The sequence below is a fragment of the Myripristis murdjan genome, chromosome 13 (assembly GCF_902150065.1).
Source record: "Myripristis murdjan chromosome 13, fMyrMur1.1, whole genome shotgun sequence".
In the NCBI taxonomy this organism is placed as follows: domain Eukaryota; kingdom Metazoa; phylum Chordata; class Actinopteri; order Holocentriformes; family Holocentridae; genus Myripristis; species Myripristis murdjan.
This window is the reverse complement of record NC_043992.1, coordinates 9,228,791-9,300,879: the sequence shown is the minus strand read 5'-3', so window position 1 is coordinate 9,300,879 and position 72,089 is coordinate 9,228,791. Positions and strand designations below refer to the sequence as shown.

Below are 72,089 nucleotides of genomic sequence, written 5' to 3'. Positions count from 1 at the left end.
AAAGAGCAGCCATTTAAATTGGCAGCAATAGGGGCCACAGAGGGAGAATGAGCCACCTAATCCTCCAGCAATTCATGTACAGGAGAGAGCAGTCAAACAGAGTCATTAACACAGCGGAAGCAAAGTGGAGGGACTATTCTTCAGGTCAGAGACCAGACCGGAGACATTTCTCTGCCGCGGCCGCTGAAACTATGCATCATCACACAAACAAAGACGACGATGTTTGGTGCCGCCTGGCAGAGTTCCCACCTGAAACTAAAGCAGGGAGCCAAAGGGGGAAGAAAAGCACAAGCTGTTCATTATTCATGAGTCTTCAGTTATTCATTAGATGTTCCTCAGCATACTCTTGTGCTGTTGGTATGGGCAATCGTCATGAATATTTACAAGAGGTGCTTGATATTTAAACATGACTCGGAATACATTGCCAGCAGTAAATGCCAGGTAAATAGCACTAGAGTGGTACTTAGGGCTCCGGGAGGGCTGTCTTTTGCTTGACCTTTTCTCACATCAGCCATATGTCACCGGCTCGGGTTTTCTGAAACTACTCAAAGAAGCCAAATGGCAGAAAGACAGCTGTCAGGGAGTGTGACATGTGTCAAATATTTCAAACTTCAATATCCAGGTTTTCGCTAAAGTAATAATCCATGACATTTCAATATAAACAAATCTGTTTTGCCCGCTCAGTCACTAAATGATGGTCAGCTCATGAAAGCATTTATATATTCTGTTCCAAAAGTAATATTGAACTTTGCTAGAGTGTTGGGTTTGTATAGCTACCAAGGTGTGATATGAGTCTACATGGTGATGAAATATCCTCATTAGCTGCTTCATGCTCTCCTGGATTGTTTGTTTGATTGATTGATTGAAATGTTTATTTCAAATATGCAAGGAACAGCACAAAAGCAGAGTGAACAAAATGAAAAGACATAAAGCAAAGAAACATGTATATTCGAAAGGAGTGAGAAGAAGTATAACTTATTTGCTCCCACCCCTTCTCCATAAATCAATCACAATACAACAAAGTTAATCGACAATACTGTACTTCTATCTCTCCATCCACTTCCATAGCATGGCAAAATGGGACCAAAATAAAAATTTGAGCAAATAAACAAATATAAACAAAGCATATGATGCCAATATAAGCAGTAAACAGGAAGTTCCAGTACCCTTTTTTCCATGTAATTGCAGTTATTTTTGAAAAAATAAGGTTGGTGGAAGGTTACTATGTGGAGGCTTCCTGCAGACACTCACTACTTGGATAGTGGGACTGGCATAATCTGCCCCTAACATTCACTTGTGCACTAAAAGTGTTATTTTTGAGGCTGTTTTGCTACAGAAGTGAATGGAGTCATAGTTAAGTGTTGTGGATTACCAGCACAGAGCAGCTAATGAGGATATTTCACCACCATGTGGACTCGTGTCACACCCAGGGAACTAGACAACCCACTACTCCACCACATTCAATTTTGCTTTAGCATTCAGTGTCTTTCATAACACACAGGACATGACACGTTTTACATTTCCAGTTTGTTTGGATTAAATAATAACTGGGTAGTTAGGAGGAGCCGTGATAGCCAACTCAGGTTTCATCAACAGAAAATCCCAATAAGAAAAATCTGGACACCGTGTTTGACTTTGAGATTTGGAAAGCACAGTGCCAGGCAGAGTGACCATTTTGCTAAACAAACAAACAAACAAACAAACAAACAAACAAACAAAAACAAACAGGAGATGAAAACAAAACAAAAATACACACCACAATAATGACCAGCAAGCAGCAAAGCACATAGCTCTTGGATTCATTTCTGAAAGGAAGACTTTGTCTGAAAGTTTCACAAATGATCAAAATCAGCCCATCGCTTTGGGGACAGCTTCTGGTGCAGAGACATCATTTTGTTATGAAAGCCCCTAAGATCCCCGATGTGGAGACAGTGGCATTGCTCGGTGTAAATGCCCTGACGCTGCATTTTATCCACTGCTGCAGAGCAGAGTGGTCTTGTAGAAAGCAAGGAGGCACACCGTTCATCATATTACACACAGGGGAGGGACATGGGCTGCTGGGGCCTCAGCAGCAATCCTTTGCCATGTGCTCCGAGGGAATAAACTTTCACTGCCAGCAGATGGTGATTTCAATGTCCCAGTAAGACTCTCAACTCATAAACATCACACTGATGTCTCATTTTATCTCACTGTGGAGCTTTGGCTAGTCATCGCTCAGGTTTACCTTGGAGCTCCTGTGCACGTGCCTGCAATCCTGATTGAAAAATTAATCAAGGAAAGCTTTTTACCATATTGGAGCAAAAAAGCTCCTGAACAAAACTGCATTGCATCAAGTATAGAATTCATTCACTGATGTTTTTTAGGGTGATGTGTGTGTGTGTCATTTCCTAATGAATGCATGAGTTCAGGGATCCTAGTGATTCCGGAAACTGGGAATCTCAAGGACACACAACCTTTGGCATACAGTCTACGTGACACATCTCAAAGGAAAACTGTGACCATATTGCAGTGAGGTAATAGGAAGGAGAGATCAAAGAATAGAGTCCCCCGCAAACAAGAGGCTAATTTGAATGGAGAGGCCTGTCTGGCTGCATGCTGATTTGTGAGCAGTTTGATTTGACTCAAACAGACAGGAGCGATCACAGTGGACTGTAAGAAGTCAAACCTCGACACACCTAGCAACTGACAACGCAAATAAAAAGAATTGCATGTTCTAAAATTGCCATGAAAAAGACAGTAAATAGCATATAGCATAACAGCCTGTAATGTAAATGGAGTTCAAGGCATTCTTCAAGGAGAGAGCATTGCTAGTTCAAAAGAAAACATTAAAACTACTAGTGGATGTGGCGCCTGGTGCAGTTTGGCGCTGATGAAGGTGACAGCCTGGCTGAAACACGCTGGCGTATGTGTATAATGTGTTCTTTTGAAGCAGACATGCAAGAAAGGCTCTTTAATCTTTTTCCTTGAAGAATGCCTTGGAGCTCCTTTTTTTCTCTGAGAGCAACAGCCTTGAACCAAAGTGAACCTTCAACAGATGCCGCTAAACACAGAAACCCAGTAGTCGCAGACTCTGCCCCAAAAACCAAAACATTTTGCCATTCAACAGATGTTGATACAGCTGGCATGCATCCCCAACACTGAAATACAGCCGTGGAAACACAGCACCAAAGCGTGGCAGCGAGATGACGTCTGGAGGGCTTAACAGTTAATAGAAATATTTTCAACATCACAATGTGGACGAGTGCAATATCCAAATTGCAGGCGTTTTAATTTTTTGATAAAATGTGAGACAAAATATTGTAATAAAGTATTACAGTGCTACAGCGGCCCAGGATCGAGGCAAAGCGTGTAATAGAGCCACCAGTCCAACAGAGGAAACGGTGATAATATTCCTAACATTTACCTTTACCCTAACCCTAACCAAGTGTTTTTAGCTCACATTAGCTAACGAGCTAGACCGAGGGCAATTTAAACCCTGAACTTTAACATTCGGAATAAGATTAAAATAACAAATTCTCAACATAACCCGACTCTAACATTTACCTGGCATGGTGAGCATGAGGGAGAGCAGCTGCTTCTTATTTGTTTCGCTCATAATAAATTACTAACAACCAACAGTCACCGACCTTTCCGATAGCCTTGGGGCTGCAGGGGAACACAGAGCCCTCACCACAGGCCTAACAACGCCATAGTAACTGTTGTTAATATGTGTACCAGACATAGAGCCCCGATTTTCTGCAAAACGTAAAGACGGACCAGGTGAAGGGGACCAGGTGACGCTATAAGGCTGGACCGAGTCTGACAGCTCCTGCCACCCAGTCCTGGCCAGCAGGGGCCGCCACATGGTTTCAAGTTAACTGGGAAGCGTTAAAGTGTCAAGATGTGTCGTTCTTCAGGCTTGTGGCAGGTAAGTCACGGACGTGGACCACAGCCTTTTCTCTCCAAAACTCACCTCGAAAGCCACCTGTGCTACCAAAACTGGAGACAGGACAGGTGTTGGATACCCCAACTTTAACCTCACTCACTCCATGTACTTTAGTTAATATTAGCTAATGAGTTAAGAAGCTAACAAGCTTATGATTACCCCGCCTCCATAAATGCATAAAACTTTGTGGAAAAATGTTTGTCATGTGGCAGGGAAGAACTGATTAACTTTTCATGCTGTTTGGTCAAAACGGGGCGTGGCGGTGGGTGGCAAAAGTCACAAAAATGTGTAGAACTCTCAAACAGATTCATGTAAGATTGCAAAATTTTGTGGAAACCTTCGTTATGGGGCAAGGAAGAGCTGATTAATCTCTCACGCCGACGGACCAAAAGGGAGCGTGGCGGTAGATGTGGCCTATAACAAAATCAGCCACACACACATAACTGCGTACTGTTTGAATTTATCAAACAAGCAACATTAGCTTCAATTAAAAGAACAAAAGACAGTGAAAGAACTGACAAAAGCTGAATGTTGTCAGCTGTGTGACATGAAATGGCATATCGTAAGACGTGTTGACACGCTGGTGGAGGTTTGCGCTCCACTGAAGGCCATCTTTCCGGTTTTGCTCTGTTTATACATAAGAGTGTGGCTGTCACAAAGGGGATGAATGTGGTGTCTGAGGTTAATGTGGTGTGATTTGGCAGGACAGGACGGAGGCTGTGGGGAGGCTCACACTTCATGTGTGTGTGACAGGGCAGAACAGCAGGGTGTTTGACCAGCTGACCCTCTGCAGGTCTGCGCTGCCTCAGGATCCATCTGTTCGGCCTGCTGTCCTCAGACCCCCGTGGAATGAACAGAGGCAATCTTCCACCCAACCACAGTTTATTACGCAATTCATCTCAGATAACCGCCCACAACTGTGGCGGTGGCCTCTTTCACCAGAGGCTGCAATCATATGCAGGAGGGCATTTCGGTGTAAATGCTATATACGGTATACTGTTATTGTTTATTGCCACAATATAATGTGTATTAAAACTGGCACTGTGATATCTTTTCTTTTTTTCCTGCAGTATTTATTGTGATGTAAAAAAAAAAAAATACAGCACTTTTTTCCAGATACATGCAGTGTGTTATTCATGTACAGATATACAGTTAACAATCATAATTTTCATCATTTGGTTACTTTTAAAGTCTAAAAAAAAAAAAAAAAAAAAAAAAACCTCCCTGCTGCTTCTACCACACTTGGTTCAACCCTCTGCCACCCCTCCAGCAATCAGCTTGGACTCCTCCACTTCCAGTTTCACGTATGCGACTCTGACACCAGCCTGGACAAGAGGGGAGAAAACAGATGGAGAGGTATTTAGGGAAAAACACAACGTATAAACTGCACAAATGGACACAAATGTGTCTCAGTTGTATTATTTTCACATAGTCTACCATTTCTAACAATGTCCAAATGTTTGCTTAATCTGCATGAAGAAGATAAACGGGCCTTATTAGATAAACAGGCAGCTGAGGATGGTGAAACTGTCAAACTCAAGCAACAAACAGATTTATCTGCATGCCGGCAAGATGTAGGTGCAGATGTGAGCACATTAGGGCGCAGACCAGCAACACGACAGTAACTTTTTAACTTTTAACCAGCGCCGGGACGAGGTGCCACTGGTAACGGGAACACACACACTCACCTGCCTTCAGCATCCAGGCGACATCTGTGATGGTAATGTTAGCCGTGTCTTGACATGCAGGATCTGCATGCACAGCAAACACCAATCACAATCATTCTTGATCAGTTTATCAAACAACCAAAAGAGGCAGCGCTCATTCTCAGGTTGTGGTGACTAGTTTAGCCTTTGGTTTTGTTTTGTTTTGTTTTGTATGATGACGGGCAGCCCTTCACCAAAGCAAACAATAAATAAAGCAAACAATAAATAAAGAAATAATTAAACAATACAGTATCCTGTGCACACCCAGTGACTGTCACATCCCCACTTCATCCCTGTATCCCGTGAAAACATCCTCTTTATATACAAAATATATATCCATCAAACCATGTTAAATCCATCAGCAGCTGACAACTCTGAGCGAGATTTCATTTTCAATTAAAAGCAGTTATCAGGTCCATGTATTGCATTGTTATGTTGAGAACTTATTTACATAAGAAAAGCAGAAAAACATTCTCTATACGGTGTAAAGTGCAGTGGGGCATATGAGTTCCATTCGGTTTGGGTCCAGTTGTGGTTTTAGAGGAGATTCTGCCTCACCTCGGTGTTCGTCTGTCTCGGAGGTCGATAGGGATGAGCTATCTCAGCACTGATCGATTGCAAATGAGAACCATTCAGAGTGAGACTCTGGCTGTTCACAGAAAGAGAGAGATGGGAGGGCGAAAAAAATCAATGATTGGATGCTTGAATCTCTCAGCATATGTCAGAGATTTGAAAAATATGTGTTTTTAGCCTGGGATAAATCCGTTTTTGTTTAATTTACATTCATTTTCCTGATAAAATCCGGATCACGATCACAGTGATTTGTTGCCTATCACTATTTATTTCTGCATATCAGTGATCCCAATCAAATGTAGACTGATATAAAGTTAATCAGTGCATTTATAATGCATATGTATGATGCATTTATAATTACCTACCTATTAAGCAGATTCTGTTAAAACAGCCTCTCTTGCCATATATCTCTGGTTTGGATGTTCAATGCAGAGTCACTGAGAGCCGTGCAGAAACTGTAGACACCCTCATCACAAATTGTTTCACTGAATGAGGCCAAATGCAACGCCAGAAGGATCAACAGTTCACGCTGATCAGACCAAACTAATTTACAGCAATTAAAGTCCCTATGAAATGACCTCACGTGACTTCTACCTCCTGTAAAACAGAGCATCTTAAATGGTGACATCATCATCCTGTACCAGTGGGTGTAAATTAAAATTTCAACCAATAAAACCTTCATAAATCTTTAAACATCCTCTCTCATCCACCTCATAACTTCAAATAAAATTGTGCTTCTCTCTCATTCAAGAAAGTAAGAGTCCATTGCATGGGGTCTTTTACTCAAAACTTTTCACCCAAATTCTGCTGTTTTATGTGGCTCCCATTTCATGTTACAGATGGATTTTACTATTCAGGAAATTCTTCACCACATTATTGTAGCCTGATATTTGCCAAACCAGGGCTGATGTTGGTGTATGTTTAAATGGAGTGGCTCCACTTGTATAAGACTGGCAATGACTGGACCCAGGATCATTTTCTGTTGAAACTGTTTTTTTGTTTGTTTGTTTGTTTGTTTGTTTGTTTAATGTTTTTTTTTCTCATTACAAACTGGTTGCATTTCTGTAAAATAAACCATGTAAAAGCTCAAATAGATATTTTATCTGTATCATTATGTAATTGGCAATTAATTTTAATTCTCTGGCAGTGCACCTACACTTAGCTCACAATTTCTCACCCAAATTTCCAACCTCATCATCAACAATATCAGTTGTTTAAGAGAATCACTGAGCCTTCTGTGCTGAATCTACTCAGCAGTTCAAAAGATAACGTACCACTGATCACAGGCTGCAGAGATGGCTGATAGTTTAGCTGCTCAGTGGTTGAGAACCAGCGACATACCAAAGAGACAATTTAGTCTAGTTTGAAACTGTTCACTGAGTATTTCAGAAACAACATTGCATCAGCAAACAGTAACATTAACTACAACTGTTCCACTAGCTAAGCAAGGGTTACGACTCCCGTGTTCTGTTAACAGTACTTGTAAGGTTCTCTATCTTCTACACAAGGGGTTCCCAAACTTTCCCAAACAAGCCCAAGTCTGAGCCACAGAGTTTACCTACTTTATCATTAATGAAAAGAGTTTCATCATCCTCATCAATTCTTTACTTCAACTCAGAAGATTAGTTGAGGCCAGATGCCCCCTTTTCTCTTTTCAAGTGTCCCGAGTTTACCTCACTGATATAGTTGATGTATAGGCTCAGGATTGAAGAGAACTTCAACAACAATAACTCCCGGCAAATGTGGCAGGCCACACAGACACTCACTGACTACAAAACCAATAGCATCCTGCCTGTGAACAGTGAAGCCCTGCTGGCTGAGGACCTAAACCTATTTTTTGCTCGCTTTGAGGAAAAAGGGGGCACCAGGCAGAGGAGCTGTCCGGCACTGAATCAGCAGGCATTGAAACTGGACACAGGTGAGGTGAGGAATGCGCTACATCAGGTCAAAGCCAGGAAAGCGACTGGGCCAGATGGTGTTCCCGGACAAGTGCTCCAGGCATGCTCTGACCAGCTCGCAGAGGTATTCACAGAGATCTTTACCCTCAGCCTGGCCCGAGTTGTTGTTCCAGCATGCCTTAAAACCGCCACCACTGTGCCCATCCCCAAGCAGAAAACTGTGAGTAGTCTGAATGACTACAGGCTAACTGCACTCACTCCAGTGATCTCAAAATGCTTTGAGAGGGTGATCCTGGCCCATATTAAGCACACCATCCCTGTCACCCTGGACCAGCACCAGTTTGCCAACCATGCGAACAGGTCGACTGAAGACGCCATCAGCATCACCCTACACACAGCCCTCCAACACCTGGAGAAACCTAACACATATGTTAGGCTTCTGTTCCTGGATCTCAGCTCAGCCTTTAACACTGTCATCCCCAGCAGTCTGGACGCTAGACTTAATAATAATAATAATAATAATACATTTTATTTATAACGCACTTTACATTTAACAAAAAACCTCAAAGTGCTACAAGAGAGAACACAGCCAACAAAAAAATAGAGCAAAGAGTATTAAAAACAGTTGTCAAAGAGGAAACATTTATAGATTAAAAGATTTTTTGAAAAGGTAAGTTTTAAGTCCCCTTTTAAAAGACTCAATAGTCTGTGGGGCCCTCAGATGTTCTGGGAGGGTGTTCCACAGTCGAGGAGCTGAGGAACAGAAAGCTCGGTCCCTGAGTGTGCAGCTCTTAGTCCTTGGGGGGAGAAGTCTGTGGGTGTTGGTAGAGCGGAGTGAGGACTGGGGGGTGAGGAGTTCTTTAAGGTACTGGGGGGCGTTGCCATGGATGCACTGGAATGTGAGGAGGGAAATTTTGTATTTAATCCGAGCAGAGATGGGTAGCCAGTGTAATGAGTGGAGGAGGGGTGTGATGTGCTCATATTTACGCACTCTCAGCACGATTCTAGCGGCACTGTTTTGCACGTGTTGTAGTTTCTGTATGCTCTTGCTGGGAATCCCACTGAGAAGTGCATTGCAGTAATCTAGTCTGGAGGAGACAAAGGCATGGACGAGCTTCTCCGCGTCTCTTAAGGTGAGTGTGGGACGAAGTCTGGCTATATTTCTGAGGTGGTGGAATGATATTTTGCAGAGATGATTGATGTGGGCTTCAAGGGTTAGATGGGGGTCAAACCTGACACCCAGGTTGGTAACTGTTGATGTTAGTGGGATGTCCTTGCCAGAGAAAGTAATGCAGGTTATGGTGGAGTTTTGGATCTGATGAGGGAAGCCGATGAGGATAGCTTCAGTTTTTGAGCCGTTCAGCTGGAGAAAGCTATGGCTCATCCATACCTTTGTCTCCTCCAGACATGCCGTGAGGATGGATGAAGTCACTGATGATGTTGAGTCGCTGTCTGCCCTCATGTATAGTTGTGTGTCGTCCGCGTAGCAATGGAAGGATATCCCGAAACGACTGATGACCTCACCAAGGGGGAGCATGTAGAGGGTAAACAGGATGGGTCCGAGCACCGACCCTTGTGGAACCCTGCAGCCAACAGCATGTGAACGGGACCTTGATCCTCCCATGGCAACATATTGTGACCTGCCAGTAAGGTAGGATTCAAACCACCTCAAGACTGTGCCTTTAAGGCCAACAAAGTCATGCAGACGCTGGAGCAGTATTTGGTGGTCGACCGTGTCAAATGCTGCAGTTAGGTCAAGGAGGATGAGGAGGGATGGTGAACCAGAATCAGCTGTCATCAGCAGGTCATTTGTTACTCTCACCAGTGCTGTTTCCGTGCTGGACTTCCTGACCAACCGGCCCCAGACTGTCAGGCTGGGAAAACACAAATCCCCCATCATTACCACTAACACCGGTGTTCCTCAAGGATGTGTGTTGAGCCCCCTTCTGTTCGCCCTCTTCACCCACGACTGTCAGCCAGCACACACAACAAACACCATCATAAAGTTCGCGGATGACACAACAGTCATAGAACTGATTACCAACGAGGATGAGTCACCGTACAGAAGTGAGATCCAGAACCTTGCGGCCTGGTGCTCCACCAACAAGACGATATTTTCTCCATTGAAAATGCCCTGAAAAAACGCCCTCGTCTAATATTGGGGGTCAAGTAGCCTACAATACACATGTATTGTAGGCTACTTGCATATGTAAACCAGTAGGTAGGCTCGCCTGATGCCGCGATTACCGGCGAATAGCCGCATTGCGCCGTCAAATCAACCATGTTGTCTGTGTCATTGTCCGTTGTGCTGCTGCAGCCGCGTATGAAAAAAAGTTGATTTATAATAAAAGGTATATATGGCAGTCTGTGTGCGCCGCTCACCTGTCAGATCCGGCAGGAGGAGGAGTAGTAACAGGGAAGGGCGCAAGTCAGTAATTTCGCCCAGGGCGGCAACATGGACGGAACCGCCACTGCCAGCAGGTAACCACCTGTGCTTGCATCATATTATCTGTTCATAACATTTGAGTTTATCATTGGCTGCTAATGCATACCAGCATTGGTTATTGATAGGCATGCAGCCAATGCCTTGTAAAAGAGGGTTGATTGTTCAGTGATCTGTTGGTAATACCTCGGGGCTCCATTTAATACAGGTAATTCATCATCCTCATCAGTAATTACCTGTTTAAGGTAATTACTGTACACAAAGCACTGTAAACTTGCCAAATATGTGAGCAATACTTTCCCCTGTGTTACTGTGATGTTATATGAAAGAAATTATATGTTTAGTACTGGTTTATTGCTATGTAAGCTGGCTCCGGTACGGCCATGCTGAACTGATTGCCCTCTTGGTCTCGCCATTGAAGCTAGTTACTGCCACATTAATGCTTGTGCAGTAAGATAAAAATGTTTATTTCATCACTGAGGAGTTGATATGACAGTAGAAATAAGTTAGCGGGCTACAAGCACATTTCATAAGTCATTGGACCTGTAATAATTTAGTTAACAAGGAGAAGTTAGAGAAGAGAGAAAAATATATTTGAAAGGGTATCTGTGGTACTGATACTGAATGTGTCAAATGTGTTCCTACTTGAACATAAGTAAGTATTTTTTGTGTTACTGGAGAAATTATTCAATACAGAGGAGTGAATGACAGCTGCATGTGGTTGTCCTCATTCCTCTCTCATTGACGTTCCCACCTTTCTGCATAGGCGTCAGGTATGGCAAGGTGTGGCATACCCTGGAATCAGGTTTAAACACGCAATAAGCACTCATTCAGGCTCACCATAATTTGCTCATCAGTGAATGAACTTGTTTGTTCCTACATTATTTTCAAAAGTGCGTTATGGAAGACTTTTTCCCAGCTGCTTTAGGTAAGAGCCCAGCAGCCTATAATGCAAATGATGTCTGTGATTCTATGTGTGCTCCAAATGAATTCAAACATGTTACTGAAGACTGAAATTAGTCTGTGTGGTCAGGCCTTATTTTGTGCCAAATTTGCCTTTTGCTTGGTTTGAACACCTCTTGGTTACCGGATAGAAATGAGCATGTAATTCAATGCATTTCTTTATTTTCTGTGAAGTTTAAACAAAGGACTAATGATAATTAACCCTCAGCTCTCTGCCCATGCTGCTGAAATATGAGCCAATTTGGATACGATGAAAGCCATTTTCTCTGCTCTCTCTTAGCTGCACAGCACATGCACATTAGGCATTGTGAATGTGTCTGTTAAAACAGATTTCAATAGCACAGGAGCTCTCACTGTTCAGGGTGCTTAAAGACCGCCTGATGCAGTAAATACCTTAAAATTTCAATCAACAGCTCGGGCTTTTATGTGCTTCAATTATTGAATACAACCAGCCTTTATTTGGAACAGGCACCTGTAAGAAACAAGCCTTTAATCCCTTTTTTGCAAAACTTTTGATGCTCAGCAAAGATCGGAAATACTAGCAAATTGTTTATTTAAATCAGTATGTATGAATATTATGTGTATGAAAAGGAGGCAATCTAATAACGTATCGATTGATTGCAAATGATAATAAAAAATTTTAAAAAACTGCATCCTTGGTAACTGATATTAATTTAGACCTGCCCTCTAACTTAGACCGGCCTTTATTTGGCAAAACTTGTAGATATAGGCTACTTGGCCAGCAAAAGGAGCTCATTGTTTAATTGGGACTGAGCTTTTAAATGACGTTTTTGGTAAGTTCATACTGTTCACATCCCATAATCAATATTTCTATGATGTCATGTGTAAATTGCCAATCTTTGCTTTCGCCTAACCAACACCCCCGCTTTTCTGAAACTATTTTTTGTATGTATCAGTTGAGATGCCTTGTGATTATCACCAGCTGGAGGTCACAATTTACCTTCCTTTTTATTTACTGCCACTTCACTGCTCAAGACTGTGCATGTAAATGTTGCACCTTTAGGGTGCCATTTGTTGAGAAAAATAATAGTCCTCTTCAGGTGTGATTGTCAGGCAAAATTACATTTAATTGCCCTTCGGACCAATTATTTGCTTGCCCACTCAGCTCACATTACACTTTGCCGAATTTTTTGTTTTGACTTTTGAGAAGCTGAAAATAATGATGCATTGGTTCATGTGCTTGGAATAAATAGTTTAAAGGTTAATCCTAGATATCAATTAATGCTATTAAAGGCAGCAACAGAATTACTTCCAAAAATTTGCTTGAATATCCAAAGATATGAGCATTTAGAATTTTTGAACATCAGATGAATTCTCATTTAATCGCATAATTTAAATGTTGGAGGACACGCTACCGATTTGTTGTTGGACCTCATACTAAGCAAGCATAATTTGAGGGCAAAGCGATGATATAGTAAGGTAAGGTTGGCAATATATGGGCAATATACTGTAGAGTTATCAATTAACATTCATGCCTTTGGATTGTGGGAGGAAACTGGAGCATTCAGAGGAAGCTCTCGCCAACACAGGGAAAACAGGGGGGTCCCGATGGTTCACGTGACACATTCTCATTCCCAAATCGTCAAATACTGAAGCTTGCTAATGCCCCTTTCGTGTTTGATAACATCCTTTGGCATCAGGATGAGACGCATCAGGCTTTAGGTTAGGTTAGGTTTAGACAACAAAACCACTTGGTTAAGGTTAGGGAAAGATTAGGTTTAGGCAATAAAATAAAAAGGACTGGTCTTGGTAACACACGCAAGGTCTCGATGGAAACGGGAATCAAACCCCGGTCTTGTGTGTGAAGGTCCTTTGGCTTACACACCTGCCGTCCACCATAGCCACCTACCTTTGTGGACGTTCTCACTCTTTATACTACATAACCATCCCCCGTGTCTCATACTGATGCCAAAGGAGGTCTTTAACTTCAAACGGGTGCCTTTTTGTGTCAGTATCACACACTAAAGAATGCTGTTGGCGTCATTATCAGACATGAAAGAGGCGTGGCCAGTTTGCAGTGTTTGACGACCTGGGAATATCTCACCTTGTAGAGCGTGTACCCCATGTCAAGTCCTTACCTTCCTTCCTTGCATGTCATCTCTCTCTCCCCTGCCTTTCTTGTTTCTTTCTACTGTCACTATCAAATAAAGCTGAAATGCCCAAAAAAAACTCACTGGGAGAACATACAGCCTCCACCAAGAAGAACCAGAACATATTTACACATGAATATCAAATGGCATTTTTGCCTGTAATGCCCAATCATTACTGGCGTCACAATGGACAAACTGTACTTTACATTTGTAATGCAAATCCATTTTGAAGTGAAACTGCTGCAGGGATAACGCTGATGAGTAATTTAGTATTATTTGTAACTGCATTTTTACGTGGATTGATCCAGATTTTCCTGTGAAATGTAGGATTCTGTTTATAACCGAGCAAGGACTGACTTCCTTTTTATTATTTCTCTGATCAGATGGTCGCTACGTTTCTTCTCTGAAATATCCACTCCATTTATTGTGGCACTTCCACTGTTATTACCTGCCTGCTGTCTGAGAGAGGCAAAAAGCAAACTCCATAATACAAAATGATTATGGAATATGGGTGGAGGCTGATCCATTTGCTGATCAATGCCAGTGGCTCAATAATTATACTTGAGAACTTTTGGCTTCAGAACTCAGTCTGTGTGTGTGTGTGTGTGTGTGTGTGTGTGTGTGTGTGTGTGTGTGTGTGTGTGTGTGTGCGTGTGCGTGCGTGTGCGTGCGTGTGCATGCGTGCGTGCGTGTGTGTGTGTGTGTGTTTGGTCGGAGGAGATAAGCTGTATTAATGTTGATAGACTTCCTATCAGTCACTGAAGGTTGATAAGGGTCAGATTATTTAATCCCCCTTTACAGTTTTCAGCCGGTGACAAGCATTTCTACAAAAGTTCTCCTACTTTTCTCAAACTCTCAGTGCAGTTCTCAGCACTAAAACACTGTCAGACCGTTTGGATCATTTCATGCATGCGCTGTCGTCCAACTGTCAAAACAATGAGGACATGTGCCGAAAAATAAGCAAGTCAACCAAAAGCAGTCATCTGTATTTTGTCAGGTGCTACCTACTGCCCCAGAAAAACACTTAAAGACGGCTATCATTTCTGTAGTGAGCCTTTTTCATGTGCATGCTTGGTTGAAAACAGTAAAACAGGATACAGTTTTTCTCAGCTGGTGCCAAGAAGCTTTTAAAGGTACAGTTCACCCATCTAGAAAAAAAAACTGTATTAGTTCACATGCTATCTCCCCAGCTAACGCTCTTTAACTAAAATGCTGAAATTGACTTCTCATAAAACGACTCTAGTTTTGGTTTTTTAAAATTCCAAGATGTGCATTTCAAATCCACATGATACGCTCTAAATAAGACCGCTCCGGAGCAGCTCTAAGGTTGTTGTTTTTTTGTTTTGTTTTTTTCAGTTTGACTGAGCTATGCTAACGCCTCCTATAGATTTCAACTCTTTATGCTAAGCTAAAACATGAGTTTCTCCCAATAGGAACCGAACCACCGGACGCACAGAGGTGAAAATGGTATCGAACATCTCGCCTCAGTCTGGGTACATCAGTTTTCCTTGGAGATTTAAACGATCTGATTTCTGGGTCAACGTTTAGTTTTAGTCCTGAATGATGAAGATTTAACATAAACCTCCAAGGAACCAGGTTTAGCATGAGATTCTTTCTGTTTGTCAGAGGAGAAACAGCATCTATCTTGTTTCTCCAACAGTTCAACACAATGCTGGTCTTTGCTAGATCCAGTCCAGCTTCATGAGCATCATCAGCTTTTGAATCCACAACCTTTTTACATCAATAAACGTCCATGTTGATGCTCTGACTGATTCAACCTGTCACCAGTTCAAGAAAGCTTTAACTATCGCTATTCTAAACTCCTAAGAGAGAAGTGGGGCTCTTCCCTGGAAAAAAAAAAAAAAAAATCTGCATACTTGATGTACTTTAATGTAGTTTTTATTATTTTGCAGGGTTAACGGTGCAAAACACCAAAGCAATGACCGCTGCTCCCCAAAGGCAATGATTAACTGTTCTGTTTGGTTTTTTTTGTTTTGTTTTTTTTAACTGTCCTGTTTCACCATTATTTTTTGTTTTGAACAACTACAGTGTGTTCTCAGCTTTTTTCATTCAAGATTCATTCAAAATGTTCTTGAAATATTGTCACTAATATATTTTAGTCCACCATGAGAATCATTTTTGGTCATAACAACACTTAGCAGATGACAGTATCTGCTGTTCTGATTGACTTTTTCAGTTTTATGACATTGTCTTCTTTGTGTCAAGTATTGATTTCACTTTATGCATGAAATTTAACCATTTGGTCAAACAGTGTTTTAGCACTGAGAGTGAAGAGCATTTAGAGGTTTGGAAAAGCCGACTCTGGGCTGAAAAGTGCTTCTAACCAATTGTGAAAAACTATAATAGATATTTATGCTGCAACCTGCACTGAAATTAAAAACCTAAAAATCTTTGTGATATCAGTTGAAGACAAATAGATAAATTCGAAAGCTGTTTTAACATGAACCTTTACTGTGATATTATATTGTGTTGTGAACAGTTTTCACTCCTTTGGGTATTTTATTGCATTTTATCGCTGACCACCAGATGTTTTTTTTTTTTTTTTCCTGCAGGATGGACACTCCAGTGCTCCGTACTCTTGGCCCTATTAGCCATTCCATGCAGGCCTGTTATCGAGGGTGCGGAGGAGTGACCTCTGCACTGTGTAGGCTATTCATGGTTACATAACCGTAACAGGTGCACTTTGGTCCGCTGAGAAAGTGGGAGTATCAGTATCAGCATTTGGAAGAGGTCAAATGAATCTGCATGTTCTGCTACACTGAGAAAACCCAGAATGTCGAGGCAAATGGAGTACGACTGCATAGTGATCGGAGCCGGAGTCCAGGGCTCTTTCACGGCGTATCAACTTGCAAAAAAGAAGAAGGCGACTCTTCTGCTGGAGCAGGTATGTCACACAGAAATCTCTCAGCTGGCGCACAGGACTTTGCGGCAACGACCTGCAGCTCTCCTGCAATGTAAACTTCAGTGTTTGAACTATTTCTCACTGCAGCCTCTCCGCCCTGACCGCTGGACTGCAGCACATGTTTTCCTTGTAGGACTGTTTTGTTCTTTTAACATTCTCCTGTGTTTGCATAGTGAGAATAAAACCCTATACTGGTAGGCCAGCCCATCTATGTTTTTTATTAATGAATATCCAGAATAAACATTCACAGTGACAGTCTTTTGTTAAACGTGATAATGGAATTGTGCATAAAAAATGTCCATTTGGATGACAGAAGAAAAAGCCTCATAAGTGAGAGGTATTACAGTAAGAGCGCTGCACAGTTTTACTCAGACGTGCTGTTTTGTGAGAATTTTAAAAGTAAATCAAGTGATATTAATATTAATACATATGTATAGCTCATGTAAAAGATACTCAGGGTTACCAAGTTATTAATCCTTTGAGATCTGTGGAAACAGTGGGCAGGCTTCTGTTTTCTAAGTTTTTCGAATTTTTTAACAGAATTTCTGATCATTTTGGTCATTTTCTGTTTTTTAAACACATTTTTGGGAATTGTGTAATTTGGTACTTATGGTTTGGTTAATTGTCTTTCTGTAGTCTTTCTCTTTCATTTTTGGGGGTTAATATTGCATTGTTGTTGTTTTTTTAAGAAATGTATTTGCTCAGATTTCAAAGGATTTAAGAAAAAGCTGCTCCACATAAGCTTTAAGAAAAAGCAGGAAAATTGATTTGAAGATGATGCAAGTCCAAATATGTGAAGTGAATAAACAAATATGTGATGTGAAAGAGTCCACACACACACTGCTGAGAATTAGAAAGAGACCTTTTCCCCCACAGCTCCAAACATCAAGCGCTGCCAACATTACATAACAAACTCATGTAAAACACTCAGATCACATATTGAGAGCTGCAGCTATCGTTCCATTAACCTGAGGATTATTTTGTTGATTAATCAGTGGGTTGTTTGGTCCATTAAATGTCAGAAAATGGTGAAAAATATTGATAACAGTTTCCCGCAGTCCAACATGACGTCCTTAAACTTGTTTTATATGTAATACTTACTTGTTTTGTAAATGTAGCTTACTTTCATAGAGGACCAAAGAAACCAGAAAACATCAAGGCAAAGCGTGAAATAGAGCCACTGGAGGAAAGTATGTCAATGTGATGTTGTGTGAAAAATGTGTGAAAAATAAACAGTATGCTACTGTATGAAAAAGCAGTAACATGATAATGAAGGAAGCGACAGAGTCAGTTTAACCCTCCTATTATGTTTGGGGTCAATTTGACCCCATTCAATGTTTAACATCTATAAATAAATGATTAACATAATTTTTTTTGCTTCATATTTAATGTAATGGTTACTCCCGGGTAAACATGAAATTTACATGATGATGTGTTTTCAATGTCCTGTACACACTTTGTACGCATCGGTTATAAATAACAAAAATCTGTACTTAGAAATAATATAAAGCCATTAAAACACCAAAAAGATATTTCTTTCCAATTTTAGGTCAATTAGTGACATTTTTTGGTGATTTGCATATAAGCCCTGGCTGAATCATTTCAGTATGCCTTCAGCTACATCTGTGCCAAATTTGGCGCTTGTAGATGAATTTTGCCATAAGGCCCCTAACTATAATAGAAATACTGGATGTACAAGTGAGGGTGGGGGGGAGTTATGTTTTATTTAACGGGCTATTTAGAAAGAAACATAAAGTACTTGATACATAAACTTTGGTAACAATTTTAATTATAAAAATTTTTATGGAGGTTTAAACTGCTGGGGCTCTAGTTAGCGCAGCGCAGGGTGGTGCAGTGAGGCGAACCCCCCGCAGAGCTAGTTTCAAGCAGCGCAACCCAAGGTGCGCTCAGTTTGGTAGTTTGGCAGATCGAGGTGCGCTGAGATGGGAGTGGCATTGCAGCAGGGGGAGGTGTCGACAGATTCAGCTTGGCGTAGTGATAGTTTCGTGCCAAAAGGCTTCGCCGAGGTGCGCCCAAAGCTCGCCATCTGAAACCAGGTCTACTTTCAGCGCAGGCAGAGCGCAGCCAGTGTAGTGGAAGTTTGGCTGACAGGCGGGCAGTGCGCACACGTCACCAAAACCTCACAGGCAGGTTTCCAGAATGTCAGGCACATTAACAATGCAATAAATACCCACAAAAAACACTATTCAATGCTACTATCTCAATCAACAGATAAATTTATCTCCATATCGACTGTCCCATCACATCTGATGTCAGATCAAAGGAGATTGGGAATTGGAACCATTTGGCATGCGTAATGGAAACCCAACCTGATCACCTGTCAGTCAAACAATGTGTCCAGTACGGTGATGTCTTTTTTCCAGTCATGGTGTCTGGCGCTGCTCGTGTTAACTACCCAGTTCTTCTTCCATATATATAAATATTCCACACAAATCGACAATGTAAAATGCATCAGTTCCTTGCCAGACACTGGGCGTTTAGAACAGCGAATGTAAAAGCTTTCATGAACCAGATTTTGTTTGAATCTCTAGTGTGTTGTTACATCAGTAAGTGATGGAGTCGAAAGTTAACATTCCAGCAGCCAAGACTGGCCTCATTCTCCTGAGTGTGTGTTGCTGCTGCTCTCTTCCTCCATGTCAATTGTGTAAACTTTCATTAGGCCTTCACGCAGCACATTTTGAAGGTAAGGACAGGGGCTCATTTGATTGGTTTAAAGTGAATCGGCTGTGTCAAACCCACTCCACGCCTGCTCTCCTGCCTTCTGCCGGTAGGAGGGACGGCAGAGTACTTGCGCCAGCGCACACGGCGTGCCAAACTTGCAAAATCCACCTGGCCACACCCAGTTGGCGAAGCACAGGTGCGCTGCGCCCCCACCTCACCCAGTCCGCAAAACTAGAGCCCCTGGAGTCAAACTGACCCCAAACATAAAAGATGTTAGTAAATTTGATCATAACATAGGATAGATGGATAGATTTACTTTATTGATCCCAAACTGGGAAATTATTAAAGAACCTGAACAGGAGGGTTAAAGAGGAAAGTGTTTTGGTGGAGGGGTCAAACACATGGACTTTCCTCTGAGAGTCCTGGTCTCAGATCCACAGCAAAGCAAAACCAGAGTTTACTTTTAGCATGTTAGCCAACATTGCTTGCTAAATTCATCTCTAGCGTCTTTGCTCATGTTTGCTAATGTTAGCTAACGTTGCTAGTATCGTGGAACCAGAGGATGATGGCAATACTTTTCTTTTAAAAGATTTATTTTGGTAGTCAACTTGTAAGTAAAGAATTAAACCATTTTCACAAACAAAGAGACTTGCTGAAATTCATGGCCCCAGGTACCAGAAGATCGAATGGGCATTTACAATTTTATACAAAAAAAAAGGGCTTTTCTTTACAGTGGAGATTTCTTGTTGGTTGGCGACAGAAAAAATTAAACCAAAGAATGATCTTGAGAGAAATTCAAACGAAAACAGTGGACAATAGTTGGGAAGTCAGGTAGAGGTAAAGTTTCCTAACCGTAACGCTACCATCACCTTTTAGCTTAGAGAGCTAACAAGCCAAGAGGCTAATGAGCTAATGATTTGCTAACAGGCTAATATTCACACATGCGCAAATAACGCGTTTACATTTTTACATTTTACATTTGGCAGACTCTTTTATCCAAAGTGGTACACATTTTTAAACACCAACAATTGTTACGCTGGGCCTGATAAACGCTGCATGTCATTTTAACTCCTGTAGGTGATGCAAAACGTGACACTGACACACTTTCAAGTCTATTTCAAGTCTTTGACATTACATTGGGTTGAATATTCACATTTGAGAAGTTGGAGTGAGAGAAATTGTAATTTTTTTCTCTTGTAGGCCCTCAAAACGATGAATCTATCATCAAAATAGTTGATTTAATAGTCAGCAGCTGATCTATTATTCAATTAATCGCTGCAGCTCGACACATATTTCTCAGTAAGACATCACCGATGTCAATCACGATCTATAAAACACCACCTGTTTTTGGTACCAGTTAGACAGGGCACTGAGGGTTGTGTCTGCATTTAGACTAGAGGAACTTGTCAAGCCTCTGGAAGCCGCAGTCATAAAAAGTCAGAGCATCTGTACATCAGCAGTGTTTGGTTCAATGCATGAGACGCCGGTGCAGCTGTTAAAGTAAACAGAAACTCATATTACACATATTTTATAGCAACAACGTCCACAAAAGCCATTCATGACGGGCTGTGACAGGCACAATGCAATAACTCACACAACAGTGGAAAAACAAGTTCTGCATTCTTGCCCAAAGGACAAAATGTGTTCAGATAATAAATCCATTTACATTCTTCTCTCAATAATATATTGCCTTCCCTCAAGGCCTTAGAGGTCTACCTCAAGTTTTTGATAACCAAAAAGAAAAGGTCTGAGGAGGCGCGCCCGTACTATGCAAAATGAATGACTTCTCATCTATCACACACAGAATAACAGAAGAAGGTTTCTACTCCTTTGTCCGTGCAAGAGCATGTTCACTATTAATGGAACCACAACTGACCAATGTACAAGCAGATGGTTTTATATTGCAATATATTTTATACTGGATGTGATTTAAAATGTTGTTAAAGTGATAGTACATGCAGTTTGAAAAATTTGATATTAGGCTATTTTCCTCCCCACCCGATGCTGTGCAGCTGTTTCTCTTTGTTACTGGATACTGGCTGGATGCTCCAAATGCTAACTGTTAGCCTCCTGCCATTAAGATTGACTTCCGCCCAGCTAACATTCTTAAAAATAACCACTTAAATCCACCTCAAAGAGGGTTTAACATCATTTTACGTTTTAAGTGTCACATTCGGAAACTAAAATGCACATAAATAATACCGAGTGTACACAGATGATAGTTTTGCTCAAATTACTGTTTATAGCTGTATTTTATCTGTTGTAAACATCCAGAAAGATCTGGTAAGTTCTGTGCCTTCTGTATCACTCCGCACCAGAGGAGCAGCAGCCACAACAGAGACGGAAGTAGATCACTTTGTAATAATTTGTTTTCTTCATTAAAAGTGCTGTGTTTGGCTAGTAAAGTTGAGTTGAGTACTTTTATTGTCAGAATCTCCTCTGAAATTTTTCTTGCGTCCAAGACACTTGTTCTTCGTGGCAAAACAACAAATACCAAATAATATACACACATACATATAACATAAGACATCCATCAGACATAATAATGTGCTATAGGCGCAAATGCCTCAAAGTGGCTGCAGTGCCTCCATATCCTTACACAACAATAATAGTAACAATAATTCAGTGCCCTGACTGGCCCAACTGATTCAACATTTTAACCAACTGAGGAATAAAGGAGTTCCTCAGTCTATTTAATCTGGATATAGGGACTCTATATCTCCTGTTGGATGGCAGAAACTGGTATTCTTCAAAAAGTACATGTGTTGGGTCAGACAAAATGTTGTCTGCTAGGGATAGCATTCGTCTACTATATGCAGCTCTAAAAATTGGCTCCAGTGTTTGGCCTACGATCTTTGAGCAGATGCTTAGCAGTCTTCCCATTCAAGCTTTAAGTTGCACTGAGAGACAACTATACCATGCACTGACTCCATACTGCATAACACTGAGAACAATGGATTGAAAGAACAACAACAGAATAGGCTTACTAGTGCCAAAAGACCTTAGTCTCATAAGAAAGTAAATACGTTGCTGTATTTTGCTACAGATATAATCAATGTGTGCGCTCCATGACAGAGCAGCGTCTACATAGATGCCTAAATATTTGTAGGAAAAAACTTGTTCAATATTTGTGTTATTGATAGTGACAGGTGTAGGATATGAGTTCTCTGGAAGACCAAAGATGACTTCTTTTGTCTTAAGTTATGGCTAGCTTCTTCTTTTCCTCCGCTCCGCTCTATCACACACGTTTCATGTAGCTTTCAGGCTCCTGCCAGCCACTGTAGGAACTGAGGACCAGCATGGAGAGTTGCGACCGCACAAGAAAATAGTTCTGCAGTTGATTTTTGTTGTTGTTGTTGAAAAAAGTCAACATTTTATACGTCATTTTGGGCTGTAAAAGTTCTGATACACATCATCAAACTAAAATTTCGTTTATTTAACAATGTGATTAATGAGGATTAATGAGAGTATAATAGCTGGTGGGAAGTCCTCCTCAATGGCAGGAGACTAAGGGCCCTATCTTGTGCCACCCGCTACCCGCTGCCACTACCCGCTACCCGCAAATTGCGGATTTAGGAACTTCCGCTATCCCCAAACGGTATCTTGTGCCCACGCTACCCGCTATCCATTATGCCGACTCCGTCATTTGCGCCTGGAGGTGTGTCCGTGGGCATGTTTCATGCGCTATCCCTAAAGTTGCTATCTTGCGCACACACTTTAGGGAAAGCGGATAGCGGGTGGTCCTGACCACCTGCAAAACACGCCTATGCATAATATAGCGGGTAGCGCAGGTGTTTTGCGGATAGCGGGAGGTGCACAAGATAGCAACTTTTACGGGGGAACGCCTCTTGCGCAACCCTAAATCCGCAAATAACGGGTTTAGGGAGTCTGGCGCACGATAGGGCCCTAACAGTTAGCATTTGGAATAACTCAGTAACAATGAGACGATTTTAGAGTATTTTTAGAGTATTTTAGTTTTTTGTGCTATCCTCCCATTTATTGTTCTTTATCCCGTGTTATTCCATTTGCAAATAAAATCAAAATTTCAAGTTTCAACCTGTTCAGCCAATGCAAACTTGTGCAATGTCCTCGTGTTGCTTCAGTTCCTCCTGCCTCACACCCGAGGGAGCTCCCATGGTCAAACCCGCATCATTCGCAAGGCCTATGAAGAGGACTTCTACACCCACATGATGGAGGAGTGCTATCAGCTGTGGGCTCAGCTGGAGAGAGAGGCCGGTGTCAAACTGTACAGGTAAGCAGTCAGCGGAAAGAGAGAGAGAGAGAGAGAGAGAGAGAGAGAGAGAGAGAGAGAGAGAGAGAGAGAAAAGCCATTAAATGGAACATAACAAAAGCTTTGCCAGAACAGTGAGATTTGTCACATTCAAGGTGCTACGAACGCACAGGAGCAGCAACTCAATCTATGGGAGCCATAAATGCATGACTTTCTCATTACCTCCGGCGTCAGTGAATCACCCCTCGACAGCTACCATGCCTTTGAATGTGGAACAGGGCTTTTTTCATCTTGGTAAACCCCTGATTTTAATTCAGAGAGCGGGAAGGTATTTGTGTGTGTATAAATATGACAGTGGCATCAAAGTGCACGCAACCTTCAAGCGGCACTTTAAGCTCCCTGGAAGTATTACCTCTGAACAGCCCTGTTTGTTGTCAGTAGCAGCTAGCTGAATAACAAATTGATTCATTATGCATGTCTGAGGCTAATAGATCATGATACCAAGCCCCACCCACATTATGTTCCCGAGCACACTGTGTGTCTCCCTCCTCCCCAGTGTACCCATCCACCGCTCATGACTGATGGGTCCACATTTGAAGGCCACCTGTGCCCTTGGGCCAGCAAAAAATGACTGCAGCACCATGAGAAATGTTGAGGCAAGGATTGTGTGAATCTTTTTGAGCAATGCCTCCCACTTCTGGTGTTTCTTTGGCTCGGGGATAGATGGAAGCCGCCAGAATGGGTTGGAGCAAAAGCTAAAATCTATCTACCACCCCCCTTTATTTTGTCCACATACATACCCATGTGTACACTCACGTACAAGGGTTGTACCAGATGATGTATCATATTTATGATCCCATATACACTCACATGCCTCTTCTTTGCTCTTTGTCACACACACGCACACACACACACACACACACACACACACACACACACACACACATCCACAGGGAGACATACTCATAAAATTCTCTGATGAATGGCTGAAGCCTTTAGCTAGTGTTGTCTATGCCTCATGGCTGCTGACAGATGTTGGAGCAGCCTTTAGAAAACACTGCTGGCAAAGGGCAAGTCAGCCATCCATCAGGCAGATTACTGAATTAGAGGCTTTGTTTCATAACCTCACACTGTGGGACTCAACATCTGACCGTGGGAGCTGTAGTGCCACACACAGTCTGTCCGGTCCAAATGCCTTTGATGGGTCCCGTTGCATACTAAGAGATCATTTACTGCCTCACTGACTAGAGGCCTGACAAGCCAAAGATTATTTAACTATCATCAGCTGTAGTCTAAATGAATTTAGCAACAGTTTTACCTTTTGAAACCAGGGCAAATTCACCAGATTTCTCCTAAGAACATGAGGGAAAAAGGTAGATGAGGAAATTCGCAAGAAAAGTAGTGCAGACAAGCATGGAAATAAACAAAGACAATCCGTCTAAAGGTGAAATAATACCGTGAATTTTTTCTTTGTGCATATAGTAGGCAACCAATCAGACCAATGTGTGTTGACTCGTAGTCTTAATCGGGGTTTAAGTTTAAATTGCAAGCAAATTATCATAAATATTTACAGAAAATTAGCCCAAAAAGCTAATAGGATTCAAAGAGTTAGGGATTTTAGGTCAGGTAAATATTGCTGCATATTGTTATTGTATTGAAATATGCAAGCACAACAAAGAAGATGTCATTGTTTGTGTGTCTTGTTGAGCGTCAGTGTGGAAAGAAAACGTTTCAAAAACAGCTGAGTGCAGATGGACAGTGAAAGACACAGATACACCCTTAGGATTTACTTGGCTTAGAGTGGACAAAGTCTTAAAACTAAGGGTTGTGTGACACTGACAATAATTGATGATATTTTGCATCCATCAAATTTATAAAAGGCTTGTATTGTACTAGCTCACTCTTGTTAATTGTATATTAGATGTTGTTGATGATATATAAACCCTCTGCGGTTTACTCTCCAGAGTTTGAGTAGTCAAAGTTGTGAGAAACAGTCTCTCTTGAACTGGCTCCAGATTCTCTGCAGTGGAACTGGTGACAGCGTTTGGTATTTCTTGCCATCTGTTGCCCTTCTTGTCGTGAGGCGCTCTTCTGCAGAAAGACTCTGCCAAACTTTTCTGAGTGTGTTTTTGTTTTGCCGGTACCTCAGCTGTTCTGTCCTGGTCGACCGCTGATTCCTCAAGCTTTTCGTATTCTTCATATTCTGTGCACTTGTTAATTCACAGACGGTGAAACAACTTAGTTGTGGAGCTGTCTTTAACAGCAACCGCTTTCCAACATAGTCTGCAGGTTGACGTCTTTTGAGCAACATCCATCATTTTCCAAGCCAAACCACCTCCGTGAGAGTGCGGATGACGCACAACTAGCAATGAAGTCTGATGAGGTTGATTCCCAGGCTGGTTGTGTTCGTGTTTGTTCACTCATTTTTAACATCAGCCTTGCAGGAACCTACACCAGCTTAGCTTGTTGTGATGCGTGAACGCTGCATGTGTCCTCAATGTGCAGTCGTCTGTCCTGCTTGGCTTGATCACATGCAGTGAATGTGTGTGGACTCTGAAGGCATGTTTTGATTGTTTTTTTTGCAAAACAAGTGCCATACTCAAATTTGTCTTTTCACACATCGTTAAAATAACAATTAAAATATTATTGTAGACGATAAATATCGCACACCCCTACTTAAAACTCATATCTGCATCCAAATAAATGTCTTTCATGTCCCAACATGTGGATGTACCCTTTGGCGCTCAGTAAGCTACAGAAAACCTTCAACAAATCACTGCCTCACTCATCTTACTGTCCTCCAGTCATAACAAATATTTCTCAAGATTTAAATCATTACATAGCGACACAAGGTTGAACTTTGCTTTTCCTGTATAGGGTGATTAACTTTATAGCTAAGTCAGACAACACAGAAGGGTAAAACCATCAAACAGAAAAATAAAGGAAAAATCATCCAGGTTATTAAATTGACCTATATCGTTAAGGCCACAAGAGAACAATTCCCTCAACATTGGCGGTGAAATTGCTGTTTTCCATATGCACCCTCTGCATCATTGCATCAACAACAACAGCATCTGCAAAAATGTAGGACAATCAATACCTTCTCATCTGTGTGAAGTTTGTTCCTCGTGTTTTCCAGTTTGCCGACCACCTGCTCTCGGCGGTCGGTCCACAAACAGGTTACATCACAGTTGCATCAAATTCAAACCAAGTCATTCCTGGTGGAGACAAAAGTATTCAATCCATCTCTTGTTTACAGTTAAAGCTGCATGCATGCATGTTCTGCTGTTCACTGTGATTATACGTTATATTTTGCTGACCAAAGCTAAATTGTCACCCGTCAGGTATTTCAATACTTTACTGAAACATAGCACTCAGCAACTTACATTTGAGCTGCATCAGATCTATACACTGTACTTTTTTTTGCAGGTCATGCTGATAATAAATATTGCATGCTCCTGCACACTATCATTCACAAATCTTTGAATGTCTTTATGTGTGGGGAGTATTTAGACCTTTTTCACAGCCATTCTCACATGAAATAGCAATTAAACTAATGATTAAAATAATGTTGATATTAATTCAGGCTCCTGTCCATTTAAGTGTAGCAGAGTCTCTCCAGTGAGCCAGCATGAACAATACCAGGACTCTGGCCATGTTAGACCTAAATGGAACAGAACCTTAATTAATGTCATTAGTAATGCCTGCGTTTACCAGCTGCTCATGACAAAATGGCTGCTGTGGAAAAAGGTCTATTGTCAACGATGTCCACGTGTCAGACCAGTGACTTCAAAACAACTGCAGGCAGCTGAACAGATCTGGAGATCAGGACGCTCAAGTCAGGCTGCATTGACTCTGCCTTCATTATTACCGATATTAGTGCATCAAATAGTCTGGCCAAAATTCAAAGTAATGCATAGACTTATTCAAAATAAGGCATGGACTGTGTTACTCTAACACTCAACTGCACAGAATCTCTTGCCTGTATGCAATAAGTGCATGGGTGCTGAGGCTACTCTCACCCGCCATCTCTGGACATCCAAAACACCAATGTACTCCAATGTTTTTAAGATTAATTTGACCCCAGACACCGGAAACTGCTTTATTCCACAACTGTGGAAAATTTAGATCATTGTGCCCGCACAGCTTTGGTGCATGGACTGACGGTTGCCAAGAGATGCATTTTGAAGCTGTGGACGTCTGACTCGGCCCCCCAGTTTGAGACCTGGTTAAAGGAATTAATGGGCATTCTGCATGAAGAAACACTGAGATACAAACGCTCTGCCAATCCTCAGAAGTTTTCAAAATGTGGAATCCAGTGTTACAGCATATCAAGGATAAACAGAAGTCTTCCTTCTTTGCACATCACAGCCTCATACCTGTTTTTAGATGAGTAGTGAAAATAGAAAAATATTAGAGAGTGTTGCCCTAATGTATGTGTCTTTGTTTCTCTTTTCTTTCTTTCCCTGGGAAGCAGGAAGGTTGTAGGGACAAGCCTTACTGTAAACAGTAATTACTAATTATTACTTATGTGCTTATTCATGTATTTATTAATTATCCCCTTTTTTCTAGTATTGCTCTTTTTGTGCCTGGTTTAAATGCCTTGTTTGCCATGTCATATGTGTAAAACCACTATAAATAACATGTTTGGAAAAATTGTCCGACCAAGACAACCCAGGTGGGGGCTGTGACTCCTTATAGACTGTTATACCCAATTAAAAATGAAAGGGGAGATCCAGACGAAGGGGAGGAACCAGGTTAAAAAGGGATAACAAGTCCATTTGAGACATGGGGAGTGCGATATTAGGAAGGTGGCAGTGGAGTGTAAGTCGTCTATACTCTCGCCCTTCAACCATAATAATTCTCTCACAGCGTTTAGGCTGCTGTCTCTGGGTAGAGGGCTGTTTTTTCTTCAGTGACACCACCACCTTTGTCAAGTTTAATGATTTATTCAAGGGTGCCTGGGAAGAGGTGCTATGTCATGCACAACCTTGATGTTGATGACCGTGAGCTGACATCGCCCAACTGTAACGAAGACAAACTAACCAGCAACTTAATTCAATGCAACGCTCAGTTTCATTCCATTCTCATCGAGGTTGGCTGGTTGTTAACAAGGATCAAATCAAATTAAACGGTGCTATTTGCATTGTTTTATCAGCAGTGAGTCATTACTACATTAATTCTGAAACATCAGTAAAATTGCCATAAACAAATCGCTGAGCAGACCGACAGCCTGTACGCTGCAATTTAGATTGTGTACTGCAGGGTTTGATTTGAGGGGAAATGTGCTGGACTGCCTGATGTCACAAAACACAAAGAATGATGTTTCGCAAATGGAGCTGAAGCTTAAAGTGTTTCTGCCAATGACAAATGGTGGAAGGAGTGAAAGGCCAATGAAAAAATCATCTCTGAGCTATTCAGTGAAGGAAAAACACACAATGGAGGAGGAGGAGAGACAGGAACTAATGGGTGTTGTGGGAAATATATTTTAAAAGGACGGTACACCCAGTTAAAAATGTGAATTTTCTTATTTAGTATGACTCTTGTGCTTTATCTCAACATTCATCATGATTTAAAAGTTTCTTTAAGTCAACGGGTCTCATTCACAAATTGCGAACAGCACAAATTTATGTGTAGCCTGTTTCAAGAGTAAAATTTCTGCATTTCAGTAGTCATCAATATTTTAGTAGCTCAATAATTTCATATAAGTAGCCTGCATATTACACCTGCTCAGGACTGTGCATACAGAAACATAATGCATTAACTTGAGGAAAAAAATCTCCCATTTTTTCCTGAATTAATGAGATAATTATTTTAGAATTCTGAGAAAATATTTTAAATGGAAACCAAAAAACAGAGCTGAAACATTTGAATTAATTGGCCTCTCTCTGTGTAGAAAAAAAACCTGCATTTGTTTGACTTATTTTGTAGTGATTTCCACCCAAAAAAAAATTAATGAGAGAATACATATTTTAGTTTGCCCTTCCTGTGAAAAAGGAGAAACAAATCCATCACTAATAAAACCACTGGCATTAGAGGGAGGCTACAAATTTATTGTTAAAACTGATACACAAAACTTATTTAATGTCACTGAGCCCACTGATCTCTGCCATCTGTGCCCAGCTGACACAGACGGCAGAGATCAGGGCTGTGGTTGACACCTCCTTACTCAAGTTCAGGTCAACCCCAAGACCAGGTAAGGGTTGGTTGAAACCAGTAGGCAATAAACATTGTTCATGTCTTTCCAAATGTAAAAAGGAGGCTCTTAAATTGATAGTTTGTGCTCTTATTTTGCTATTCTAGTTGCTACTCTATACAAGTGTACTAGATCCTTCAAGTTTGGCCCATCAACGCCTTCTCTGACGTGAGAACGAGTGCTTCTTCTCCACAACGTGAAGATGGGCATTGCACCAAGAGCCTGAACTATCACTTTAAGGTCCAACAGAGATTTGAGTCCATCTGTTGGAGCTCTTGGTATCTGAGGACTGTTATATACTGCTACCTGTGTTGGGGATAAAATGAGCAATGCACAACCAGGTGGAGAACCAAATGTTTGGAAACTCTGGATAGGAAAATGTTTAATCAATAAAATGGTGGTCCAGACCAAGACAAATAGGTGCCAGACTGAGAAAAGTCCAAGATATCATCGCAGATTAGACTCGAGAACTGTATTCAGGAGTGGGGATGTTCATGCCATTGCTACTGATCCATGATCTCTACTCCCAGACAAACAGGACTTCTGGTGATGGGACCGGAGAACAGTCAGGATTACCAGATGATGAAGAACACTCTGCAGAGGAACCAGGTTCCCACAGTGATCCTGAAACGGGATGAGTTCAGCAGCCACATCCCCAACGTCATCTTGTCTGATGGAGATGCAGCCTTTGTGGACACGACGGCTGGCGTGCTATATGCAGACCGTGCACTCCGAACTGTACAGGTGGAGATCATTTTCTGTTTTTTTGGCATTTCACTTCATTTGATGGTGACAATAAACAGTACAGGTGTGGAGTTGAGTCACATAACTTGGACTTGATTTGGACTCAAGTCACAGATTTGATGATTTTAGAGTCAACTTGACAAAATCAAGACTTTGTCTCAACTTTGACTTTAACACCAATGACTTGTGACTTCACTTGAGCTTAAGCCCTTTGACTTACAAAGACTTTGTAGCCTACCTTCTGCAAAGTCAAAGATTAAAAACCCATGAATGGCGTAGGGGCTAATCTAAAGGCTTTTCAAGACCGTTTTATAACCAAATTATTAAATTAGGTTTGGTAAAGAGTACGTTATGACTTGTTAAGGACTCAAACCTCAAAGTTTAGGACCTGGGACTTAACTTGGACTTGCCTGTCTTGACTTGAGACTTAGGATGTATTCATTACAAGTCTGCAAAACCTGTACAGAAATTGTATTTTCTTGCATGCTTTTCATTTATTAATGAGTTGTTCGCTTATAAATTTTTTGTAACTTAATTCTTCTACTTAAAGGGAATAATGCATCCTTTAGTTCCCCTACAACTGGATGGATGGGTTACCCTGCATTTAGCATAAAAACATATTGGAGATCATAATTTCAGTCCAGAAGCACCACCCAAACCTGAACCCACGCCTGCCCAACTATCTTTAATTGGTGGTTTAGCTGTCTATTAATAAACTTGTGTCCATTCTTGCAAAGTGCAGTGAGCTGGAGCGGTGAATCATGACCATACAGATGGTTGAGCTGCTTTATGCACAATTATAATTGAATAGTTAGATTCCAAAAAGAGATATCCACCATAATGAAAAAGGCACTAATACTACACAAATTTACCTTGTCCACTAGGCTTCCCGCAGTGCCACTGCTACTGTTATAATCACAGAGCTGTGTGGATGGTGGCCAATGTGCTGGTGATTTTCTTGTAATTAATTAATTTATTTATTTTAACAATCATTTTTGCTGACTTGCTTCACATGGTTTTGAAAAAAATCAAGTGAATTTGTGCAGGGTCCAATTGTTTAGGTGTCATACTTGAACACTCACAGGCCTTTTCATAGCAGTCATTTTGTCTTGAATTAGCAGTTAAACACAAGTGATACTAATGATATTAATTAAGGATCCATTCCACTGAAGCGGATTGGAGCCAAAATGAACAACACCAGGACCTTGGCTCTGTCATACTTTCACAATGGCTGTTGTGAAAAACGCCTAAAATGACGAGGTTAAATTAGAAAGAAGAAAATGTTGAAATGATTGAGTGAATGAATGAATGATGCATTTACTGAATTAAATTAGAGTGAAATTACGTGAACCAGACCCCACCCAGCGAGTGTGCAGTAATTAAAAAAAAAAAATCGTATTTGATGTTCATATTATATTATTCCACGGTTTCTGGCCCAACTTTTGTGCTAAGAAATATGCATATATCTAACACTGAACCGCAAACCACAACACGGTACCAAAAATACTTGCAAGGTTTGGCAAATGGAAGCAAGTAAAGCCGAGGGTCATGAAAGCGTTTTCGGATTTCATCACTTACAACACCTACTGAGAGAATAAGGTTCAAATATACTTTAAAACCAAGCTGTGGATAATTGGACATATGTCAGACCTTTTGTTTTCGCCTAATAATAGCTCACATCAGGAATATGTTTCAGCAGTGAATTCATATTATCTGGACTCTTGTCACTATTGAACAAAGCAGTGGAGGAGAACAGCCTCTTCTGTGGCTGCCAGGTCAAGCACAAAACATTGTATTGTTATTTCACTGTGGTGCCATTTTCAATTGACTGGACAGATTGTTCACCTCTTCTTTGTGAAGCTGCAGTCAAGTATAAATTACAACTTGTAGCAATAGATGGCTAATAGATGGGTTGATGATTGCAGTGTGCATTTTCATGGCATGGCTCTTCTGTTGTACTATATGCAACTATTGATCTGCCTCATTCTGCTTTTTTAGGGTGGGCTTTTTCCCTAATCTTCCTTGCTCTCTCTCCGTCTCTCTCTCTCTCAGTGTGTGTGCGTATGCAGGAGAGCATGTAGCTCCTCAGCAATCAAACTCATCTCATTTTCTTCATTATTAGTTCAAATTCTTATTTCTGTGATTACCCAGCTATGTTGTTAAATTACAGGCGCTGCATATTAAGCATAATATTGACAAATACTCCACAATTATTAGTCATGACATTATTTTAATATGGTATATTGTTTGTAATTGATCATCATATTGAAAGTTTTAACCACAATGCATTGTGTCTTTGCCTCTCAGCACTCCTATAGGATGCTAAATGGTACACTACCTCAGAGAGAAAGCATAAGTAATGGAAATTATAAAAGTAATGCCAAAGTCCTGCATCACCCTAAGCAAACACTTTCTTCTTCTTCTTCTTCTTCTTCTTCTTTTTTACAATATGATGTTAGCAACCATGGATTATAGATGTCATCGCAAGTTCCCCTCTGGCACTGTATTCAGATTCAGGTTTTCATCTTTGGTGCAAAGTGTTGCATCATCTGTTCAGCATGTGAGGGTTTGCTAGAATCCCTCTGGTTCGATATGTCGACCTGCTCCCATTTCTCACTTTGACCGTTTCCACCGTTCTGCCCCTTGGCTGAACAGCCCCCACCCTGGACAGGCTCAAAGGAGGCAACTCAGAGTTTGTGGTGCATTTAAATCCCATTGTCTCGTACATCAGCATGGTAGCTCCAAATGAATTTTATTTTCTATAGCTGGACAAAGTCGGATAAAACAGAGTGATGCAGCTCTCATCCGAAGAAATACAGACTCACCAGCTTTGGATCTTTTGCCTCTCTGATCCCTTTTTCTGACCCTGTCTCTTAAAAATTACATTCTCATACAACTAAACTGCATTCTCAGTTATGTTTCAGGGAGAACATATTTACGATTTACGAGTATGTTTGTTTGTAATGTATCACTTAAGTCCACACTATGAGGCAACCAAGTGTTTTTTGCCCAAACCTAACCTTTCCCTAACCTTAACCAAGTGGTTTTACTGTCTAACCCTAACCATAACCAAGTGGTTTTACTGTCTAACCCTAATCATTTGACAATTACGTGTTAAAAATGAATAAGCTTGATCTGTTTCATCCCGACATTGAAGGCTGCCTTTGGTATCAGATGCAAAAGGGCCGTGATCAAACTGCAATATTTGACAACTTTTCCTTAACCTTAACCAAGTGGTTTTGGTAGCTGAAGCTAACAAAACTGGCTGACATGATATACAAGATGTTGATTAGAAATGCAGTTGGGATCTGTCAGAGGCAATGTAATCTGTGTAGATACTGCTCAACATGCCCTGTGTGTGACATAGTAACTATGCAACAGCTTATCATGGGTGGCTAAACACTTAGCCTTTAGCTTTTTTTAAATTACACTGATCACTTCAGATTATAAAAAACAAGAAAAAACTTTCTTTTTTCATGTTGACAAAAACATCCATGCATTAAAAATTATCTCACAGCGTTTGGGAGAACTGCATTAATTTCTCTTGCAGGATTTTATGATCCAGATGTCTAGAAAATCAGGGTCAGATGACGAAAAGCCCTCTGAGGCCTATAAGGCATTAAAGAGTGGTTGAACATGAGTGTGCTGGGAGTATAATGAACCCTCTATAGAGGATTTTTTGAAGTTCAAATTTAGTAGAATTTACTTTGACTTCCAAGATCTGAAGTCTCATATAAACGGGAAAATGAACAGCGGTATAAATACAGAGAAGGATTTTGTTTAACACGGATGTTTCCTCCTCTGTCACGCAGGGGCAGTTTCAGAAATTGGGCGGGGTTATAAAAGATGGACAAAAGGTGACGGACATCAAGCCTGGCCCCGTCGTGACGGTGTCGACCTCTGGCGGCGTTTACCGAGCCAAGAGTGTGGTGATCACCGCTGGACCCTGGGCCAACCGCCTGCTGTCGCACACTGGACTGCAACTCCCACTGCAGGTATGAAGAGCACATTCTGCAGTCACTGTGGGATTACAGCTTATTTTAAAGACATTCAGCACTGCATAGCCTGACATTATAAAGCACCTCCCAGTAGAGTGTATGTTGGTAAATGGGGATAGTATTGGCCTTTAAGTAACAATCAGATACCATACATCATCATCATCATGTATTATATCATATATTTTTGTAGAATTGATCAGCACTATCCCTTAAAAAATCCACTCTAAACATGTCTTACTTATCCCTGTGGATAACATAGTCACAATGACATCACATGAAGATGGGTTATTTCCAACAGCAACAGCAGAGTCAGTTACCCGACAACTTTTCATCAGCGATCATCAGCAGTATGTGTCAGGTTCGGTGTCAGCGATTCAGAATCAAAGAGAGAGCCTCTGTCTATAGCTGCCATTTTAAATCAATGTTCAACAATCACGCTCAAGGAGAAATCCACTGTGGAAGAAGCAGAGAAAACAATTTCACCATCAACAATAGCCTCAATAGACCAGAAAGTAATGCAGTCCAAGATACGTTAGGTTAAGGGAAACAGTTGGGGAGTGTAGAAAATAGAGTGTAGAAAATCACGGATTGAAGTTGAAGCAGACAAGGTATACTGAGAGAAAGTACCACAAAAGTAAATAACAACTCTTCATATCAAAATAGCTGCTGCAATGTACTGAGCAGCACAGATGTGTCCGACTGATACCTGACAATGTGAGAGGATCCATGGGAGGATTTTTATTTTAACCTCTTCAGTGCCGTTGCTCCCATCGGGTAGTTCCTTATTTTTTGGACAATATAGTATATAGTAAAATGTTTGCATGGAGCCCTCTACTCAGCATGATGCACAGGGCAGGTCCACCCACAGGACCTGCAGAAGATAGGTAGGTATTTTATCGATGGCTGCTGGCCGGCACACGCAGGCACGTTGTAAATGCACGTGGAGTTTTTGCAGGCTGGACACGAGTTGGTCACAAACCGGTCATGAGCTGGAAATTGTCCCTGACTGCATGCCGTAGCTTGGCTTGCCCGACATTACAGATGGGAGGCTCAATTCTTTTCACTGACTCAAGTTTATATGAGTCAATCACTAAAGAGTGTGTGTGTGTGTGACCACATAATTATTGGATGTATTTATGAATGCAAACAATTTTTAAGAAATTGAGAAAATAATTTCATTTGATATAAACTACTGGTGATTTTGAAAGTGGAGTACATTCTTTTTTCTTTGTTTATGTCTGAAATGTCTCGTGATGAGGTGGAACAAACCAATATCTAGCTATAATGGGTAAAAAATAAAATGTTAAACTGTGCATGAGCTTGCAAAATTTGTTTCATTCCAGGTCTTATATATTCTTCATTCTCTGAAATAATTAATGGCAGGAGGCTAGCAGTTAGCATTTGGAGCATCCAGCCAATATCCAGCACTCAGTAACAATGAGAGGAAGATAGCACCACTGCTGTCCTACAGAACAGCTGGGAGGAGGGAGGTGAAATGATCTAATTTTGTTTCAAAATGTGTGAAGTATCCCTTTAACAAGATGAGTTGGCTTCAGATATGAAGACTATTACAGAGCACATGGTGTTATGATGGATGGACATGGACTCGCTCCATCAGTCGACAGAGAATTGGCTTTGTATGGAAAAAGTGACAAATTAGATGAACAAAAATGTCACTTCTTGCATCAGAGTCCACAGGAAGCTTTATCCTGCCTGAATCCTAAACATGGCCCAGGTTCTTTAGCAGCCATCCACTGTTAGGTGGTTTACCCAGAGACAAAAGCATTACTACTGTATATTTAAACAGATGCAGGTTAGGAGCCTTAGTCAGCAAGGCTGTCTCTCCCATCTCGCAATACGCCACAGAGCCCGAAAAGAAAAGGTGATGGAAAAACAACCAGACAGCTGTTTGAGCAGAGAATTGGAGTTGGTATTGGAATTGCATTATTCAGGGTAGCAGGCTGGGGGGCCTGGGGAACACCATGCCTGACTGAACTGGTAAAAAAGCACAGACTATGAGCTCATTGGCTCGCTGGAGCACTGCCGCCTGAATTTTTATGGTCCATGGGAATGAGAACACGGCCGGTTAGTTCATTACACTGAAAGCTTCTGAACATTGCGTCCTTATTATTACCACCCTCAGATGGACGTCATTTGTACCACTGTGTGTACATTTCATTAAATCCTCATTCTCACTTCACCGTCACAGCGCTACTTTTGTAATTGCACTTATATTAGAGAGGGGAAGAAATGATGAGAAGCAGACTAAGAAGTGGTGATCTGTAGGTTTTGCTGTTATGGGATTTTAATGGCTGATACCAAGCCTGTATTTTATGCAATGTTTTTGTGTTTGGATATTTCACCTTGTTATGCAATATTTTCAGGTAGGCGTAGAATAGCTTCTAAAGCAAAATTTTACATATTGAAATATAAATAAATATTCAAAGATGTGTGTGTATTCTTATCAAAATGCCACATAATTTGATTTGATTCGATTTGATTTAGTCTTTATTTGTCAAGGAGGGTTCCATTGAGATCTCTTGAGGTCCTCGTGAGGGAGTCCTGATCAAGAATCAATTCAGGCTGTGGGGTTTTGTGTTAATCAACTCTACAATAAATATGCAATCAGTCAAACTGTTTAATATCCATCACATCAGAGGTTTACCACACTGACTGAACCATATCTGATGTTTACTTAACCCTCCTGTTATGTTCAAATTTTAGTAACATCTTTTATGCTTGGGTCAATTTGACCTCAGCAGTTTAAACCTCCACAAAATTATTAAAACTAAAATTGTTACCAAAGTTTATGTGTCACGTACTTTGTTTCTTTGCTGACTACCTAAATAGCCCTTTAAATAAAACATAACCCCTACCCCACCCACCCACTAACCCCATTATTTCTAAGTACAGATTTTTGTTATTTATAACCGATGCTTACAAAGTGTGTACAGGAATTGAAAACATATCATCATGTGAATTTCATGTTTACCCGGTAGTACCCATTAAATTAGGAAAAGTCATTAAATATGAAGCAAAAAAAAAAAAAATGATGTTAATCATTTATTTAGAGACGTTAAACACTGAATGGGGTCAAATTGACCCCAAACATAATAGGAGGGTTAAGGGGCATTGTCGCCCCGTATATTGGCAGGTGGATATACTGTTTAACCAAAAACCAATAAAGTCAAATTCCTGAGCCTTTGCTTGGTACTGGGTGTGTTGATGGTGTTCTGCTTTCATTATTATAGGTGGTGAGGATCAACGTCTGCTACTGGAAGGAGAAGCAACCTGGTTTATACAACGTAAAGCGACGCTTCCCTTGCTTCTTACACACAGGAAGTAAGGAGGCCAGAGACCACATCTACGGCCTCCCATCCAATGAGTACCCAGGTCTGATTAAGGTGTGCCACTCTGCAGAATAATCCTATCTGACTTTAGTGGAGCACATTTCATAAAAACAAATCCTTATTCTTGTAAGTCAGGATATAAGGTGGCATATGAAGACAGTTAACCTTATAGGAGTTTTAAAACAACTAATGTGAGGAAAGTCAAAGTTCAAGCTAATTCTTTCACCGTTTTATACAGCACAATAAAGAACAGAGCTGATTCGTGCAATATATCTTACTGGATCGTTTTGCTGTTTCATAGCATCTACCTATAAAGAACTGTCTGTCTTATGCTCTTAGAAGCTGCAGCACCGTGGTAAAAAAAAAAAAAAAAAAAAAAAAAATTGGCTATCGGCTCCAAAAACAGGTGTTTCAGAAACATAGTTATGCTGTGTGAGCTGCAGACACATCGCCTTGTCCTCAGATCTAAATTTTCTGAGGTCTGGTTCTGGGTGTTCATCTTTGGCTTGCTTTCATTTAATATCACATCTCTATTTTCAGCATTATGGTGGGCCAGCAGGCGTTCAGGGACTAATAGCAGACCACATGCATGCAAAGGAGGGGGGGGACAGATGGCGATGCTACATCACATTATTCACTCTGAGACAAAGTCACCAAAGCGCTATATGGCCTGTTAGACTCGATAAAGGTACTTTGAAAGGAAACCTAATTAATGGATGTACCGTTTTAAAAATGAATTCATTAAACCTGAGAAATTAATAGTAATTAGTTTGTGTTTGCACGACTTTGTGGCAGTGTTATCTCCTTTTTTTCACCAGGTTAGAGCAAACGAGGATTTTTGCTCCACTCTTTCACAGGGGAGTTTGCACCATCTGCCATTGCACGAAAGTCTGAAAGTTTTTAGCGCTGTTGGCACCTGGGAAACAGCGCCCTCTTGCTGTTTTGTGCTGTAAAGAAATCCAGCAGATTTCCCTCCAAATCCAAGCTGTTGGTCCACAGTGTAGTGCAGAAAATGCGGCGTAGAGGCTGGTAGAAAGAGGAGGGAAATCCAATCCAAAATCCACTCATGTGCTTTTGCACGCACGATTCACGACCAGGCATGAGGGGATTTTACGGAAGTGATCTTTGTAGCCGCTGGATGCCGGATGAGTGTGAGCTTTTTAAACTGAAGTTTTTGAAGTCTGATATGGTAGAAAAAACTAGGGGCCCTATCTTGCGCCAGACTCCCTAAACCCGCTATTTGCGGATTTAGGATTTAGGAAGAGGCGTTCCCCCGTAAAAGTTGCTATCTTGTGCACCTCCCGCTATCCGCAAAACATCTCCGCTACCCGCTATATTATGAATAGGCGTGTTTTGGGCGTTACGCCAGTTAAACCAATCAGTGTGCCAGGTGCCACTGCCTTTAAGGGCAGGATGCGCTATCCTAAATCCTAAATCCTAAACCCGCGATGGAGAGAGGGAGGTAGATTTTCTCAGGGCTTCTACTGAGGCTAAAGCAAAGTGGCTTTATATACATATTATATATTATATTATAGGCGAGTTAATTCGGGAGGTGGAGCCACATGTGTCCAAGTGGACGTGTCACAAGGTTGTACTGATTGAGTAAAATCCCCGGGTCACACCACACACACACACAAGAGGCAGAGGTGGAACTATGTGTAAACTAATTTATTGACAAGGTAGATTGGGCAAATAAAATATTAAAAATAAAAATATAGCACAGCTACTGGCTTATGATAAAACAATAAAACGTGCTGGCGTAAGTGTCCAATTAAAACAGTCTTTCCTCTAAACAGTCTATATGAGTAATATACTCAGTCCATTCCGGCGGCGTCCCGGTATCAGTCCGACCGTGTGTGTGGCGAGGCTCCGTCGGGGCGCGCATTGAAGCCGCCTGGACGCGCTCTCCTAACAGCCCAAACTTTAGGGAAAGCGGATAGCGGGTGGTCAGGACCACCCGCTATCCGCTATCCCTAAAGTGTGTGCGCAAGATAGCAACTTTAGGGATAGCGCATGAAACACGCCCACGACGCACCTCCAGGCGCAAATGATGCAGTCAGCATAACGGATAGCGGGTAGCGGGTGGCGCAAGATACCGTTTAGGGATAGCGGAAGCTCCTAAATCCGCAATTTGCGGGTAGCGGGTAGTGGCAGCGGATAGCGGGTGGCACAAGATAGGGCCCTAAGCGTTGTATCTGCTGTATGTCCAGTATTCAGACCATTACATAGCCTTTACTCCAGAATTAACAACGTGAACACATCATAACACATTTCTATATTAGCATGCCTCCATCGGCTTGTTATTCAAATACAGCTACGGAGTCTGTGGTTTATCATCTTAAATTTTGCACATATGGACACAATGGAAGCCTTACTTTTAAGTTCTGAATCTTTAACTTGATATTACACTTGAGCAAGAGTGTTAATGGAAAACTTTAACTGAATGAAAAGTAGAATTGTTGATAAATTAACTAAGTCCACAAACTGATATAAATAAGACATTTTTTTTTCTTCCAAATAGACATGCTCTTATCCTTTTTGCAACAATTGGCAATTGTGTTTTTTTATCTTAACATGAAAGCAAAACTCATAGGACATCATGCCAGACAGTGACTAACCTATCGGGTGTGTTTTCAAATGCCTAATGAAAGCTGGATGTTGTCGATCTGACATGGTTTATTTTGAAGTTGCAGACATTGCGAGTTGCCACTCGTTTGTTAGGTCGTATCACAAAGATTTTGTGGCCAAAGGTGACTACAAATGGCACTGCTGCAACGTATATTAGTTGCTGCTGTTGTCTACCGCTCGTACGTAAAGATAAGCATGAAAAAAAAGGCTTATTTCTTTAATGTCCCTGCATAAAAAAGTCCATATTTATGAGACCAAGTCGAGTCTGAAGTTTTTTTAGTATGAGTCTGAAATTGAGTGTGAAGTCAAACTGAGTCCAACTCACAAGCTCGAATCCCTCTGGGTGAAAGAGATAAGCTTAATAATAATAATAATAATAATAATGCCGTATTTCACCAACTAATTGCCGGGCCGCAAATAGCCGCCTGGTTCTTTTAAACGCCTGGGGTCTGCACCCATTTTGCGTATTAAACGCCCACCTGAATAACCGCCGGGGCGATTATTTGCATTATATTGAGGTAACCCAAAATAAGGCTATTCACCTTATTTTCGCAGAAGTAAACAGTTAGCCGCACAATAACTGTGCGGCACTTCTGTTTTCTGTCAAAATAAGAGAGCTAGCTAACGTTAGAAAAAAGAGTGTACTGTACCGTAATCTTACATTGACCGACTAATTCTTATTTTGACAGAAAACAGAAGTGTCAGAGGGAGTGACTCGCAGCGCGAGCGGTTTGCACTATGTTTGTATGTACAGATATGTTTATCTTATGCCTTACAATACTTTTTTACTAAAAAATATGTTGGACAGTAACTGTCATCACAATAATGGCCTGGTGCAGGTCTGTGTAAAAATAAATAAAGGCCTGCAGCGAATAGCCGCCTGGTTCTTTTAAACGCCTGGGGTCCAAGTTGATTTTGCATATTAAACGCCCGGGCTATTAATTGGTGAAATACGGTATAATAATGAATTGGGAGCCATTAGGTGGCGGTATACACAAGAGCCCTGTCAGTTGCTGCCATATATTCTGTACACTAAGGAAATTTCATTTTCATTTTCATTTTGCTTTTGGTGACCCCGTGACCTTTCATCTAGCGCCACCATCAAACTAAGCCCAGGTGTTTTTAGGGAGATACCATCCCTGCTGTTGTCCACCAAACGTTTTAATTTTGGGTTCATTTGCTCCGGTGACCATCCATCGATCAGATGCTTGTGGGGACGCCAACCTCTTAGTCATTTAAATTGAAATAATCTCACTGTGAGTTGTGTTGTGATCTGTACCCGTTTGTCCAGATATGCTACCACAATGGTAGTGAGACAGACCCAGACAAGAGAGACAGGCAGACAGACAGGTCTGACATCGACATCCTCCGGCGCTACATCACCCATTGTTTCCCTGGTCTGGAACCTGAACCTGCCGTGGTGGAGAGCTGCCTATATACGGTCAGTATCAATCCATCAAACATCAAATTTCCAGTGCAGGATTCACACTGGCCCTGGAAATTCTCAGAGTTTTGAGATGTTTACTCAAGACGAGGAAAAACAGGGAATTTGATCATTTTTCTTAGCAAGTCAGTGAATTTTAGAAATGGGTCAATTCGTAGGAAAGGGTTTCCTGTACCATATACAGTGGTGTGATGCGTACACCCCCCGCCCACACTTTCACTCTCTCTCTCTCTCCCGCTTTGTGTTTGTGTGTGTGTGTGTGTGTGTGATGATACGTTTTGACCATGCGTAAAGGTGCAATTATCTCTCGACAGTGCTGTGTCCTTTCAGTATTGTATTAGTGGTGAGGTTATGCTTTCTCTCGCTCACCTCATTATCATTATCCTCTGCCTGCTATCAGCAAATATGTCGTACACTGTGTTAAAATCAAGAAATAATAGCATATAGGCTGCAAAATGTACAGAAAAAAATAATTCAGTGTGCTTTATTGGGTATGAGTTTTACGTTCATGAGTAGATTATTGAAAAAAATAGACCCTCCCTCCCAAAAGAGAATAAGGCAACCAGGTCATAACTTTGTCTTTTAAGTCGCTCGCTAACATGAATTGTGTGCATCGTTGGCGGTCTGTATTTAATTCATCACCACATCTCACATCATTCCCCAAAGCCATACACAGGTGTGAGATTCTGTTAGTCTTGGGGGGGAGGGTGTGTGTGTGTGTGTGTGTGTGTGTGTGTGAGGGGAGGGGAGAGAGAGGAGGACGCCATTCTGCCCTCAAGCAATATAGCACACTGCTTTTACAAAGCTTACACACCGAAGCTCTGGGAAAACATGATTTCTGTGACCTTGTCTAATGCCTCTGAAAATCATAATAGTCACGGCCTCTTCTCACTTAACAGCAGGTGTTTTGTTTGTCTGTTTGTGATGCCTATAAGAAGAGCTAGTTAAACAGTCTCTATGAGCCGCTGATACAAGGCATTACACGTTCTGCACTTCAGTCCTTTTGCCGGTGCGAACATAACTCTGGTTTTTCACACGTATACAAAACATGTCGCAGGAACAAAAAGACACAGGGCTGTACGGTAAAAGAGTGTATCTGTCCTTGTAAAATGAACCTGGGGACACTGTTCATTAGTCATGTCCCCATATGAAGGGATCAAGGAGCAGGAAACTGTGGTGAACTTAATAAAAACAGGTCAAAGCTCAACCTGACATCAGGCCAAAGCATGTAATTGATCCACTGGTCCAACAGAGGAAACAGTGTCAGTAAGTGGGTTTCCATTCACCTATTTTTCAGTTTGTGTATTAAAAGCCCGAAGACTGAAAATTTAAAAAAATCTCCAAATATTGCAAAAAAAAAAAAAAAAAAAAAAAAAAAAAAAAGGTGGCAGACGACAACAACAGTCGGTTTGTTTGGACCCAAGAAGAGACTTTAACTTTTTTTGAACTAATTAAAGAAAACAATATCAATGCTATACTGGATAGTAAACGACAAAGTTTTGATTTTTGACTGACTCTTTGACTCTTCTTCTACACTGGTATAATATCACCCGGCTGGAGAATTAGCACCACCTGTTGCTCACCTCGATGAACCAACTCCAAATAATCGCATAACAGAAGTGGATGGACATGAGCTTAAATTTGCATTTTGGTTTGCAGATTTTCTGAAAATTTGGTTAAAATTTTCGATATATTTGGATGGAAACCCGACTAGTGTCACGTTTCTGCGTCACGGCAACACTTGTCATTTATGAGGCCCAGTGTAACAATTGTGCATGCGTAAATGTTAGCTTGTTAACTAAATGTTAGCTTGTTAGCTTCTTAGCTCATTAACTAATGATAACTAAAACACTTGGCTAAGGTGAGGTCAAGGTTAGGGCTAGGTTAAGGTTGGGATTAGGGTTAGGGTTAGGATCAAGTTATGGTTAGGGTAAAGATTAGGAAACGTTAGCCAGCAAACATGCTAAAAACAAGCTCTGGTTTTGCGTCCATGTCCGCCACTCTGCCATGTTACTGCTCTTTCATACAACCGCCTATTTTTCACACATCGGCAACACACACACTGTCACACTGCCACGCTGTCCTCTGGTGGCCCAGCAGCTCTATTACACACTTTGCCTCGATACTGGGCCGACAAGCTACATGGCATTGTGGAGTATTGAGTCAGAAATTTTTGGATCCCAGCTAAATTCTGCAGAGGTTGAAAATGTCAGAACTTGCGTTTGAAATTTGGCCAGGTGCTATTGTAGTAACCAGCATTTGTAATGAACATTTTAGTTTAATCTTAAAACAGAAGCAGGACAGACCGGAATCAGTTCACTTAATCAAATAACCATCAAAGCTGAAAAAAAAAAAGAATTGGTTGAGGTTAGTTAGTAGAGGGGAGGTGACTCTCTCATGAGCAGCCGACTGTGCTGTTGTTGTGGTCCAGCTCTTTTTGAAGGAGGCAAAGTCCAGTGGAGCTTTGTGGTTGAGCCAAAATAGACACTTTTGCAGAGATGTTGAATTTTTTACGTAGGACTTCAAGCACAAACTTTTGAATATTATTTCACCTTCCTTAAGACTTGGATGTGTCCAGAGTATATGAAGTATAGAGGTGCTACTTCCTTTACATCTCCAGCAAGTCTACTGGTAATAGGCTCCATTTGGACGGTTGCTGTGGTATCCAATGCCACCTGTGTTATTTGCAGTTGGATAAACCTGTTGCCCATTTACTTGTACACTGTGTTAATGTTATTCAGACAAGACTTCCAATCTGCAGGCGGTAATATCCACAACTAGGTCACTCATTCAATGTTTAGTAACTGCCATTTGTGGATGTATGTTAAAGTATGTGGTTTCAAAACCAATAGATTTGTCAATAAATGTCCAAAAGTGACAAATTGACCAAGAGAAAGGTTGAGGTTTCCACTATTATTTGTACCCTATAATTTGAATTTTGTTTTGCCGGCTCCTCACTCTGTGCTGTTATTTTTACAGCTTACACCAGACCGCCATTTTGTTCTGGACTGCCACCCCACCCACAGCAACATTGTTATCGGAGCAGGATTTTCAGGTTCGTACAGAAGTCTGAGATAATATGTTGTACGTGAAATTTAATGCAATTTAATGTAAAATGAAAAAAACGAAGGCACTCTGTTTTTGAATGAAGCAAAATAATTATTTGTTCTTTGAGCAAAGGAAATCAACGAGTATCGACTCTTAGTCTTCAGGGTCTGACAAACACATAAGCAACTGGAATTATATACCAGCCATGGGTGACATACAATTTAAGGCTTCGTTCCTAGTCACTGGAGGGTGTTAAACCAGCACCATGGTCCCCATATATACAAAATTGCCAAAGAAAAAAATTACAAAAAAGTGCAAACAATAAGTGATTTACATTGAGTGGAACTAAAACCCAACCAATGTCCCATAATGTGGAAGAAAACCAGCATGAAGAGTCAGTCATCAAGGTGTTGTACCATAAATGCATTAGCACAGGCATATTTAATATTTAATTACCAGATCCCTTATGAATTAGCCAAATTCAAGCAAGTACAGGAGTTTATAGCAAGTAGAAAGAGATAACTAAGCATATAATCACTGTCTGTATTAATAATTATTACTGTGCACTCAGTGTGTATGATGTATAAATAGAGCAATGCTATGGTTTTCCCAATAGCCTCTAAATACTAGACTATCAGGGATAATAGACTATCTGTGCACTGGAAAACAAAGGATATTAGAGAAAGAAAATCCACCTCATCATTCAGTTCTGGAGACTTGGTGGCCTTTAGTGTGACAATCCAAAATGTTTCTCGCTGGAGGAGTTTTTTCAATCTGCTGCCACCTCGTATGTGGTTAGGTATGACTTCAAGGGCAACTGCTTTCAAGGAAGAAGGGCTGCCATGTCCTGCTTGATTGTAATCAACAGCCATGGGATAGTTTGGGATTTTTTTTGTGTGAGTAGCAGTTTTATGCTCCCTAAGTCTGTCCTTAAATCTCCTTTTTGTTCTCCCCACGTAGAAACTTTCACAAGGGCATTGCGGGCGATATGCAAGAAAGGAAGTGTACAGTTGGCAAAGTGATTTATTTAGTATGTCTTATTGGTAAACACATCCACAAATCTATCCGTCTTAGTTGCCACAAGGGAAGCTGCCTGTAGGTTTATGGAGCCAGGGAATCAAATTTACCCAGCTTAGCGTGAACATGGCCTTATATCACAGAGAAATTGGCCAACATATCTTCCAGTAAAGGGTTCGATTAGAATCTGTTCACAAGACACAAAAATAATGCACTGTTTATGTGAAAGTTTGATGTCTTTTCACCCTGGTTCTTTAAGGGTGAAGTGCAAATCCCTGTAATGCCCGGTATCAAAATTGCACTGAACTCCTTGATTGTTACTGACACTCCTCCTGCGGCCCCTCTCCTCCAAAATCACCCAGTCAAATTGATCAAAACACCAAACAAGTGAAGGCAAGACAAAAAACCTGTGCACTCTCAACAAAAATGGCACCACTCTGGTGGAAGAGGCCATCATCCACTGTCACTAAAGTAGAGTCCCTGGGGTCTGGTAGATCTTTTCCAGGTAAAATAAAGGATGTGTTTTATGTTTCCAGTTTATTGGGAATAAATAGAAGAATAACTGGGTAGCTAGCATGAGCAGCAATATCCAGAAAAGAGCACCACCCACTGAAGCTCAAACTTAATCAACAGTAAAGCGCTACAGAGAATGCAGACCAAGTATTTTTCCTCTATACTGCCCAGTTGGTTTTATTGCAGTCTGGAGAGCTGTATGACATCTAACCTACATTACCATAGTGGATGTTTGCACTGATTTACTGTTTGGTTGTGTGAGGTGAATGTGAGCTAAACTGTGAAATTGGAGGAGTCTGTGCTCTCTAAAGCAACAAGAATTTTGTTTTATTACTGACTAAAAATCAGTTGCCATCATTTCAGCCTTCACTTTGACCAGGGACCAATCACAACCTACAACTAGACTCTACCATTGTTGTGCAGTTGTAAATGCATCCGTCCGTGACAAATGATAATAAACCTTTAAAAAGTGTCAACATATTGGCTTGTATCATCATGTGCATCAGTTAATCTCCCTCCTGCTGCCTTCCCAGAGTTGGCCATTTTGCGAACTAAGCACATGGTTAAAAAGACATCAGCCGTGGAGCCATTTGTCTACGTGCAGCCAGCTGCGTGCTCAGTCTTCAGTGGTGGGCTATTGCCTGGATCTCTTTCCCCATGTACCAGTAAACAATTTTAATCACCAATCAGCTGGCCTATTACAATGGATGCCAACCAAGACCATCAGTGGGAATGGGAAAATCCACCAGCACACAGCCAGTCGAAAAATTAGAAAAAAAAAAAAAAAAAAAAAAAATCTTCTGGCACACAGGAAGTGATGCTTTTTACGTGGCGGAAAAGTTGATTGAGGCCCGGCTCGCAATCTCCATTCTAATTGATCCCAAAGGTGTTCTATCGGGTTGAGGTCAGGGCTCTGTGCGGGCAGCTCAAGTTCTTCCACACCAAACTCTGCCAGCCATGCATTTATGGAGCTGCTTTGTGCACTGGAGCTCAGTCATACTGGCACAGAAAAGGGCCAAAAGAGATTGCGGAGCCAGGCCTCAATCAACTTTTCCAGAGAGAATTGTCCAAAATGTCTTGGTGAGCTGAAGCATTAAGATTTCCCTTCACTGGAACTGGCGGAACTGAACGCCAGGAGAACGTTCCCTGCCTGACTGCAGGGAACGTTCTCCTGGTGTTCACCAAACCCAGACTTGTCCATCAGACTGCCACATAGAGAGGCCTTATTGGTTGCTCCACAGAACACATTTCCACCGCTCCAGAGTCTGGCGGCGGCGTGCTTTACACCGCTCCATCTGACGCTCGGCGTTGTGCTCGGTGATGTGAGGCTTGCATGCGGCTGCTCAGCCATGAAGCTCCCAGCGCTCAGTTTCTGTGCTGGTGTTGATGCCAGAGGAGGTTTGGAGCTCTGCAGTTACTGAGGCGGCAGAGCGTTGGCCACTTTTACGCACTATGAGCCTCGGCGCTCGGTGACCCTGCTCTGTAACTTTACATGGTGCTGCCACCTGGTGGCTGAGTCGCTGTGGTTCCTAAACGCCTCCACTTTGCAATAATAGCAGCTGACGGTGGAATATCTAGGAGAGAAGAAACTTCACCAGCTGACTTGTTGCAGTGGTGGCATCCTGTTACATTACTATTAAAGCAGCACACTGGAACTCAGTGAGCTCCTTAGAATGAGCCATTCTTTCACAAATGTTTGTAGAGGCAGACTTCATGGCTAGCTGCTGGATTTTATACACCTGTGGCAACGGGACTGAATGAAACACCTGAATTCAGTGATTAAGAGGTGTGGCCCAATACTTTTATCCATATAGTGTAGCTGTATGGGTAATTACTTGTGATAAGAATTCATATATTCACTTTTGGCAAATCATACTACAGAGGATGATTATATAGATTTGAACATATTAAAAACAGTTAGAAGGCCTCTTTCAGCACTGACCTCAGGCCTGTAAGGGCCTTTTTGTGTGTGTGTGTGTGTGTGTGTGTGTGTGTGTGTGTGTGGGTAGGTGGGTGTGTGTGTGGGTGTCTTTCACAACATCCTCAAGAATATCAATTCATACAAAGTAGCTCACTTTGTGAACTGTTTTAACTTGTGTAAGAGGGAAACAGACCTGTCCAGGGTGTTTCACTGCCTCCGCCCTATGTGCGCTGGGATAGGCTCCAGCAACCCCCCGCGACCCTTGTGAGGATAAGCGGTTTAGAAGATGAATGAATGAATGAAGAGGGAAACAAGGTCACTGTGTATCCAACAAGGTCCCTGTGACACTGGAGCATCTGTAAAGGTTTGGGGACACGAGACAAACAGAACCATTAAAGTTGAACTGAGTGATGGATGACACGGTGTATTGGTTGCCAAGGATGATTCAAGTAACCTGTTAGTGTCGCACAAAGAGTCCAGGGGGTTAATGGCAAAAATATGAGTCTGGTTCTGAGAAATCGTCACATATGACTGCTGTCATTAGTTGAAATGTGCTGGTTAGGGGGGTGTGTGTTACTTGCAGTCTTGTAATCTGCAGATTCCTCAGGCTAACACAACACAAGTGATGGTAAAGGTAAAACTCAAATTGCTATAGCCATAAAAAAAAAAAAAAAAAAAAAACAACCACCTGACTGACAAACCTCTGAATCTAATACAGTCTAAGACCCCTGGGAAATCTAAAACTCAGGCTACTGGCTTTTGGAGCAGCATGGTTGTACAGTAGAAAAGGAGTACATCAGAATTATAAAGTATCAAGACAACATTAGTCTGTCAGTAGATTACAAATTATTATAGTAGATTACAAATTATTATAAACTTATTATAAACTCCACCTCATAAAGTCCACCCCTGTGCTCCTGTAGACAACAATGCTTTCATTAAGGAACTGGTTCTATTCCTGTTCAAAATCCTAATTTTGAACTGTTCTGAGTATTTTGACCAAAAAATAAATTTGTTTTAAACCCCAAAAGTTGGTCTCAATACAAAAAAAAAAGTGGGAGTCGTTGGAACTGCAACGACAAGAGTGGGTGTCTTTGATTTGTCTATTGTCTCCATCTCTTCCTGTAGAATAAAAGAGTGTGCAGTGATCTGCTGAAGAAACAAAGTTATTGCTTTCAATTTGGACATCTCCAGAATTTCAGGAAAAGATGGAAGGGAGTACGAGAAAAACGAAATCGTATTGCTGAAGAGTCGATGAAGGTTGGGCTCGTTAGAAACCACAACCACATTATCAACAAGCTACAAAAACTGAAGAAATACAAAGTCTTACGAAAACAACATTGTGAAAAGTGGGACTGGACAGCTAACATGGAGGAGTCTTATAAACTCCTCGGCAGTGTCCTGGGTCATAGTCCAGCTAACCAGCAGACTGGGGCTGAGTTCAGGAGTGCTGGTTCCAGTCCAAACTGGTGCAAACGCAGACCAGTTCAATGGTTGGCAATGTGGTTCCATGAATCCCAAATGGAACCGATTCAAGAACCAGAACTGTTTCGGTTGGAAATAAGTAATGGTGATTTGAGAATGAGATGAAGAAGCCTTTACAGTTTAATGCAGGAAGAAGTTTTTTTATTGCTTGGTTGGTTGGTTTTATTTATTTGTTTGTCTGAATGCTGCTTTTTCCTGTGGTCAGTATATTCAAAACCTAGACTTGTAACTGCTGATAAAATGATGCTGGGTAATTATTTATTTGTCTTTGAAATGTTAACTAAGTTGAGGATTTCCCTAACACTCTTTGGTGATGCATCATCCAAGCCACTACCACCACAGCCAAGCTTGCTGGCGTGCAAAGTTTAGAAATATTTCCTTTTCCAAGTTCTTAAATAATGCGATTTAAGATGTCCTTGTCCTAGTTTTTCAATCGCATGATGACATACGACAAAAGACATGCTGCTCCTAAGTTGTAAATAGCACAAGCAACAGGAAACTGCGAGCTTTTTGTGTTGATAATATCTACTGACAGTTTCTATATCTGTGCTCCCTCCTCTGTTTTATGCTCCAGCCTTGGAACAGCCACAAATGCCACAAGTCAAAAACACAAAGAAAAGCAACAAAAAGGGGCCTATTTTTAACAAGTGTGAGTGGCCAGTGTGCTCTGTTGGCAGATCAGAAAACAAGGCTTTTCTTTCCAACGTTTGATTTCTGCTAGTGTAAGCCTTCAGTAGATCTGGGCGAAAGGTTGGGGAGATGACACCAAAAGTGCAAGTAATTGTGCTCACAGAGTCTCAGAACTGTTTTAAAGGGGATTTCACAGAGAAGTTGTAATAGATTAAACGCTGTCCCAGGTCCGTGTTCACACAGTTCTCCAAGTTGCAGAATATCCTCAAAGCCCTGGACACACCAAACTTTTAATGAGACTTTCCCATCAATTGTTAAAGGTGGGGAGCCTTCACTTTGGGTCTGGACTCATGTTATTCTCTAATTAACATGGCTGAGGCACCCAGAAGGCTGACTCTGTCCCACCTCTCTGCGTGTCAGTGGTCCTCTCCTGGAGTTGCCTTCAGGGTCTCCTGGCACTTTTCCATCTGTTCCCATAGCCTTCTCCTTCAGCTAATTATATCTGTAATTAATTTTCTGCTCATAATTTTCTGCTTTCAGAAGACCCGGCAGTGGCTGAAATAATGGAGCATTTATGGCTCGGAAATTTAGTCGGCCAGGTTAGAAAAAGTCATTGAAGAAGCCACGTAATCAATACAAGAGCAGCCATGGTGACGTGTCTTTGCACCCACACCGTACCAGACAGTTCTGAAAGAATCAATCTGGCCTGCACTTGATATCTTATTTGTCTGTGTTAATAATTGCTTAGAAATATCATGCCATGCCCTCGCAGTGTTTTTCTTTGCTCCTCTAAAGAGCTCATTCTCCGGCCCCTCTACTGTGGCGGCAAAAATGCTCACTACCATATTGGAGAAGTTCACAGGGCTTATCCGTAATACTAAAAAAAATGTGTTGCCTTCCTCCCCCTCCTTCACTGCTTGCATTTGTCATCAAAGCCCGACACAAGTGCTTTAAAGCAAGTCCTGGGGGGTTGCCATGGTTACAAAGTCACCCTGTGGGTTTGGCCAGCTATTGAGGTTTTCTATTCTCCTTCTCCGGCGAGATGAAAATGCACGTGGCCAAACTGTCAAAGCTGGGCTTTTATGACTTCAAAGCCAGGCAGGATCCACAGGAGCTCGGAGACCTTTGTCAGATGGCGATGTGCTGCATTCCTCAAGCCCTGTTGACATTCACAATTTGCCTCCCAGACCTTAGCAACAAGGAGAATTAGGCTACATCTCGAAAATAGCCACTTTCTCATCTCACTCCTGGGCTTGAGCACATATACCCATCACCCAGAGAAGGGACAAATCTCCCTTAATTTAGCATTTGGTCTCGGTTCACTAAAGTGAATAGATGCCCAGTGACAGCCAATGCAATAGCTCTACTCCTTTTTTTCTGTATTCACTCATGCGGGGCTTAAACCCATCGCCTAACCCAGACAAAGGGGTGTGAGACACAGGCTATTTATAGGTTAACCACAAGGTACAGGGCGTGTATTTCCTCACGTCATTCACTTCACATGGTTTGAGTATCTAGGTACGTCGCTAATTGTGATGATTTCTCTCATCTAGGCCACGGCTTCAAGTTTGGACCACTCATCGGCAAGCTGCTGTGTGAACTCAGCCAGGGAGAGGTGCCCTCTTATGACCTTTCACCTTTCAGAATCAGACGCTTCCAGGCAAAGATGAAGTCAGCTCTGTAGAGCCAGGACCGGATGATTTTGTGGCTAAATGGAACATCTACAGTATGATTCATAGTAAAGATCTCCATGTGAGCTAGGCCTCTGTTTCAAGAGGAAATATTTTAGCAAAAACAGATGAATTGCAGTTTAATCATGAGTCTTAACATTTGGGATTGTTGAGGTGTCTATACTCCAAGCTGTGAAATGCCATTTAGTGCATATTGCACGTCACTCATTTTGATGCAATCACTTGGCGATATGTATTCCATGCGGTGGGATCAGCAAGATGTTGAGCATTCAGTGGATGACCTTGTCATGAAAGCAATGATTGGGGGCAGAAATCTATCTTAATCGATTGCAAAAAATATGAAAATCAGCCTGATGATTCCTCCCATTGGAGAGCATTCTGCCCTGGAGCTGTGTAAGAAGCTATTTTCTTTGCATACCAAGTCCACTTGCTCTCTAAAGCAATGAGAAACTCTTTTATTACTGACTAAAAATCAGTTGCCCTCATGTCAGCCTTCACTTTGACCAGGGACCAATCACAACTTACAACTAGACTCTACTCATTGTTGTGCAGTTGTAAATGCATCCGTCCGTGACAAATGATAATAAACCTTAAAAAAGTGTCAACATATTGGCTTGTATCATCATGTGCATCAGTTAATCTCCCTCCTGCTGCCTTCCCAGAGTTGGCCATTTTGCGAACTAAGCACATGGTTAAAAAGACATCAGCCGTGGAGCCATTTGTCTACGTGCAGCCAGCTGCGTGCTCAGTCTTCAGTGGTGGGCTATTGCCTGGATCTCTTTCCCCATGTACCGGTAAACATTTTAATCACCAATCAGCTGGCCTATTACAATGGATGCCAACCAAGGCCATCAGTGGGAATGGGAAAATTATGCAGTGAAATGCTACAGATCAGCGAGCCATTTGCTCCTTTGCCTCTAAGTGACTTCAGATGGATAGCAAAGAGCCATTATGCAAATTACAAGAATTAGAAGTACATTAAACATGCAAATGCAAATATTCAACCACCAATAATCATCACCCAGGGCCAACTGAAACACCCCTCTGGAAAAATGTACAGCATGTTGCCTACAATCTCGCAAAGCATTAAAAAAAAATGAATCTTTTTTCAGCTCTACCCAGAAAACACTTTGTGTATAAGTATTAGACTCCTGATTAGTACTCAGTCAGTGTCTCTTAATTGTATAAATGCTTTATGCCTTGACAGCTAATACACTCTGGGTGCTAATGCCATCAGCTTCAATTTACTGGATTATGCTACCAGTACAGAGTACATACTGTGTACATATGACGGTTTTTGAAAAATCATTAATATCCACACACGGAGTATGTTACATGCACACAAGTTGTTTACTTATGCCATTTTTGGGACATTACATAGACTTACATTCATTTTCTGGAGACCCTAACCATAACCATAACAACTACACACCTAACCCTAACCCTAACCTGAACCACTGACCCCAAAAGACAGCTTTCTCCAAATGGGGACATGGCTTTGGTCCACACCTGGACAAGCCGTCCCCAGTTGCCAGGTCTTCAGTCTGGTGTGTGTCCCTGAAGTCAAAAACAGACCCAGATGACTGTGAGTAACCAGGTTATGGAAGGAAATCAGGTAACACACTTACATGCGCTACCTTACACTGTTGCTGCATTCATGTCCTCAATGGATTCACGGGATAATCTCAGAAGTTTCCTCCTCCTGTTTGTGAAAAATAGCAGTGCATTCATGTGCTTTGTAACTCAGAAACGTGTAGTCGTTAGCTCAGTAAGCGAATTCGCTTAATGAGATAATGACGATAAGGCTAGCTTTACCTGACAAGTGATTTTAATTGTTTTATTAAATGAAATGAAAAGGATTTGGGTACTAAATATATCACACATGTCGTGGTCATTCACTGGAAACTGTACATCGAGCTCACATTTTGAAACGACACAACTCTGCCGATCCTGTTAACATCGAGACTTGATGGTGCGACTTGGTGTGGTGTTTGTCATTAAACGAATGGAGTTCAGACTGAAGTGCAGCTAAAATCATTGTGTGTGCCTGATGAAAAGTCATTGCGTTGATTTCATTTGAAAAATTACAAACCAAAATGACCAAAATGAGACTAAAATGTCTATAGATTTCATCAACTAAAACTAACAGTAATTCAGATGATTACAATGAGACTAAAACTAATGTGCATTTTGATCAAAAGGCACAGTAATTGTGTTTCTAGAAAAATTAACTGCCTTATTCCAATTTATTGATCATGAAAACTAGGGCTGCAAACGTGGTAAAAAAAAAAAATCATATTGCAATTAATGCAGATATAATGCAGATATTGTGATTGCAATGTCATTATATAGTGGGAAGGAATTTTTGCATCATGGAAATTTTCACATACAAACCTATTAAAAGAATGATAATGTGTTTTTTTCTGTGGTCTGTACCAAACAAACATCTGCAAAGTACGATTTGTGGGCTGGTGCATCTGCGTAGCTCCACAATACTTTACTGACTATGTTTTGTCACACATTTCACATTTATCAAAAAATTGCAGTCGATGCTGTTTAGATGTTGTACTTGGCAGTGATACAACAATTACAATGAATTGCCTGCTTTCTTGTTTACATGGCATTTGAGAAATCAGACTACCCGACTACTAAACAGGATTACTGAGGTGCATGTAAACGTAGTGATGACGGACACGCCATGCCACAGCTGCTTGGGTGGAGCCGTTTCCACAGCTTCAAAACTCATAAATATCAAACTTGGATAAACAGGTCCAAACAGGAGTACCAGCAGTGAGTCAAAGATTCCCCCGCGGGCGCTGAAAGTCAACAACCGGAGCCATCCTCCTCGACACCGACTGACACCGGAAAGATGGGAGAAAACGTCGAGATGGAGAATGACAGCAGAAGTTTTCTTCCACATGGCCAAGCTTCCGGTGCGGCGTCACGTCTGTTTTCCCTCCCGTCACTGTTGCAGAGAAATCTGCCACCGCTGTCATTAAGGTTTCAGGCAACTGCAGGCTGGAGATCATAAGTGACATTTTCCCAGAGTCGGAGCTGTGGTGATGTAGTGATGAATATTTACTGGGGCAGTAGTAGCCTAGAGGTGTCTGCTGAGCAAGCCACATAACCCACTAGAGCTCGACTGGGGCTGTTCTGGGCAGCTCCCAGTGGGCATGAGGCTGCAAACACTTGACACCGAATCGGCCGATAACACTCAAACATCACACAAGAAATGACAGGACAGAGCTTCTATTTTGGCTCTGAGGATAGATCTTTACTGTTGTAGTTCAAGGACATCAGGTTTGACAATTTGACTAAGCGTGGAAAGTTAAAAATGTGTTTATGTCTCATGGGACGGAGATAAATGGCGAGGACTAATATAGCAGTAGAGCTGAGCAACGGAATGCATTCAGACTGGAGAGAAAATTGAGCCCCGTGTAAATATAGCACCAAAATGAACGCTGAAAAGACCATGTCCATAGTTATCCGCACATTACCTGCAGTGTTCTGGAAAATCAGGACCCAAATATCTCTCTGACACCAAAACCAAACAATCTCCAAACCTGTTTCAGCATGTGCCTTTGAGACCGCGTCTCGGCATCATGTTCTAAAAATGCTGTGTTTGTTCGGGTTGCCAATTGATCTTGGCCTCCTCCTGCACGTTGCTGTCAGTCAAACGCTGCCAGGGAGCTGCGAATGTGAAACAGTGCAGGAAGAAAGCACACATAGATACTCATTTGTCCCTGCATAAATAAAGGTTACGCAAAACAAAGCAAGAAAAAACCTCGCATCTTGTGTCGTATTCCTGCAGAAGAGCATTAGGGATTAATCTCAAAATTCTGAGATTAAAGTCAAAACCGTGTTGGGCTGTATCCAAATTTTATCACCCTCAAATTAGACCGGCGTATATGTTATTACCAGTTTTAAAACATGATGTTCTAGGATTTTGAGGGAGAATTTAAGTGCAGAATGTATGCATTCCTAAGGCTCTATACACCTTTTCTGTCTCTAAGGTTGTGTTTGCACTGCACTTCATTGATCCCTCAGGATATTCAGGTACAGAGGATTTCCCAGAATTATGACTTTTTTTCCCCTCAGAATTCACTTTGTCATAATTCTTACTTTAATCTTAGACTCTGACTTTTTCTCACAGTTTTCTCTCTCTTTTTTTTTTTTAATTGTATGACCCTAACACTCCTCTGTGTCGTCCCATTCTTTAAAGGATAAGTAAGGTGTTTTTAAACCAAGGTCATATTAAAATGTTGAATCCCACCATTGATAATGATACATAGCACAGCTTCAACATATCAAACCTTATGAAACTTACTTTGCTGCAGTTTCTTGTTAACCTTCAGCAATCACTGTCCAGCAAGCCAAGGCAATAGTTGTCCTGGCAAAAAAAAATATACATGCAAAAAATTCATAGCCAAATACTGCAGTTGCTACATCTCGAACTTGTTCACCAAACAGGAATCACACGTTACACTTTCGAGCAAGTTTTATTTAGTATTTATGCTCAGGCTTGGGTGTTATCAAGTTATTATACAGTATACCAGGGTATTTAGAAATTCCAAAGTTATGATTTTCAATCACCTCAAAAAATACAGACACTCCTCTTACTATTAAACGGAAATGCAGTATTGAGGTGATGTATTGTAGCGCACAGCACACACCACCAGAGGGCAGTCTCCTCCTGTTGGAGCAGGAAGCTGAGGCGAGAGAGATGGCGACTACGAGCGGTGAGGATGAAGTTACAGGACTAGTGAAAGAAGAAAAAAGCCTCTGCCACTGTTTGGGAGTATTTTTTTTTTATTATTATTATTTTAGCTGTAGATGACTTCTTCTAACTAAATGTAAAGTTTATTAGCCATGTAATTTTTTTCAACTCCAGTAGGGTATGCTGAATCTATGGAAGAGGGGCGCTTATTTCATATCTATTCATTATTCTATTTGAACACATGACAACAAACTACAAATGCACTACTCAAACAGTGTCAGGCTACATGAATGTGATAACCATGACCGCCAACAGCACATGCAGGTAACTAGCATCATCATCATCAGCTTCATCTGCAGTTTGTAGTTTCCGGAAGCATTCCGGAAATGTTCTATGGGAAGTTCAGCTGGGAAATTTTGGAAATTTTGTTTTGTCATAAGCAGACGTGCGTGCAAACTAATGACATTTTTGACTGACTTATTTTGAGTAGATTTTTTTTCTCAGTCCTTCAAGATTGATGGTGGATAAATGACTAGAAATAGGCTCAATGAATAGATGAACACTCCTCAGTCAGCATGCTGAATCAAACTATAACCTACATTCTTGTATGATAAATGTATTTGTATGAAACCTGGCTAGCAGAAGAACCAGCATCACAGTTGAGCTAGCTAGCACCATGATAGATAGCCTCTTAAATACCTACTGTGTAAACACATTTTGACTTATTTTTCCAGTTAAACTTTAATACCACAGGTCAGATATATTTACCCCAATCATATCATCAAAACTTTGTTGACTGGATGTCGTCTGTGGGCTAAAATGTAGGCCAAACTCAACTGAATTTGCATTAAATCTAGTTGTTTTAACAAGGATTATGCTTCAAGATGTTTTTTCTTCAACTACATTAAGTTCCCACTTGTAGGCTGACATGCAATTTTGCAAATTTCCAGTTTATTCTTGTTAATTCCCATATATTCCCATTAATTCCCGTGGAAAGTTTCCAACTTTGAAAATTCCCGGAACTTTGCAACCCTAGCAGTTAGTCTAAATACTAGTTGCCAATTAAAGGGAGCAACTGGACACCCCCTAAATTGCCAATTAGAAATAGAAATTCTGAAATAATTTTGATGCACAAGTTTCCAACATGAGATGACTTTTACCACTTAGTCATGTTGGAGTAGAGGCAGTTCTTTATTTTTCTCAGTGCAGCTTACTTTCAGTCGCCACCAATTAGGCCATTCGATTATGTTAACCGTTGGTTGCATTATGTTATGTCAGTTTTTACAATGCTGTAAAACATTACAAAGATAAGTACTTGAATACAAAATCGTGGTAGAGCACGTACCCTGTGCCGAGGCTGAGTCCTGACCACAGCGAGCCCAGGCCTTTTGCTGCATCTCTCTCTACTGCCATTACCAAATAAAACAGCAATACCAAAAAAATAATAATAGTAATCTTTAAAAAAAAAAAAAAATGCAAGGAAGAAAGTAAAAGAAATAGCACCTTTTGACCAGAACATGAAGGCACCAAATTCCAAACTGGACGACACTTCATCTCATTTTTATAGAAGCTCCTTTTTGACAAGTTCACAGCTGAAATGAACGCAACATTAACTAGGCCAGCAGCTGAATGGTGCAGATACAAGGCAATGTATTATTGTACAGGCCAGATAAATCCTGCTAGAAAACAAAATTGCAGACTTTTTTTTCAGTAGGCAATGAGTTTCCAGTTGTCACAATAATAATGGTTTTTAAGAGACTAAAAAAAAAAGAAAAAACAACTGCATTAGAGTGTCGAAGACCAGAGAGAAACGGCAGTGAAGCGGCAAGTTTCTCGCCAGTAAAGCGAGTGGTGAGCTTGTGCTGCGTCGCATTACAGTATAAACGATGAGAATCAACATTTTATTACAGCCTGGGTTGAAAAAATACTGAACCTACCCTTTAATTGGAGGAGTTTATGTGTGCTTAGATGAAAGTTCATCTCAAGTTTTGTTCTTTCATACAAAGACGACCACCTCGGTGACAGAAAAAACAGCTCTCGTTTATTGCCCGTTGCCAGAGCGCTGTGCTCCTCCTATTCACTGGTGGCAGATCTAAAGCCGGTGACATCAGAGCCGCCAGTTTGAGAACAAATCAGCAAGACAGCACAGATTCTTCACTTTGAAAGTACCTGCGGTGGCTGTAATGGCAGTAGTTTGTGGAAATTTTAATGATGCCAAAAATGTCTGTACTGATGCCCACAGAGGTAATGCTGAGATTAGATGTGAGAGTGAGGGGAGCGGACGAGGAGCTGTATTGATTGACAGTTTAGCAAAAGGTCACAGAATGTGCATCAGCTTGGCACCTGTCTGAGACACATCATTATTCTCTACTAACCTTTTCATGAAACATCGGGGCACAGCAGCTCGAAACATGACTAGAAACAGCTATCACCACCAGGAGGACGATGAAAGAATCAATCCAGGAAAATAAACAGGTTTTAAATCTTTCATCAGTGAATCACACGGATGGAAAACAGCAGATTTTTCCACTTTGTTTACTTTGCCAAATTGAGACACACACACCCACACACACATATGTACATATATATATATATATTTATATTTATATGCACATACACACTTCACTTTCTCAGCTCCACCTGTCCAGTCTGATGCAGTTCAGGTGAGCAGCTCTGCCATAAATTCTACCTTTTAACAAAGTTTATAATGTTCAGTTTGTGTTGACATTGTGGGGAATGTGTCACTTTAATTCTGTTTATTATTGAGGTTGTAGTTTGTAGAGGTCTAGTATTGGACTACATTATATTGAGAGGTGTTTCTAATTTTTTGTCCTCCCCTATTTATACACATGAGGGGGGACAGAATATCTCAGTAAAATAAAGTCCAGTGCAGTCCAACAGCAGCACTAACTATGAGGTCAATGCCAAACATAGAAGTGAATGAACACCTCTATTACTGTGACAACAAGAAAACCTGAGCATTATAGGCATCAGAGAAGGAAACTTTATGGCACAACAGTTATATTGGATTAGATTGTGCAGGTAGACCCATTAAAGTGTGTTTATATGTATATGTTTATATATACTTTTTTTTATGTTGTGTTTCTCCTTTTGGATGGATTATGAAATAGTCCTATGGGAACTTTACAGAGAATATCAATCAATCTTGGTATCATTATTTGATTTTCCAAAAATGCCTAATAAAAATCAACAGTACATTTAATATTCAACTAGGACTGAACATTATGTGAGAAAATTCTTCAGCCATATGCTGTTTGTTATTAGGCTTCATGTTAAAATGTTTTATATCCGAATGTGTTGCCCTGTGGCAGCTATACAGCACTACTTCTCTCTCTGAGTTACAGGTTACATTTTCTATTTTTATGATTTAAAAAAAAAAATTAGTTTAATTATTCAACATGTCAAATTAAAAATCTGCATCTTGAAGTGTACAGTAAATATGGATTTTTTTTTTTTTGCAAGTAGAAGTCTTATTTAGGTTAAATTATTTTGGTTAAATCAGCAACTGAGCTGCGGTGTCAGATGCAACTGCTAACTCAATCCATATTTCTTCACCATCGCATGCCACTGCACACCAGAAACACTGGGAAAAGGGCAAACAACACTGAATTATATATGTGCTACTAAAATAGTCACAGCAGCGCGAGGCTTTAACACTGTCTATAAGGCAAAGCAAGCAAATATGCACATTTTTGAGTTGCGTGACCTCTGAGTAACTTTGAAATCTGGTGTGGAAAGATCGCTAGTGACCTTGGGGCAGAGATGTAGCTTCCAGCCCTTTTCCAACCACTCCCACACAACCCCAGAGATGAGCTTTGACATGAGGTCAGCCTTCCACAGCACTCCAGGCTTCAGTTCACCTGTCTTCCTGATAAACTGGATGCAGAGCTTTTTATACTTTCTGGCGTTAGTGAGCTTCAGCTGATCCGGAGCTCTCATCCACCGCGCCAAGCTGCAGACCTCCAGCTCTGCACCCGCGGCAAGACCGAATCCAAGGGCCAGCGGATCACTAAATGTTAATAAACACTTGAAAGTAAAGAGGCACCTCAGCCACGAGGGCCAAGGGTAGACTCAAAGTATGAAATTGATGGTGTTCAAATACCACGCACAAAATGAAAACAGAGAACTTTTTTTTTTTTTTTTTTTTTTTTTTTGGCTCCCTGAAGTGATCCTTACCCAGAAAGCATTTGACAGACAGTGTCATGCTGATGTGTAGGAGGAGGCCGAACTCAACACTGGCCACTATTGATTTTTCAAGGCCGATACCGATACCAATTGTTAATTAGTCCAGGACGATGATAACCCACAGTTAGGGCTGATATTCATTTGTAGTAAAGTTGAAAATTGCAGTGTGAAAATGTACAATATTAGAAACCTTGCTTTGAATGGTTAAATAACATTATGAGTGCAAAAAACTGCAGATAAAATACAAGAAAATTAGAAAAAAAGAAAAAAATGCATAAAATTATGAAAAAAATAACCTTAATAATCCAGCTGACCTTAATGCAAGGACTATATTACTTGGAAACATGCTACAACTCATTGTTTTGTTTGTTTGTTTGTTTGTTTGTTTGTTTGTCTTGTCTGTTAAACTAAAACTGTTTCCCCACCCACTTGCTTTTGTTCTGCTGTCAGTTGAAGAGAAGCAGTATCTGAGTGGTTTTCATATCAGTCATCATGTAAATCAAAATTACAATACTGGAAAATTTTTGAGTATGAACTGATAATTGGCTGGGACTGATAATTGGTCAATCTCTAAAATTGTCACAATATAATATTACAGTGCAGTAAAACATCATATTAAAACTGTTTTGAACTGATATCAGAAAGACACTGAGGTACAGTTTTAGACATTAAATCGATACTGAGAGTATGTCCTGCACCAACATTGAAACCTGTGTAAATGCTGCACCAAAATGGGTCATCCATAACCATTATCTGCATTACACATCTTCATGAAATCAGTTGATATCTGGAACAAAGCAGATTCCACCAAGGCTGTGATATTTATCCAGGGTTTCAAGGTGCAGTCAGGGAGTTCAGGGGGTCCGAGATGGTGACCTCAGGTTTGTGTCTCTGCTCATTTCAAATGATGTGGTCCTGTTGGTCTTATTGATCTGTGACCTCCAGCATCTACTGGGGTGGTTGCATGAAGCAACTGGGATGAGGATCAGCACCTCCAAGTCTGAGGTCATGGCTCAATGCAGGACAAAGGTTGTTTATCCCCAACAATTTGGGAGTGGGTGACTGCCTCAAGTGGAGGAGTTCAAGAATCGTGAGTGAAACCTGAGTGAAAATAGTAAAACCTCTCAATTTACTATCTTTGTTCCAACCCTCACCTATTGTTACAAGCTTTGACTAGTGACAATCAAATTACAAGAAATCACAAATACAAGCGATGGAAAATGAGCTTCCTTTACACGTTGGCTGGGCTCACTCTTAGGGAGAGGGTGAAGAGCTCAGACATTCAGGAGGAGCTCGGAGCCGAGCCGCTGCTCCTTCGCATTGAAAGGATCCAGAGTTGAGGTGGTTTGGGCATCTGGTTGGGACGCTTCTTGGACACCTTGGGGGGTATTCCAGGTTTGTCCAACCGGGGCGAGACCTCAGGGGAAACCCAAGACACACTGGAGGAACAATATATCCCAGTTGGTCTGGGAACATGTTGGGATCCAGTAAGAGGAGCTGGTAGATGTGGCCAGGAAAAAAGGATGTATGGACCGCCTTCCTCAGCCTGCTGCCACCATGACCTCCTCAGGGGCAGGACACGGATAGATGGATGGATAATATCAGCTGTCAAATGCTTCCTTAGAAAGGTTGTTTCCTGATGATGAATGATCGGCCTCCTAAATTGATTATGACTGACCATTAAGCTCATTGTGAATGGTGCACCAACACATTCTCATTTCCAGGTCGTCAAATACCGCAGTTTGGTCATGCACCTTTCATGCCTGATACTGACACCAAAGGCATGTGATTGCCATGTGGTGAGGTTTAGGCACCAAAACCACTCGGCTAGGGTTAGGGAAAGGCTATGTTTGGGCAGGAAAATGACTTTGCTCAGGTTAGGGAAAGGTTAGATTTAGTCTGGACACGGTCTTGGTAATGCACAAAAGGCCTCGCTGGAAACGGGAATTGAACTCTGATTGTATGTGAGGGTCCTGTGGTCCGGCTCAACCACCTCCCTTTGCAGACTTTGTTGCTCTTTATACTTCATCACCATCCCCCACATACTGACACCAAAGTGTGCCTTTGGCTTGTGATGCTGGCTTACCCCCAAGTGTGTCACATAAACAATGTGGAAAGAGTTTCAATTATAGCAGGTGGAGCATTTACAACGAGCCGCCTGTCCCGAGTGGACAATGACCTCAGGAATCCAGGCAACGCTGTTTTCCCATGTCTTCTCTTCTTTAGTTGAAAATGAAACGTTATCGACCAGCCCGCCCCCTCAAACCAGATGACAGTTCAGCAGGCTGTCTGCCGTTTACGTGACACAAGGTCAGAGGCAACGGTTGCGAGTCAGCCAAAAAACAAGATGGACTGTCAGCCAAGGAGCCCGAGGGGAAAGAGGGAAACAGCAGCCACATTTGGAAGGGTAATGAGCTCGGTGGCACCGCTGCCAGGAGAAAACACTGAAGGCATTGCATGTTTTTACAGCATCTTCTTGTCACTCTCTCTCTGGGGAAAAGGTATGCTTGCCTTCCCCATCGCTCCCTGCTTCCATCATCTGAATCTCTCCGTCTTCGCCGCTCCCTCTCTGGCAGCAGAGATGTGTTAGTGGCTGAAAGGGCAATTTCCATCATTCAGCTCATGAATACTGAACGGCCTCAAGTAGTTTTGATTAAGAGAGTTCAAAGGTTGCAGACAGTAATCTCCAGTCGGGGAGGGATTTCTAGGAAAACAGGCCACAGGAATAAGAGGATAGATTGGAATAATTCATGTTTCATTTTTAAACTAATTCAAACAGGGTAGACCGTGGCTGTTTAATACGGGCAGGAGTGGATTTAAAAGGCCATTTCATTTCACTCCAGACAGAAGTGAAATGTGAGGTATTAACACCCGGGAGAGTTTCCTAAAATTGCCATTCCCCCTCCGAGAACTGCTGAGGCAGCACAGCAACTTCTGACACCCTCAGCTGCCTGGAGCTGAAGTCATATGAGAGGTAACACTGTGTGAGAGGCTGCAGGCAGGCTGCAAAACAGCCTGCCTGCTGTTTTGGGGATGTTCCCCTATAGAAGACCCACCGCGAGGGAGGAAACAGAATCACTTACCAGCACCGGAGCAGATCTGACCTTGCCTCCAGTCGTGTCCTGCTGGCTTTAGCTTGTCAGTCGGACTGCATCGTTGGCAGGGAGTCTCACATGCAGCACCAACTGTATTTGACCCGTGAAGAGAACCCGGCATGAAACTGACCTCAACACCTCTCCAGATTTACCCCCTCAAAAAATGAAATCCCTGGGCAGAAAATCCTACATGCTGGATTCTCATACATCTTGAAAAAGTGATGGGGCAGCAATTTAATGCTTAATTAACTCCAGAAATCTTGAAGTGTGCACAGATTTGAAGTGAGAATTAAATATTTAATTGAGTTCATCAGCCTGAAGCCAATGCATTTTGAGAGGCCAGACTTTTTTGAAGCTCGGCTTTTTCAGTATAAGACCAACTATTGCTTCATCCACTGCTGAAAATGTAATCTTAATATTCCACAGACATCTTTGGTATATTAACATCTTCTGAGGATATAAATGTGAGGAAAAAAATATACATTTTTAGATAAATAGCAAACCATGTGTTTGAACATCATTTAATTATGTGTGTAAGGATTTGTCAAGGACGGTTATTAAACATACTGAAGCAGGCGTGTTGCTAATGCAAGACGTAGATTTGGAAATAAAGTAGCCCAGGAGAGATATATGAACTCTGCGTCTACTGCAGCAGCAAATGAAGAAAGTCACATTCATAAAATATTCAGTTAGTGAAGCATAAGACAAATAAATGCAGGTAGAGTCTCTAGACTGGGGCTCCATCATGCCAGCATAAAAACAGTCGGCAACGCCTAAATTGTTGGATTATACACATTTTAAATCACCGTGCACACATCATAAGAGAAGAGGTTCAAATACACCACAAATACACAGTGAATCTAGAATGAGTGGGTTATGCTGCTGTTATAAGAAATGTATTTACCACTGGAATCCATACCACAAATGTATTGTAAGCTATGGGATTTTAAGCAGTGTGCTCATGTAAATAATGTATCACCCATTGTAAATATGCATCTCTTTCCTAGGTTGTGTTGTTAAGTAGCTTTTGCATGAAAACCGACACGGAAGTGCGGATCAGGTTTCAATCGGCCGTTTTTCCACAGCAGCCATTTTGACATGAACCAGCAGGTAAACACAGGTAATGATATTCATTAAAGTCCTGTCGCATTGACGTGCAGCAGAGCCTTTCCAGTGAGCCAGCGTGAACAACAGCAGGACCCTGGGTGCGTCCCGTTGCCCTTAAATGCCTCCTACTTTTCTTCACCACCTCCTCCTTTCCATTGTGATCCGGAAACTGATTTTGACACTGCTGTCTTGCAGGCTCTGCCGACAGAGCTCCTTCACAGCATTTTCACATGAAAAGGTAAACCCAGGTGTTACAAACAGCATTAATTAAGGTTCTGTTGCATTTAGGTCTAATGGAGCCTGGATCTCTGCTGCTCTTCAATGGAACAGAGCCTTAACTAACTTTATTAGTACCACCTGTGTTTACCTGCTATTTCATGTCAAAATGGCTGCTGTGGTAAAAGTTTATACCACAGGAAAGAAATGAAGCAACTCCAGACTCTCCTTCTAGGAACCTTTGAGCAGGGAAACTGAGCAGGATCCAAGTAGGAAGTATTTTTGAACAGCACACCCACTTCTAATCATCTGTCACCATGTCAACTAGAAGCTGAATGATTACCAGCCGTCATATTCTGGATTTGGGAAATGTTTTTTCTTTGCGTTCAAAAATAAAATAGTATTTTTTTTCCCTGAAAAATGATGTTTTTGATTTGGTTTTAAATTTCATTTATTCATGGGTCCTGCATATTATAATCGCCACCCATCTAAAACACTACATAACATTCAGAAAGGACACATTCAAACATGCAAACTCTTATTTTAAACATTAATGGGATCTTGACTGTTTTGTTTTTTCTTTCAAGCCTTTTCTAAAAATCCTGCCAAAACAAAAACATAGTTACCACGAAAACAGCTCTATCATACTAATAAACTGCATTAAGTGTGTTGTGCAACATCATTTTTATTATAACACAATAACATATTTTGAATATGCCAGTCACAGAACATTGTAATTGGCTGCTGGACTGACGTTTATGACCGAACTGCTTCAGCAGTAATGACGACGAGATCGGGAAACGACTGCTGCTTCCTTCTCTCCTCTTCCTTCACTCCTTTCCTCGCTCCCTCCAGGGATGTCCTGCTGGGAGAGAAGTGGGAGAGCGAGAGGAGGGAAAACGAGTAGTCGGAAAGACAAACGGGATGCAGCCCCTGGCTCTGTTGGACCAAAGTGGCACAGAACCGGATTAATGTTCTTAGTAACACTTGTGTTTACCCTGCAAATTGAAGTCAAAATGGCTGCTGTGAAAAACGTCTACAGCCTCGTTATTCATCGTGTTCATCCGCAAAATCATCTTAGGTCCCCTGAAAGATGAAAAAAAAATATTTTTAACACTAACAAATACATGCATGTAAAGTGACGGTAGGGCTTCAACAGGCGATTTGATGTGGAGTGCTGGCAGCGGCACAGCTGTGTCACAAATCTCCAAGCAATCACAGCCGGCTCCATCATGGAGTTCAGTGGAGAACTGCGCACAAACATGTCTAAATATATAACAACTGGACAAAAAAAATAAAAAATATTAACGGAGAGAGAGAGAGAGAGAGAGAGAGAGCTTGAAAACAGATCCTCTTAATGTTCTCTGTAAGAGAAAGTCTCTGCTCCCGGCCCGGTGGCTCATGCAGGACCAGCAGCCCACATGCTGGCCGATAATGGCAGCAGCAGGTGAAGCATCAGAGCTCTGGGACATTTTGCAGTTAGAATTAAATGCTTGTGATGCACTTATGACGATTTATTTGCAATAAATTATAAACGTTATTTAACATTATTATGTTCTACTACAGTTTTGAATATGCCCTTTCTTGCTAATATCGTGACAAAGAAAATTAAAGGGATGGTTCACGCCCCGCTACCAAATCAGAGTCCAGAGAATTGGCGGTTTCCATGTGACAATTGTGAGAGGGAGGGAGAGAGAGAGAGAGAGAGAGAGAGAGAGAGAGAGAGAGAAAATGTCTATCTATCCACCTACCTACCTCTCTCTAAATTTTTATATATCTACATATGCACACATATAAATGGGTGAACTGTCCGTGTAAACATAAATACGGACATGAACACAGAAATCAAAGTTAAATGAAGGGCAAAATGCAAAGCACACTCCTTACCAAAATCAAAATATGAGATTGAATATTGATTACTCAACAGATTAGATCTTGCCTCTCCCTCTCTCTCTCTCTCTCTCTCTCTCTCTCTCTCTCTCTCTCTCTCTCTCTCTCTCTCTCTCTCTCTCGCTCTCAAGGACACAGTCTATGAAAATTAATACATATACATATTAAGTGTAGGGAGAATCCTCCATATGAGAGGTGGATGACATGATATTTCACAAAAGGCCAATATCACAAAACCACTAAATCATTTTGTTAGGTTTCTCCCAGGAAGCTGAGTATCTGGATTATAAGGGGGGAGAAAAAGTTAAAAAATGTAAGGCATATTGGCATAAACCATCGGCCATACATGAATTAAGTCTACAATTTTGTTATCAGCCTTGAACAAGTGATATTGATCAAATCCTCGGATGATATGGTTACTCCACTGTCTCCTTCTTGTAGTTTTTTCCATTCTGCATGAGATTTTGCATTAACTTTTTAAGAATGCACACCACCATACCAGCTCTGTCAGCGTGCACCATCAGCTTAGCTGGGGTCAGTCAAATTTAATTACAATTTCAAAAATATTAGAGCACTTACTTTTTGAAACTTACTTTTGAAATGAATACCATTGAATCGTCTTAGTCATCTGCCCGACTGTATTTTTCAGATACAGTAAAGCAGGGATTTCTGATAGTTAGTTATTGTTATTGTGCTGTTGCAGCTGAGCTTGACGAGTCGTGATCGTCTGATTCTCCGACAGAAACGACCCGTTTGCCCTTAAATTACAGAGGGAACCGAGAGCGTTTCTTCGAAAAGACAATGTCAGTGAGGTTTCAGCTCCCTGTAAGGCATCCACAGGGTCGAAGATGCAGTTGACATTTCTCAAAGCAGATGAAAACAACAAATTGGATGCATCACAAAACAACATTTCTTCCCTTTCCCTTTTGTTTTATGTGCACGCCCTCTGGAGAGCTTAAATAAGAGCGTATCAAAAGTGCATATTCAAGTCTAAATGAACCTAGAAAGCAGGAGAGCACTTCACCACAGCCCGTGGTAAAATAAATCAAGTCTGGAGGCATTCTAAAACAATCACCATCATTTATTTACAATATATTAAACTGTAATGCAAAATTATTACTTATAACAAGTGGTCAATTTGTTCAATAACGAAAATAAACATGAACTATTTTCAAAGCTAGCATGAATCATACAGATATTTATATATAAATATTCATGTGTACAGTCAGCAAAGTTATGTCCACTTTTTTTTCTTTTTCTTTTTAAGCCAAGTAGTTTATTGAGCCATGTTTATCTCGGTAAACAAGGTCAAAAAACACTCCTCAAAATTAATTTCCAAACTCATGTTGACTGCATAGAGAATAAGAAGTGAAGACGTGAGTTTGTAAAAAGCGAGTATAATACAATCACACCCAGCTTCTCCCCTCATGCAGAGCTTCTGCAAAATCCTTTCAGCCTCCAATGTCACGTCAAGATATCATGGACTTTGGATGGCTTGCTAAAATATTTTAATGCTACTCATAAATACTAGAGAGACGGCCAAAGGGTTTGAAGCAACCACGACAATGGAGGTTTCTTTTTTTTTTTTTCTTGCTGTTTAGGAGGCATCACTTGGTTAGTCCATAAAAAGACAAGCCTACACAACAAACAGGCCTCATAGACACTGAACATTATTTCACAGTATTGGCTCAAACAGATTGTAGTGTGTGCAGTTAATGATGTTACTGTATCCTAGTGAGACTTTAAGATGCTGGTTGTGAATACTATCTGCTCAGTGGTATACTGTATGTTTTTTTTTTTTTTTTTTTTTTTTTTTTTTTACGAGAAACCAACAAAAGACAGGTGCCCAGTGTCAAGTACATTCCCTCTGGAAAGCAAAGCACATCAAATTGAATATAAAATAGAGACAGCGTGTGAACAACAAGCACAAGGACAGAGAAAAAAAAAAGCCCAGCTGAGCCAAAGACTCTTTATCCCTAAAGTATTCCGGCGAGTACTTAGTCAAATCAAGTTGAAATAAAAATAAGACAAGGCATTTCACGGAGGTATGCTCAAACCTCATGGAAATTCATTCTCTTGACGGCGGTCCTCTGCAAACAAATTATCTTCTTCTGTCAAACATCAAAACAAAAGATTAAAAAAAATATATATGGGGGAAGGGGGTTTGGTTGGCTTTCATTGCAGAGCAGTTAGAGCTGCAGCCCTCTTTGCTGTTAGGGAAAAAAAACTGCCTGGGAAAAAAAGGCAGAAAAACTTTGAGGAGACAAAAAACCAAGCAGATGATGGGAGTGTCTTCGGTGTATGGTGCAGCAGTTCATGAAAACAGCCAAGATCCAAGCACAGCTGCAGAGAAGCCAGCTGTAGAGGAACCCTCTTAAATCAAATGGCACTTGTCCCAAAAAAGGAAAAGAAAAGGCTGGGACTTTTACTACGGACTCATCGGAAATTGGCAATAATAACAGTGCACACATACTGTCAAGAAAAGGCTTTTTGGCAGTACATTGTATTACAGTGCACTGATATACATCATATATACAGAGTGTATATGATATTATCAGTGCAACTTCAAGTTCTTTGGCTCAGTAACGACCACGATGTGAGGAAAAAGAAAGGGAGGGCTGCTGAAGCCAAACAGCTGCTTGCATGCAGCCGGCAGAGACAAGTCATTATTAATGAAGCTGCTGTTTTTGCAGTGAGGTTAGATTAGGAGTGGGGCGTCAAAAAGACAGCACGGGTCTTAACAATGTAGTTTTAATACTATGCCCAAATCCTATGAGGATCTAGCATAGCAAGCTCTGCAAGAGTATTAATAATAGTAACATCTATTTTAATGTTGTCTATGCTATGAGATGTAAGCCCCATTGAGCAGCTCATGGTGTCTGTGTCTGTGTGTGTGTGTGTGTGTGTGTGTGTGTTTAGGGTGTGTTTTGTGTCCAGTTATCCTCAACTGGGCTTAACTTTGCATGCAGGACAACAGTGACGACTGAATGAGTGAATAGTTGGACATCTGAGAGGGTGTGTGTGTGTGTGTGTGTGCGAGGACTACGTTGAGGTCTCAGAAGGCTTGTCCTCGCTGTTGCTATCTTTCAGGTAGCTGCTGTATTTGTATCGGGAGCGGTAGGACCCCTGGGACGCCCCCCCTTCTTCTTTTTCTTCTTCTTCCTCCTCTTCATCAGATCTATCGAAGCAAAAGCGTCTTCGGCCTGGGGGGCTGGTGCAGGGAGGAACAAGAGGAAGCTCATGTTACAATCAGAAATGGCACAAGAGCACAGGTAAAAAGTAGGCAGTGTGTCGGGTAAATGCTGCCTCCAAAAACCAAAGTCAGGTATCATCGTAAGTGCTCCAAGAAAACTCTGAGTCCATGCAATATGCTGCCACACATAAGCATGCAAAATGTGTTGTTACGATGGATACTATGGGACTCAAACTACACCAATCTGATGAGTAAATAAAAAAGATGCAAGTACTCTCATACTGCTGTAGATGTCTGTTAGGTTTGCCTGCTTTTGCAAGCTTCCTTTGCTTTGCTTTGTGTTGTGTAACTGATAAAGATGCTAATGTGAAGAGAAGCAATGCCAAAACATTATCTGAGTGGCATTTAGTGTAACGTCCCCATCAAAATTCCTACATGAACTCATTAGAAACAGGAAAAATCCAAACTCAATCATCAGTCTACCTACAACCTACCCTGGGTTTTAACATTATTTAACATTCAAGCTGCTTAAATATTGCAAACCGGGGGTTAATTACTGTCAATTGTGCATCTTAAATGAACTCGCTAGTTGGTGTAAATCGATGCTTGGGGTCTAATTATGCCTGCAGTTACGGGCCTGGAGGGAAAAATCCACTGTGGCCTCTCTTAATTGACGACTCCTGTTATTTTTACCTTTTTGGGGCTATAAATCAAAGAGACATTTGGGGGAGGAATTAGCAGCTGTGTAACATCCACGTGAGCGCTGCTTCTCGCCACCTAAGCTAATCTGTATGATGATAAAATTCACAACACGCCTAAGCCTCTTTCTCTCCCAGTGAGTCTTCCACAAAAGTCTTAATGGCATTACAGCGCTGAAAAGAAATGTCAGAATAATTGTCATTCGACAGACATAATCCTAATTGGTGTACGAGGAGCCACTGAATTAATGAACTCTATTACCAGCGTTTGGTTGGAAATTGAGAATGTGCAGTAAACATCCAAGAATGCCAGCATGTCTAAGGTGATACATCATCCAAAGTACAACTGACAAATGGGAATTCGAAAACTGTGAAAGCCTAACATGCAGCAGTTAGACCGAATGGGAGGCATTTAAAATGTTGACAAAGGACTGATTAATGCTTTTCAGCGGTTAGAATCACACCATGCTTCAAAAACACTCTTCAAGTAAGTCCATATCAGGCAACCACCTACTGCCTGCATCAGTCACTGTCTGGCCGGTACAGATACTTCATCATTAAGTTGTCCACCTTCTTCTTCCTTTTCTTCTCCTCCTTCTTGTTAACAGGCTGGCCCTCATTAGGTCGCCCAGCTTCATCCTCTCTTTCTGGGCTGGACACCTGTCGACCCGGGGCTCTCTTCACACTGCTTGAGCTACGGTAGGAAATGGTAGAAGCGCCGGAGCTAGAATCCGATTCTGAATCAGACTCTGAGGACGAAGAAGACGAGGACGAAGAGGAAGATTCGTCCCTCCTCTTGGACTTCTTCTTGGACTTCTTGCCCCTCTTCTTGGAGCTGCTCCTACTT

At 41.3% G+C, this 72,089-nt stretch overlaps 2 protein-coding genes across 5 annotated transcripts in view; one reads left to right on the top strand and one right to left on the bottom strand.

Moving 5' to 3' along the window:
• Positions 1-16,276: 16,276 nt before the first annotated feature.
• pipox (pipecolic acid oxidase) lies at positions 16,277-52,687 on the top strand. Its single transcript, XM_030067184.1, has 8 exons — positions 16,277-16,524; positions 23,328-23,476; positions 30,182-30,395; positions 34,208-34,390; positions 37,645-37,797; positions 41,663-41,812; positions 44,795-44,870; positions 51,983-52,687. Exons 1-8 carry the CDS (start codon positions 16,414-16,416, stop codon positions 52,111-52,113), a joined length of 1,167 nt encoding a protein of 388 aa, XP_029923044.1. The 5' UTR covers positions 16,277-16,413; the 3' UTR covers positions 52,114-52,687.
• Positions 52,688-68,598: 15,911 nt separating this feature from the next.
• myo18ab (myosin XVIIIA b) overlaps positions 68,599-72,089 on the bottom strand; it is a 169,469-nt gene continuing 165,978 nt past the window's right edge. For 3 of the 4 annotated variants that reach the window (XM_030066613.1, XM_030066614.1, XM_030066615.1), the window contains one exon: positions 68,599-70,562. In XM_030066613.1, coding sequence (XP_029922473.1) covers positions 70,394-70,562 — 169 coding nt within the window. In that variant the 3' untranslated portion in view covers positions 68,599-70,393. Of the gene's footprint in view, positions 70,563-70,588 lie in introns of those variants that run through there. The other variant, XM_030066616.1, reaches the window with a different exon arrangement.

Excerpts from the sequence above, each read along its gene's own strand:
- pipox (XM_030067184.1), top strand. The coding sequence starts at position 16,414 with ATGTCGAGGCAAATGGAGTACGACTGCATAGTGATCGGAGCCGGAGTC. Across the intron at positions 37,798-41,662 it reads AGTACCCAGGTCTGATTAAG|ATATGCTACCACAATGGTAG; the intron begins GTGTGCCACTCT and ends CCGTTTGTCCAG. Across the intron at positions 44,871-51,982 it reads TATCGGAGCAGGATTTTCAG|GCCACGGCTTCAAGTTTGGA; the intron begins GTTCGTACAGAA and ends TCTCTCATCTAG.